This window comes from Erpetoichthys calabaricus, chromosome 1 (genome assembly GCF_900747795.2).
Source record: "Erpetoichthys calabaricus chromosome 1, fErpCal1.3, whole genome shotgun sequence".
Classification (NCBI taxonomy): Eukaryota; Metazoa; Chordata; class Cladistia; order Polypteriformes; family Polypteridae; genus Erpetoichthys; species Erpetoichthys calabaricus.
The window spans coordinates 99,581,762-99,653,850 of NC_041394.2; positions in this window are offsets into that span (position 1 = coordinate 99,581,762).

Genomic DNA, 72,089 nt, shown 5'->3' on the forward strand with positions numbered 1-72,089 from the left:
TGACTAGCTGTGCTACCCATCTAAGACATGTTGAAATCTAAAAAAATAAACGTAGACCTCAGCATTAAGATTTGCAGGGTACCATTCCGAGCATATGTCTATGTTAATGTTTGCGATGCTCCATCATTTGGAATGTTGTAGACACACAGACAGACACACAGACACTTATCCTTTTATTAAGGTGGATAATAAAATATAATTATGTGAATAAGTAACAGCATTTTACAATATCATGTACTTAAAAACTCATCCCAAATGTGCTGCCTGAAATAGCTTTCAAAGAGAGCCGATTCGAACGTAAGAGATGTAAAAATTACACCCACTAATGTATTTTTCTTAGTTGTTGATTCTGGAGGGTCTATGGCATTTGTATTTCATATTACTTAAACATAACATTTTTGAAGCAAGTAACAGATTTAAAATCTATAATGGACTCCTAATAACACCCGCTACTCCACTAATGCTTCGTTAACTTGTATTGGGGATCTGTTTTGCCATTAGGAGTAGTTATGTGATATGTAAAAGAGGAAAATATACAAGTTGAAATAACACCTCTCAATGTGAATTTGAAAGAGTAAATTAATTGAAGTTACTCAGAGTGTTGCTCTCTTTTTAGAGAAACCATTTCAAAAATTCAACAATATTTTGTTTAATGGGAGTTTTTGAAATTTCAAAAATGTGTACAGGCCACTGTCCTTAAGATATATTAACAGAAATGGAACCTTCCTGACAAATTCTATTGAAGAGTAAGTATGCTAAATTTCAACTAAATCGATCTTTCAGGAGCCAGGTTGTTTCAGGCTATAGACAGATTGACAGATAGACGCATGAATGTATAATGGAATACTGTGGTCTATCATGGCACAAGCAGTCCCTAAATTTGAGAACATAGTCATTGGAGTATTTACAGCACTGGAATACTACTGTATATAATTTAAAATATGGGTTAAGGTTGCTTCTGTTTTATGATGAGGATGAAGGCTAAACATAATTTTTCAAAGGTATTAGCATTACTTTTTTCAGACATGCTCATCAGGGGTCATGTCATGAAATTGTGTCACATCAGAGGGGGGGCGGTTCCTGTCTTGTGCCTGATGCTGCTGGAATTGGCCCTGGATCTCTTCTTCTTCTTCTTTTGGCTGCTCCCATTAGGGGTTGCCACAGCAGATCATCTTCTTCCATATCTTTCTGTCCTCTGCATCTTGTTCTGTTACACCCATCACCTGCATGTCCTCTCTCACCACATCAATAAACCTTCTCTTGGGCCTTCCTCTTTTTCTCTTGCCTGGCAGCTCTATCCTTAGCATCATTTTCCCAATATACCCAGCATCTCTCCTCTGCACATGTCCAAACCAACGCAATCTTGCCTCTCTGACTTTGTCTCCCAACCGTCCAACTTGAGCTGACCCTCTAATGTCCTCATTTCTAATCCTATCCATCCTCATCATACCCAGTGCAAATCTTAGCATCTTTAACTCTGCTACCTCCAGCTCTGTCTCCTGCTTTCTGGTCAGTGCCACCATCTCCAACCCATATAACATGGCTGGTCTCACTACCGTCCTGTAGACCTTCCTTTTCACTCTTGCTGATACCCGTCTGTCACAAATTACTCCTGACACTCTTCCCCATCCATTCCACCCTGCCTGCACTCTCTTTTACACCTCTCTTCCACAATCCCCATTACTCTGTACTCTTGATCCCAAGTATTTAAACTCATCCACCTTCGCCAACTCTACTCCCTGCATCCTCACCATTCCACTGACCTCCCTCTCATTTATACACATTAATTCTGTCTTGTTCCTACTTACCTTCATTCCTCTCCTCTCTAGAGCATATCTCCACCTCTCCAGGGTCTCCTCAACCTGCTCACTACTATCGCTACAGATCACAATGTCATCAGCAAACATCATAGTCCACAGGGACTCCTGTCTAATCTCATCTGTCAACCAGTCCATCACCATTGCAAATAAGAAAGGGCTCAGAACCGATCCCTGATGTAATCCCACCTCCAACTTGAATGCGTCCGTTACTCCTACCGCAGACCTCACCACTGTCACACTTCCCTCATACATATCCTGTACAACTCTTACGTACTTCTCTACCACTCCCGACTTCCTCATACAATACCACACCTCCTCTCGAGGCACCCTGTCATATGCTTTCTCCAGGTCCACAAAGACGTAATGCAACTCCTTCTGGCCTTCTCTAAACTTCTCCATCAACATCCTCAGAGCAAACATCGCATCTTTGGTGCTCTTTCTTGGCATGAAACCATGCTGTTGCTCACTAATCATCACCTCACTTCTTAACCTAGCTTCCACTGCTCTTTCCCATAACTTCATGCTGTGGCTCATCAATTTTATTCGCTTGTAGTTACTGCAGTCCTGCACATCCCCCTTATTCTTAAATATCAGCACAAGTACACTTCTTCTCCACTCTTCAGGAATCCTCTCACTTTCCAAGATTCCATTAAACAGTCTGGTTAAAGACTCCACTTTCATCTCTCTTAAACACCTCCATGCTTCCATAGGTATGTCATCTGGACCAACGGCCTTTCAATTTTTCATCCTCTTCATAGCTGTCCTTACTTCCTGCTTGCTAATCCATTGCACTTCCTGATTCACTATCTCCACATCATCCAACCTCTTCTCTCTCTCGTTCTCTTCATTCATCAGCCTCTCAAAGTACTCGTTCCATCTGCTCAACACACTCTCCTTGCTTGTGAGTACGTTTCCATCTTTATCCTTTATCACCCTAACCTGCTGCACATCTTTTCCAGCTCGGTCCCTCTGTCTAGCCAATCGGCACAGGTCCTTTTCTCCCTCCTTAGTGTCCAACCTCTCATACAACTCATCCAGGGGTTGCACAAACCAGTGTGTTTCTTCGTGTCAGTCCCAAGCCCAGATAAATAGGGAAGGTTACATCAGGAAGGGCATCCGGTGTAAAGTTTTACCAAATCAATATGCGGACAACAATACAAATTTCCATACCTGTTCAGTCGAGCCCTGGGTTAACAATGACCGCCACCAGTACTGTTAGCCAACAGGGTGCTGGTGGAAATTGGGCTACTGTTGGCCAAAGAAGAAAAAGGAGAAGACGAAGAGGGGGGAGATGTGTCCGGAGGCAGGAGGAGAGGAGGAAGGTAAAGAGAGTGGAACTGAGGGTAGGAACTTTGAATGTTAGCAGTATGACTGGTAAGGGGAGAGAGTTAGCAGATATGATGGAGAGAAGGAAGGTTGATATATTGTGCATGCAAGAGACTAAATGGAAGGAGAGTAAGGCCAGGTGGATTGGAGGTGGATTCAAATTGTTCTAACATGGTGTGGATGGGAGGAGAAATGGGGTAGGATTATTCTGAAGGAACAGTATGTCAAGAGTGTTTTGAAGGTGAAAAGAGTGTCAGGCAGAGTAATGATTATGAATCTGGAAATTGGAGGTGTGATGATGAATGCTGTTAGTGCATATGCACCGCAAGTTGGGTGTGCAATGGGTGAGAAAGAAGATTTTTGGAGTGAGTTGGATGAAGTGATGAACAGTGTGCCCAAGGGACAGAAAGTGGTGATTGAAGTGGATTTCAATGGGGATGTTGGTGAAGGGAACAGTGGAGACAAGGAGGTGATGGGTAGGTATGGTGTCAAGGAGAGGAATGAAGAAGGTCAGAGGATAGTGGATTTTGCCAAAAGGATGGTCATGGCTGTGGTGAATATGTATTTTAGGAAGAAGGAGGAACATTGGGTTATGTACAAGAGTGGAGGAAGATGCACACAGGTAGATTACGTCGTATGCAGAAGAGTTGATCTGAAGGAGATTGGAGACTGCAAAGTGGTGGCAGGGGAAATTGTAGTTAAGCAGCATAGAATGGTGGTCTGTAGGATGACGTTGGAGATCAAGAAGAGGAAGAGAGTGAGGGCAGAGCCAAGGATCAAATGGTGGAAGTTGAAAAAGGAAGACTGCAAGGTTGAGTTTAGGGAGGAGGTGAGACAGGCACTGGGTGGCAGTGAAGAGTCACCAGACAGCTGGGAAACTACAGCAGATGTAGTAAGGGTGACAGCAAGAAGGGTGCTTGGCATGACATCTGGAAAGAGGAAGGAGGAAAAGGAAATCTGGTGGTGGAATGAGGAAATACAGGAGAGTATACAGAGGGAGAGGATGGCAAAGAAGAAGTAGGATAGTCAGAGAAATGCAGAAAGTACAAGGAGATAAGGCGCAAGGTTAAGAGAGAGGTGGTGAAGACAAAAGAAAAGGTGTATGATGAGTTGCCTGAGAGGTTGGAGAAAAGGGCCTGTACCAATTGGCTAGACAGAGGGACCGAGCTGGGAAAGATGTGCAGCAGGTTAGGGTGATAAAGGATAAGGATGGAAACGTACTCACAAGCAAGGAGGCTGATGAATGAAGAGAACGAGAGAGAGAACAGGATGGATGATGTGGAGATAGTGAATCAGGAAGTACAACGGATTAGCAAGGAGGAAGTAAGGACAGCTATGAAGAGGATGAAAAATGGAAAGGCCGTTGGTCCAGATGACATACCTATGGAAGCATGGAGGTGTTTAGGAGAGATGTGGAGATGTGGAGTTTTTAACCAGATTGTTTAATGGAATCTTGGAAAGTGAGAGGATACTGGTGCTGATATTTAAGAATAAGGGGGATGTGCAGGACTGCAGTAACTACAAGGGAATAAAATTGGTGAGCCACAGCATGAAGTTATGGGAAAGAGCAATGGAAGCTAGGTTAAGAAGTGAGGTGATGATTAGTGAGCAGCAGTATGGTTTCATGCCAAGAAAGAGCACCACAGATGCGATGTTTGCACTGAGGATGTTGATGGAGAAGTTTAGGGAAGGCCAGAAGGAGTTGCATTGTGTCTTTGTGGACCTGGAGAAACCATATGACAGGGTGCCTCAAGAGGAGGTGTGGTATTATATGAGGAAGTCGGGAGTGGCAGAGAAATACGTAACAGTCGTACAGGATATGTACGAGGGAAGTGTGACAGTGGTGAGGTCTGCGGTAGGAGTGACGGATGCATTCAAGTTGGAGGTGGGATTACATCAGGGATCGGTTCTGAGCCCTTTCTTATTTGCAATGGTGATGGACAGGTTGACAGACGAGATTAGACAGGAGTCCCCATGGATGTTTCCAGATGACATTGTGATCTGTAGTGATAGTAGGGAGCAAGTTGAGGAGACCCTGGAGAGGTGGAGATATGCTCTAGAGAGGAGAGGAATGAAGGTCAGTAGGAACAAGACAGAATACATGTGTGTAAATGAGAGGGAGGTCAGTGGAATGGTGAGGATGCAGGGAGTAGAGTTGGTGAAGGTGGATGAGTTTAAATACTTGGGATCAACAGTACAGAGTAATGGGGATTGTGGAAGAGAGGTGAAAAAGAGAGTGCAGGCAGGGTGGAATGGGTAGAGAAGAGTGTCAGGAGTAATTTGTGACAGACGGGTATCAGCGAGAGTAAAAGGGAAGGTCTACAGGACTGTAGTGAGACCAGCTATGTTAAATGGGTTGGAGACGGTGGCACTGACCAGAAAGCAGGAGACAGAGCTGGAGGTAGCAGAGTTAAAGATGCTAAGATTTGCATTGAGTGTGACAAGGATGGATAGGATTAGAAATGAGTACATTAGAGGGTCAGCTCAAGTTGGACAGCTGGAAGACAAGGTCAGAGAGGCAAGATTGTGGTGGTTTGGACATGTGCAGATTTGAGATGCTGGGTATATTGGTGAGAAGGATGCTAAGGATAGAGCTGCCAGGGAAAAGGAAAAGAAGAAGGCCTAAGCGAAGGTTTATGGATGTAGTGAGAGAGGACATGCAGGTGATGGGTGTAACAGAGCAAGATACAGAGGACAGAAAGATATGGAAGAAGATGATCCGGAGCAGCCGAAAGAAGAAGATTAGCATTACTTTTTTCTCATACTTCAGAAAGAAGCATTTATGATTCAGAATTGGTTTACACTTTTTAAGAACATCCATCCATTTTGTAACTTGCTTATCTAGTTCAGGATTGCAGAGATTAAGCGTCTGTTCTGACTACACTAAGTGTAAAGGAAATACACTCACTTGCTTTGTGCAATTTATCCATTCATCCTCTTCCGCTTATCCGAGGTCGGGTCGTGGGGGCAGCAGCTTGAGCAGAGATGCCCAGACTTCCCTCTCCCCGGCCACTTCTTCTAGCTCTTCCGGGGGAATCCCAAGGCGTTCCCAGGCCAGCCGAGAGACATAGTTCCTCCAGCGGGTCCTGGGTCTTCCCCGGGGCCTCCTCCCGGTTGGACATGTCCGGAACACCTCACCAGGGAGGCGTCCAGGAGGCATCCTGAACAGATGCCCAAGCCACCTCATCTGACTTCTCTCAATGCGGAGGAGCAGCGGCTCTACTCTGAGACCCTCCCGGATGACTGAGCTTCTCACCCTATATTTAAGGGAGAGCCCAGACACCCTGCGGAGGAAACTCATTTCAGCTGCTTGTATTCACGATCTTGTTCTTTCGTTCACTACCCATAGCTCATGACCATAGGTGAGGGTAGGAACATAGATCGACTGGTAAATTGAGAGCTTTGCCTTGCGGTTCAGCTCCTTTTTCACCACGACAGACAAATGCAGAGCCCGCATTACTGCGGATGCAGCACCGATCCGCCTGTCGATCTCACGCTCCATTCTTCCCTCACTCGTGAACAAGATCCCGAGATACTTGAACTCCTCCACTTGGGGCAGGATCTCGCTGCCAACCCTGAGAGGGCACTCCACCCTTTTCCGGCTGAGGACCATGGTCTTGGATTTGGAGGTGCTGATTCCCATCCCAGCCGCTTCACACTCGGCTGCGAACCGATCCAGAGAGAGCTGAAGATCACAGCCTGATGAAGCAAACAGGACAACATCATCTGTAAAAAGCAGTGACCCAATCCTGAGTCCACCAAACCGGACCCCCTCAATGCCCTGGCTACGCCTAGAAATTCTGTCCATAAAAGTTATGAACAGAATCGGTGACAAAGGGCAGCCCTGGCGGAGTCCAACTCTCACTGGAAACGGGTTCGACTTACTGCCGGCAATGCGGACCAAGCTCTGGCACCGATCGTACAGGGACCGAACAGCCCTTATCAGGGGGTCCGGTACCCCATACTCTCAGAGTACCCCCCACAGGATTCCCTGAGGGACACGGTTGAATGCTTTTTCCAAGTCCACAAAACACATGTAGACTGGATGGGCAAACTCCCATGCACCCTCCAGGACCCTGCTAAGGGTGTAGAGCTGGTCCACTGTTCCGCGACCAGAACAAAAACCACACTGTTCCTCCTGAATCCAAGGCTCAACTATCTGACGGACCCTCCTTTCCAGGACCCCCGAATAGACTTTTCCAGGGAGGCTGAGGAGTGTGATCCCTCTGTAGTTGGAACACACCCTCCGGTCCCCTTTCTTAAAGAGGGGGACCACCACCCCGGTCTGCCAATCCAGAGGCACTGTCCCTTGATGTCCATGCGATGTTGCAGATGCGTGTCAACCAAGACAGTCCTACAACATCCAGAGCCTTGAGGAACTCCGGGCGTATCTCATCCACCCCCGAGGCCCTGCCACCAAGGAGTTTTTTGACCACCTCGGTGACCTCAGTCCCAGAGATGGGGGAACCCACCTCCGAGTCCCCAGGCTCTGCTTTCTCATTGGAAGGCATGTTAGTGGGATTGAGGAGGTCTTCGAAGTACTCCCCCCACCGACCCACAACGTCCCGAGCTGAGGTCAGCAGCGCACCATCCCCAGCATATACAGTGTTGACATTGCACTGTTTCCCCTTCATGAGACACCGGACGGTGGACCAGAATCTCCTCGAAGCCGTCCAAAACTCGTTCTCCATGGCCTCCCCCAAACTCCTTCCACGCCCGAGTTTTTGCCTCAGCAACCACCAAAGCCGCATTCCGCTTGGGTATTCCAAACTGCTGTTCGGCGCATACGCGCAAACAACAGTTAGGACTTGTCCCCCCACCCGAAGGTGGAGGGAGGCTACCCTCTCGTCCACCGGGGTAAACTCTTCCGGATCACATCTTGCCTGAAGAAGGGGCCTGAGTTGCCTTGAAAGCTTGCATATTGTAATCTTTTTAGTTAGCCAATAAAAGGTGTCATTTTGCTTGGCTTTTCTCTACATTCATAATGGCTAACATGGTACAACACCCTACTACTATAAGTAAGTGTTTCAAACTAGCTATGTCAATCACTACTTCGAAATCAATAAAGTCTTTGCGATAATCTAATCAATAAAGTCTTTGTGATAATCTAGCAAATGTTGCCATGGACAAATGAATGGATTGATGGATAGTAGGGAAATTCCTGCTATCCCATTTTGCACTTTTACTTCTACTGTATATACTGTAGCTTTAGGGACTTGCACAAAGGACCATTTATTCAACAAGTTTATGTGTCTACTTACATACACTATACTTTTCTTAAGTCATTAGAAAACTGCAAACACAAGCTTAAAATATAATATATTATTTTACCATAAATATTTTTCAGCTTTTCTATAATGTAGTGTTTTAATGATGCAGTAAAGTGGGCAAATACAATTTTTATTCACAGTGACATGGAAAACATTAACTACTTAGTCTTCTGAAATATTTATTCTCTCCGGCAGTGTTTTCAGACATGTTTTTGTTTCGTATTAATAACTTTTCTCCTTGAGTAAGTGACTTGGTTCATGCCTTTAAGCTATTGCAGCCTGTACTTTCTGCACTAAACGGTTTACCTATTTATGCATTATAATGCAAAAATAAATATGAAACTGGCAATGTCTTTCATTGTAGCTGCAACATTAAAATGCTGATAAGAATAAAACAGGCATTAAAAATGTGGCATGTTTCATATTTGTGAAGTGCGGCAAATTATGAAGAACCTAGATCCTAGAATCTTATCTAAAAGGATGTATACAGTATCTTAAAGAGGGTAATGTACACTCTCACTTGTGTGATAGAGGGTTGTTCTCCTAGTCCCCAGACATGACCCCCTTTAATATCATGTTGTTACTCAGAGCCTCTAGCAACTGTGCAACTGTCAGTGGTGCCTCTGGTCTCCAGAACAAAAAAGGGATTTGTGTAGCCTGAATTCAAAAGCATAAATCATACACAGCAAGTTTTATGTTTACTTTTACTCTCACAAACATAAATGTGGTAGTGTGGATGTAGCCTAACATTATAATACAGTATAATACAATGTGGATGGTAAGCTCTTCACATGTAGAGAAAGCACCAAAAAAGCAATAGGGGCTTTTGATGTTATATAGACCTGGGAGTGGTCTCACAGCTGCAGAAACAAGAAACATAAGATACAAAACTAAAAAATACATAACTAAAATAATTAAATATATTGCATATAATAAAATATAAATAGTTCAATAAAATATATTGAAAGAAAGAAAGCATAAGCAGGATTTCATTAATAATATTTAAATACTGTACATAGAATGGAAAGACACTTGAACCTGGGATGAATCTCTGCCTATTTCATAATAATTACCTGCCCTTAGTTTTTTTTAGATCTTTTGTAATAATGCTGGTATTAGAGCACAAGGCCATAACTTTTACCCATGTTGACACTGCTCACAAATATGACAGTTCCATAAAGTTAGAATGAAGTTGCTCAGAACATTCATTCTACATTACAGTATACTGTCAACAACAGATTTTGCACATCAATGCAACAATAAATGAAGGAGATCAACACATACGACACAAACTACTAACAATAAACTGTAAATGGCACCACTGATATCTGCACTATAACTTACAAAAAAACATTTAAAAATGTGCTGGACTGAATGTTAACTGTCTGAAGTTTGTTATTTTCTAAATCAGTCTTTCAGAGGATGCCTACTGGGCAAAGGAAAACTATCTAATCACAACACACATTGACGTAGGGCTAATGCTGTTCCCAGCAACTGAGTATTATAATTATACAATTAGTGTCTGTTTTAACAGATGTTACATGGTTGGTGGTTAAACATAATCCACTGAGAGATGTATCTAGCAAAGCACTATATAAATAAATGTTAACAGATATCTGATTATGTAAAATATAGGACAAATACAAACTTTCTTAAGACTAAGTCAAACACATAAATTGAGGCTGATAAACAAATCATCCCGGAAAATACTGAATGATTGGTGACAAGACCTCCAGGCTAACAGGCTTTCCAGTCAGGGGAAGGTCAAGGAGATCTGGCAAGTACTCTTCCACCTAACCAGTAGGTGACAGCACACAGTTGCTAAGTTGGAGAATAAGGGCTTTACTCTTCCACCTCTGGGGAACAACAGGTGAGAGACAGCATGGAGAACTCACTTGACTTTATGGGCAAGCTAAGGCTCAAGGCTAAATAAAAATCAGGAGCTTCTAAACGGAGTTCATCCTGGTTTTCCCATAGCAAAAACGAGGCCATACCAAACACAGAAGTTGTTCCAAGGCACGGATGAAATTAACCCTGGATTTAAAGCTGAATAACAAAAGAGATACCTTCGAGTCTAGAGTCAGAAAGAGTCTCAATAGCAAGAGAGGAAGAAGCCAAGGCCAAGAGAGAGATACAGGAGATGAGAAAAGCAATCACTGGTAGTACTTTAAAGATGAACAACTGAGTTGGGTAACAACTATATAGGTGAATCCATTAAGGCTGTAATATTGTTTTTTCATCTATGTATCCTTAGTTCTGTGCTTTAGTTATAGTCAATGCAGTTATGTCTTTATATGTTTGGCTTCCTTTGCATTCTCCTCAGCACAAAGGATTGTCACAAGGGTTTGTAGACACTATACAATAGATAGATAGATAGATAGATAGACAGACAGACAGACAGACAGACAGGCAGGCAGGCAGGCAGGCAGACAGACAGACAGACAGACAGACAGACAGACAGACAGACAGACAATTCTTCATTTTGAGAACATACATTTTACTTCAGATAAGAGACATAGAGCTATAATTTCCTCAGACATATAATTCAGTCTGTGAATTTTCCAAAATTAGTCTTACTCAAGGATTAACTTACTTTACTTTCTTAAGAATTCCAGCTAAATCACCAATAACACGTTCATTAAGCAACTAAATCATTTATAAAATGAACTGAGCACAGCTGCAGCTGGAAAACATTTTCTTTCTATTAAAAATAAAAGAAATCATTTATTACTAAATTTAATTGAGTGTAACATTTTAGAGCTAAAATAAACAAGAAGGTACCTGGTAAGCTCAGTATTGTAATTAAATAACAAAATGGGTCCCCCTTGTAACATCTAGTCAGGCATGTAACATACACTTTGTCCTTCCTTTTTACTTCAAAGTCATTTTTGACAAAGCAGACTCAAAGTTCAAAATTCACCCCCACCGCACACTTTTTCCCCTTTAGCTGTATTTTATTTGGCTCCCTCCATTTTGTGCTTCATCTATTTGTTGGAGTGTTCTGGTTAGTCAGGACCTCCATCTGAGGAATCACTGTGTTTTTACATAAAGGGTAATAAGACTCTTTCTCCAGTCCCACAAGATTCCACCATTGGTGTCCCAATGTAGCCAAATTCTGAGTTATGTGTCACCTCCATTCATGATTCTGTCTAAATGTAATCCCTATTGCAAGAAGAAACTTTTTCCAAATACTTGATGTTTATTTTATATGTTAAGCATTATTACAATTAGACCCAAAAAGAAAATAATGTTCTAAAATAAGTCAAACATCCCTTAAATCATGCATCACAGAAAAACATAATGGCAACAGACTGACAATATGCTTAAAAAGAGAACGCATAAAGGAGGAAAGCATAATACATTTAGATTAAATTAGTTGTAACCAAATGAATATTGTTTCAGAGTACATACTGTAATAGAACAGCACAGCAGTTAGCACTGCTGACTCATGGCTCCTAGCTCCTGCATTTGTATCTTGTGCCTGGTCATTGTCTGTGTAGAATGTATATGTTCTACCGTGTCTCCTTCTTGTATTTTTTTCATCTGGTACACTAGCTTTCCTCCATTTCTCCAAAGACTTGTGCTTTAAGCTAATTGATAACTCCAAATTGGCACAGTGTGACTTTGAGTGTGGGTGTTTGCATGAGTAGGTCCTACAATGGCCTGGCTCCCCATCCAGGTCTGGCTCCCGTCTTGTACTCAAAGCCCTTGGGATATGCTACAGCCCCATGAAACATTAAATTGGATTAAGAGGCTTTGAGAATGTTACTTTTATATACTGTAATAGAAAATATATGTTTATTCAGCCTAACTTTAATGTAATAACAGTAGCAAAGAGACATGGAAATGAATCAGTTATTAAAATAGTAACTGTCCATTGAAGATGATTAAACAATTTGTAACAGAGTATTATCACTTGCTAGGGTCATCACTGGAAAAATTCAAACAGGTGGACGTTTCATTTTAAATGAGAGGTTCGATCTGAAACACACTAATTTACAGATGACGGTTAATTAAACAATACCCCAATTTAGGAGTCAAAATAAAATGTAGTTCAGGAAATACAACTGTATGGTGAGAATGGGAAACATTCTTTAAAACACGCATAATGCCAGCTTAGTACACCAGTAACCACAAACAAAGCATGTCACATATTTCATCAATAACACTCCATGCCACTATGACACAGCCTGCCACATTGAGAGCTCACAACACTCTCTCATTAGAACCTCTTAATGCCAACCACATAGGAAGTAATGCATGAATAAACACTAATCATTTTAATAACCATCAGTAGTGCTCAAAAAAGGCAGTAGTAAGCAGGGTTAACTCGCCATTAGAAAAGTTGAAGATAAAGAGTGTCAGAACTATATTATCCTAGGTCCTTTCCCTTCCACTCAGCCTTGCATTTATAGGTGATGTCGCTCTCTTGAAGACAAGTTGCATAAACTGGTACTTTCATACATGATACACTGTGTGCCTGTGGTCCATAAAACCACTGTTCATGACTGAAAATTAATGTGTACACACAGCTGTGAAAACGCTAGATATTAAAGCATGTTTAACAGCGATTACAATATTTGGCATGGTTTTCAGTGCCTTTGATGTATTCAGAGGAGTAGTTTTTGTTTTCCACATTTACTCTTTCTTATGTCTATGTGTTTAACAACAGTTGTATAAAGAAATGTGTCACTCTGTGATCTGGAGAAAACTGTGAATTACACTCAGGAAATCACTGATTAAATTCTCCAAACATGGTGTCAGTTGCAGTGTAGAATAGCCTCTATGGCTCTGTTTCATCACCTTCCTTGTGTCCAGTGGTGTGTTCAGTCACATGCTGGCCAATATTCTTAGTGACCGAGTGTTGCGATTTTGTAAATGAATAAGCGCTAGTTCAGTATGCCACAGATGAATTGAAGCAGAACGAAGCAACCATCCAAAACTAGAATGCAAAATATCATAGCATTGAATGAAATAAACAACAAGAAATACACATATAAAAATTCCAAACATTTAACAAAAAGGGAAGCCACAACACAGGTGTGTGACAGTTGAGCACCCTAGCGACATCCCCCTCTTTTGCTCTCTTTTCTTTTTCCATATATCTTGCCACCCCTTTGGTGCAGACTGAAGATGATCATTTGAGCCATTTTCTTATGTGCATTGTTTAGACATTGGTTAGCCAGACTTTCTTATTAATGAAAGGAGACTGAATAATTTCTGGCTTTAAAACTCCCTAAATATGTTGCAGTATAAATCCTACTTAAAATACAGGGCCTAGCTTTGATTTTTCATTTGCCGTAACAGAAAAAGAAACATTTGACTTGAACATTAGATTAATGATACAGATAATTGTCAATGATTGTAAAAAAAGAAAAGAAAAGAAAAGAGGACTACTTTCCATTTTATTAGAAATTTATTTTTGGGGAGAACATTAGGCCACATAAGGTTAACAGTGACGGGTGTGATAATCACTCATAATGGGCAATTTTGAGTGACTACTTATCCAGACATGCTTTTTGGATTAGAGAGGAAACTAGAGTACCTAGAAAAAAACTAAATATAAGGAGAATGTGCAACATTAATGCAGAAATTCTTCAGCCAGGAGATGTAAAAACATAGGAAACAAAATGGGTCAGTGGAGCTTCTTTATCTTGAAGGGAATAATATAATTTATAAGTTTCATTCCACCAACCCCACAACTCTTCCTCTCTACACATTTTTCTGATACTACATGATTTAAAATCTAATTGCTTATAAAGCTTTTTGATGAATAATTGAAGCTGATATGAAGATTTTCTGCCATCATTTCTGTGCCTTGAGACCTTATTCACCAACAAGCTTTGTGTTACCAGAGCGTAAAATCACATCTTCCAATGGTTAGAGCAGATTCAATTGTACTACAGCCCTTGGCATGGAACAGACTTCCTCCTGTAAGAGATTTCATTTATTTATTTATTAATTTCTTCATTTATTTATTTAAATTAATTATTTCTGAGAGATATTTATAGAGCGAGGTAATGCATAAATGTGTGCAACTTAAAAGTTAAGTACTTAACAATTGGGTTGAAACACAGATGTGAGCTGTACTGTTGCGGTGGAGATTTCCATTAAACAAGAATCTTTTTTTTTTAATAAATACCCAAAAGGAAGGCAGATTGCACTCTCTGAAATAGACACAGTTTATGGAGGAAATATTTTGCTGTTCTTTTTCTAATTTGTTCAAATGTATGGGTATTGCATATTTACCAGATTATTTGTAAAAGAACAATTACCTTACATATGAATAAGATACTGATTAAACTGTGGGGCTGGCATAACCATAAAATATAAGTACTGCATGTTCACAGTCTGTCTGAAGCAAAATACGGAGCAGAGCAGAAAATACGAATTTGAAATGTTTTACCATTGCTCACCTTAAAATGCATGCAAACATTGCTGGAGAGGAGTGCTGAAAGGTTGGCGGTGCTGAGGCAAACAACCTGGAGAATAGACGATATATGCAACTTAGACTGTTTCACTTAAAGAGCAGTAGTAGGGCGTGATGACCTCATACTGGACAAATTCTTAGAATGAAGACTGTGACCTCACTGACAAATGAGGAACCATTGTTCATCTGCGAGCTTGAAAAAGTACTTGCTTGATATAGTCAGTCTATGAACAGCATTAACGCCATATTTAGGCATTTGATCTATACCCCACTATGGTGTTTCTTACATGAAAGTAAACAGGGATACTGACACAGCTGAGCTTTATGTGAATGTCACCTATTTTAAGTTGCCGACAGAAAATGTTGCTTACCTGTATACGCCTAAAAGCTATTTCAAGTATGCAGCCTAGTTAGAGACAGTGAGTTCTGTACATGATATGATACCAACTATCGACTTTCTAAAACTACTGAGAGACTTCAATACACAAGTGGCAATTGGTAGTTAAACAAGCAGGGCATCACAAGGAGAAATGACATATCTAATCAAAATACTAGAACTGTTACAGAATTTTTAAACAAGCCATGGAACTTCAATTAAAAAAACACCATATTTGAATACAAGGTTACTCATAAGGGTAACTGAAACAAGACCACCATGATTGAAAGGTTGACATTGTTGTCATGTCTTCTGACATAAGGGCAAGTGTTTTAATCAGCAGAGATACTGAATTGTCAGCTGATCACTACTCAGATAAGAACTGACTGGGGCAAGCTGAGCATTAACTGTCTATATCAGAATATCCAAATGTGTTGTGAATACGAGGGGGCCCAAAAATTCCCAGAACTGGTCAAGAGCATATTAGTAGAGTGTAGTTATTGAATATGCCACTATGTTTTGTATGCCTACAGTATGGTTAATCAGTCAACCAAGTGGCATCGTGCTGAGTTGATGAAGTGCATATTTCTGACATTTATTTTACAATCATGCAAGTGACTTTGGTGATTTTTTTCTCAAAGCCACAAAAAAACATCAGGTCATATCAAACATCAAGGCAATGATGATTACATTTATCAACACTGATGGACTTATTCATAAAGACTTTATTTCCATGGACACACCATTAATCGATGACATTACATTGAACTACTGAAGTATCTATGAGAAAGCATCAGGAAAAAAATGCCAGAAAAAGTGGCACATCTAAAACTGTATTATTAATTTTGGTTTTGGATCAAAAACCATGTGGGTGTTGATTTGCACCCCCGTAATCACCAGGGGCCTCATGCATAACGCTGTGCATAGAAGTCACACTAAAACATGGCATACGGACAAAAGCAAAAATGTTCGTACGCACAAAAAAATCCACATGCATAAATCTGTGCGAACACCAACTTCCACATTCTTCTGCTCCATAAATCCCGGTCAGCGTGAAAAGTAACGCATGTGTACGTGCCTGCTGCCACTCCCCAAACTCCTTCCAGAATTATGCCTCTTTGCATATGCAAATCAATATAAATAGCCCTTAAGCTCAGCATTCTGTGAAAAGGCAATGGCAAAAGCATGGGAGGAAATAGAAGAATTTCAGTGAATACCAAGTGCAGGCAAGGAAAAACATACTATTTATTGGTTTAAACAGTGATATAATCAACAACAGGAAGTTGATCGAGTGACATAGAGAGTCGCACAGTGCCCGAAATAAAAAAGAAGCAGTCAGATATCAAAGTTGGCATGAAAAGGCAAGTCGTAGCCCACTGTCTGAGTGTCATATGAAAGCTTATTAGGGTAAAGAGAAAAGAAAAAAAACAGGGACACAGTGAGAAAAAAGCTCGAAATGTCAACTTTAATCTCGAAATTTCCACTTTAATCACATAGTTTATTTTGTCATTAAAGTAGAACATCATAAACTTCATCTTAAAATCGTTTAATTTACTAGTTTCTCAAATACCATCGTAATTAAAGTAGCACCTTAAATGCTTTGTTTTGTATGTGTTCTTCTATGTGCCCTATGTGTGTGAATCACTACGTGCTTCTTAAATGGGGTTTCTCTTCCTCCGACAGGACACAGAATCCATTACATTCGTGATATTACAGCTCTCTGAATAATTAAAATACTGAGATGTATACTTGATATCATTTTCATGATGATAGGAGTTAAAGCATGTATTAAACATGGGAACACGGTGGCGCAGTGATAGTGACGAGCTGGTGCCTCGTCCAGAGATTGTTCCTGCCTCCCGCAAGATGCTTGCTGCACTGTGCGCGACCTTCGATGAAATAATTATTTCAGCAGTACTGTCTCTTTCAAACGTACTAACCCCCAATTCCTGTCCTTACTTTTCTTTCTCCAAATACCCAATCGCCACACAATCAGCTCTGTAATAGATTTAAAGCCATCTGTAAGCTGAGAACCCAGATTCTTCAAAACTTTTAAGGAACATTGAAATATCTTCATAGTACATGTTTAATTATTCTATCCATCTATCCTTCCAGTGTCGCGCCAGCCCCAGCAAGAATACAGCGCAAGGCAGGAACAATCTGTGAACTAGATAGCGCTGCAACATCGTGTACTCACATGTTTAATTATTAACAATATATATTATTTAAATGAAGTTAAAGTTTTATCTGTATAATATAATAAACATATTTTGGTGCATTTCACCTTAAAAATGATATCATCATCATATGTAAATACGCACTAAAGTGGCTTAGGCAATATTATAACTAGCGCAAGTTTACAGTGAGGTAATTGTACTTAAAAGTACAAACAGTTCTACAAGGAGCACTTGATGGACTGATTGTTTGCTCTTATAGTTCTTGGGATGCAACTGTTTCTGAACCACGAGGTCCGTACAGGAAAGGCTCTGAAGTGTTTGTCGTATTTTTTTTCTTCATTATGTAAAGCACTTTGAGCTACTTTTTGTATGAAAATGTGCTATATAAATAAATGTTGTTGTTGTTGTTGTTGTATGAGAGCAGTTCAAATAGGCAGCATGGCTGAGGCAGCGTGTGCTAGATGCTGTATACCGATAATTCTCTTTCTGATCAGCTGCTGTAGAGCTGTGATTCCACACTCAGATACAGTAATATAAATACTCTGAGTGGTGCAGTGGGAGTAATATGGAAAAAGATTATCTGCTGTGGCAACCCCTAATGGGAGCAGCTGAAAGAAGAAGAAGAAGGTACAGCGAGAGTAACAACGCTAAAGCAGCTATAGTATTTGGAATAGTTTGGCTATTCCATGGACCATTATATTGTTACAGGGTAATTACAATCAGATATCTTAAACTATTAAACCACACTGGAACAAAAGCACTGCTTTAACGCTGGGTGCCGCCAGTTTGCAAAACCGATCAGAGAACTTGCATACGCCAGGGTTTGAGCTACTGAGAAAATGTGTCTGGCTTTACGCCAAGTCTAGGTTTTATATATCACGATTTGAGCATGGAAATGGGAGTATGCAACATTTTTGTGTGTACGCACCGTTTATACATGAGGCCCCAGATCTTGCACCCAGTGACATCTTTTTGTTCCCAAAATTAAAACTGAATGAAGGGAAGAAGATATACTATCGTGGAAGAAATCCAGGAAAAATACAAAAGGCTCTGCACATGGTAACAAAAGATGAGTACATTAAATGTTTTCATAAATGGAAGAAGTGCTGGGAGAAGTGTATTGCATCTCATGGAGAATATTTTCAAGATAACTAAAGGCAATTTGTGTAAGTTTTATAATAAAGGGTTTTAAGAATTCTGGGCATTTTTGGGTCCCCCCTCTTCTACGCCCCTATTCAGGATGACCTGAACTCTCACCTACAGATGATTTTATTGCACATCTTTAACTAGGTCATAAATGTGGTATCTGAACTGATCATTATGAAGACAACCTAAAGGTAACCACTGCCAAGTTAAAGAATGATGTCTTCCATGTCCATCTTATGGGTATCCCTATTATTGTGGACTTATGTTGGTCAAATCTGGAAACAGGCATGATCTGTGTTGTGGTAAAAACTCTTTTCTTAAGGGCCAACTCTCCAATCTCCTGAAGCTTCTAAACCAAAACTGTATCACATGTGAAAAACATTAATTCTAGGAAGCAGGTTGGTGACTACAGTAGAATGTTTTGTGTACACCCTCTAATATACTAAATTGACCCCTTCTTAAAATGGTCCTTCTCTTATTTGGTAAAAGACACTTAAACTTAATAGTGTTTTAAAATTATTGTTAGTTGTAGGCATTGATCAAAAGAAGCAGTTAGACCTGGTATTCTCATAAGTACATTGGGGAGTAACTGTAAGAGAGAAAAAAAAAGTCACATTTGCCACTGCAGACAACCTGACTTTGATTACCTGTGTGCCTGAATGCAGGAAATGCAAAGTATCATGTCTGCTCAATTTATTGTAATGACAAACAGCTACACTTAAACAGGAAAAATAGCAGACATTTCTGGGTTGATAATTCTTTGTCAAAAGCAAGGCACTTTGAGGTCTGGCATACTGTACGTTGCAGGCAGAGCACAAATAAGATGACAGTACATGTCCATAACAAATTAACAAGGCCGGAGAATGTATCTCTTACTGGCTGAGGTAGCCCTGATGAATTACCCTCAAAGAGAAATATGGACTGGAAATTCGTTTTCAGTAGACTCATTGAGTATGGTAGACTGGGAGTATGATAATATAGGCTATATGTGTTTTGTAGATTTGTATAAAGATTATGACTATGTCCCTCAGCATGTGTTGTGAGAGGTGATGCAGGAATATCGCATAACAGGACCATTCTTGCATGCTATTCACTCCCTAAATGAATGCAATGACAGCTGCATTAAAATTGCATTAAGTCAAATTTGTTCACTGTCTTGTCACCACTACTCTTTCTTGTTTACATGGACAGCATATTAAGGCACTAGAGGCTAGGGGTAAAATTACAGCTTTATATAGACAAAGTTGTACTTTTTACCTCTTGTGACTGTGGTCATCAGTATACACTAGAGTGTGTTGTGTAGAGCAGCTGAGATGAAGACCAGCAGGTGAAGTCGGAACAGCTGCATTTACCAGAGGAGTTTAAGTATCTTGGGATCTTTTTGATGAGCGATGGAAAATGAAGCATGAGATCAACAAGCAGATTGGAGCGGCAGCACCTTTTTTATGGATGCGGTACTGGTCCGTGGAGGTGAAGCAAGAGCTGAGTCGAAAGGCAAATCTCTGGGTTTACTGATAGATCTACATCCTGTCCTTACCTATGGCCATGAGCAGTGGCTATCGTGAGTACAAGTGTCATAAATTAGTTTTCTATGAAAAGTTAAGAAGCTTAGCTGTTCAGGAGAGATTTACAATAGAGTCACTGCTGCTCTGGATCAAAAGGAGTCAACTGAGGATGCCCATGGGTGACTCCCGGTAGAGCTGCTCCAGGCATCTCCCACTTGGTGAAGACCCTCCAGCAGATCCACAAAACACTGAAGAATTATATCTCTCATCTGGTTTGGAAAGGCCTGGGAATTCCAAAGGAACAGCTGGAATCTTTAGCTGGGGACAGTAAACTCTGAGCTGACCTGCCTGGTCTGCTACCTCTGTGACCCTCACCAGGAATTTCAGAAAATGAGATGAGACAGACACAGGCAAATAGTAGGTCCTCTTTGGCATTTAGCTGAGATCTCTTCAAGTGCTTTTATAAGAATTACAGAGGTAACAGGATGGGTTGGTGCTGCTACCTCAAAGCTCTGCAAATGTAGTAATGGCCTTGTAGAGATTACAAGGTTCCCGTGTTCACATTGGTTTTCCTCTGAAGGTATAGGTATAGGTACAGGTTAATTATTAACCTAAATTTGTGTTGCACAAGACAGTGCCTGTGAATTTAAGCTGAGATGGACAGCCAGCCAGTCAATGGATGTTTCTTTCTTCTGCTCTGTGTGACCCTGAACTGGACTAAGGTGGTTTAATAATAGATTAGTAGCTGACTGATATCTGGAACTACCTGTCCCTGCTGATATGGCCTATCAATGTGCCCCAGGTAGAATGATATAACCTATAAACTGGATCTCTTTTACTATTTTCATGTAAAATTTTTATTTTCATTTTAATAAAGGACTTAATTCCGTTTAAAGTAGTAAAAAATGTTTTATTACTAAATTTGTAAAACAAACATACTGTATTTCACACCACAGGCAGATTTCCCAGACAGACATACACATCTGTGCCATTACATTTTGTGTGGATGCATGCCAGAGGAACTGGCAGTGTTTGATCGCGGGAGGTTTCTGTCTTTTGCATCTTATTTGCTCAGCCTAATCAAAACAGACCTAGTGCATCCAATTTTGCAACATGCCAACATGATGTCCACCTACTTGAAACACCTTCAAAAAGAGACATTTATGCTATAATCAGGCAAATAAAGGCACCACCCTGTCATTTCCCTAAATAGTTTCACCACACCAAAAGGACACCAACCACATGCGATGGGGGGTCTAAAATTCACAATCCTAAATTACAGGGTGGCGTCTGGGCTACTGGGCTGTACTTCAATACCCATATGTGTATTTTGCATAATGTAGCTCATTTTAAAACTGCACTGTAAATTTGCAGAAGTTTTTGAAACTAAAGGCAAGACATCCCAGTGCTTTATTTAGCAAAAGGAGGGAGTATTTTTGGCTAAGTCAAACTAAAGAGGACCACAGTGGATTGAAAGGAGTTACAGAGAATATGAACAAGTTTAGATTTCCTGTTTCATGAAGATTTGAAGCCATAATGCCCTACAACAGTGTAAGAGGAAGTCAAAAATAATATTATATATTCCCAAGGTAAAAAGTTTAGAATAAATAAACTGCAGTCATAACTTATGTCAGACATGTATGATTGACTAATATGATTTAGGCTGAAATCAAACAAAACATATCACCAGGACCAGATAATATTTACCCTCAAGTTCTTAAGGAGGATATTAGGAGCAGTCAGCATGGGTTCAGAAGAGGAAGGTCGTGTTTTACTAACATACTGGAATTCTATGAGGAGGCAACAAAAGCATAAGATCAAAGTGGAGCATATGATATTATTTATCTTGACTTTCAGAAAGCATTTGATAAGGTGCCGCATGAGGGTGATGTTTTTAGATGGGTGCAAAATTGGCTCAGACACAGGAAGCAGAGGGTTATGGTGCGAGGAACCTCATCAGAATTGGCCAATGTTAAGAGTGGTGTTCCACAGGAGTCAGTGCTAGGGCCGCTGCTATTTTTAATTTATATAAATGATTTAGATAGGAATATAAGTAACAAACTGGTTAAATTTGCTGATGATACCAAGATAGGTGGATTACCAGATAATTTGGAATCCATTAAATCATTACAGAAGGACTTGGATAGCATACAGGCTTGGGCAGATATGTGGCAGATGAAATTTAATGTCAGTAAATGTAAAGTATTATACATAGTATGGGCGGAGTGGTGGCTCTGAGGCTAAGGATCTGCGCTGGTATCCTGAAGGTTGTCGGTTCGAATCCCCGTCACTGCCAAAAGAGATCCTACTCTGCTGGGCCCTTGAGCAAGACCCTTAACCTGTAATTGCTGCAGGGGCGCTGTACAATGGCTGACCCTGTGCTCTAACCCCAAGGGGTATGCGAAAACTAACAAATTTCTAATACGAGAAATCGTATAAGACGAAATAAAGAACAAAAAAAAAATGTTAGGTTTGAATATACAATGGGCGGTCAGAAAATCGAAAGTACAACTTATGAGAAGGACTTAGGAGTCATAGTGGACTCTAAGCTATCGATTTTCCAACAGTGTTCAGAAGCCATTAAGAAGGCAAACTGAATGTTATATTAACATTTATAATGCACTGGTGAGGCCTCATCTGGAGTACTTTGTGCAGTTTTGGTCTACAAAAAGGACATAGCAGCACTAGAAAAGGTCCAGGGAAGAGCAACTAGGCTAATTCCAGGACTACAGGGGTTGAATTATGATTATTGATTAAAAGAACTGAGCCTTTTCAGTTTAAGGAAAACAAGATTAAGAGGTGACATGATTGAAGTGTTTAAAATTATGAAGGGAATTAGTACAGTGGATCGAGACTGTTATTTTAAAATGAGTTCATCAAGAACACGGGGGCACAGTTGGAAACTTGTTAAGGGTAAATTTCGCACAAACATTAGGAAGTTTTTCTTTACACAAAGAACAACAGACACCTGGAATAAGCTACCAAGTAATATGGTAGACAGTAAGACTTTAGGGACTTTCAAAACTCGACTTGACGTTTTTTGGAATAAATAATTGGATAGGAATGGCGAGCTTTGTTGGGCTGAATGGCCTGTTCTCATCTAGATTGTTCTAACTGTTCTAATAATGTGTGTTCAGTTCAATTGTTTATTAATTTTTCTATTTCCATTTGTTATTATCTTCCAGCATTACTATGATGAAGCTATTGTTAGGAATGCAATAATAATCACTTTCAAAAACATAGGAACAAAAGAAATTTGACAAACAAGAAGACCATTCAGTCCATGGAGCTTGTTTGTTTAGTCAGTAGCTAAGCTGTCCCAATATCTCATCCAGATACTTCTTAAAGGTAGTCAAGGTTTCAGCTTCTACTACATGACTCAGTAGTTTGTTCCAGATTCCTATAACTCCATTAGTAAAGAAGTACTTCCTGGCTTCAGTCCTAAATGCACTTCCCCTTAATTTACACTGGTGTCATGAGTATGAGATTCACCAATAAATTGAAAGAATGTGACAGGATCTACTTAATTAATGCCTTTTTGAATTTTAAACACCTGAATTAGGTCCTCATGCAGTTTCCTCTGCTCAGAACTAAACAGGTTTAATTCGCTGAGTCTGTCAGAATAGGACATGTCCTTAAATATCCTGGGATGCACCTGGTTGCTCTGTTCTGCGCAGTTTCAAGTGCTACTATGTCATGTGTGACCAGAACTCACACAGTTCTCTAGATGCAGTCTCACTAGTGCATTATATAGTGTGAAATGTTATTAATTTTTAATTCATTTTGATTTTTTTTTTTTTTTTACACACTTCAGCAGGCATTTTGTGGCCACAGCTATTGCATATTACTGGGTAACATTGTACTTACTTATGTGCCAAATGACATCAGCACAATTACCCAAGAAAGCACCTGAACATTGACATACAAAGGAACAACTTTATTGAGAGAGTTATCACTAGAACAACCAACAAAGAAAATAAATTAGGGAGAAGAATTACTGGTTTTGACTTGTGCTTTTTGTGGATTCATTTTGGTTTAGTACTCATGACAGATTAAAGAATAATATCTATTACTGACTCAGATGAACACCCTGACTATGATCCTGCAGACTACTAAAAGAAAAAAATATAAAAAAAAAAAAAAGAAAGAAAAAACTCTGCCCGATGCTGCAACATTTGTTCCCTGGGACTTCTTCTTTATCACTACTAAACTCATTACATTCTACCTATTCCTGTAACAGCAACAGACAAGTGGGATTAAAAAATCTTCAATGATATAATCATTTTTACTTATCTCTGTTACTTGTACAATGTATTCAATACCATGCATTAGCTAAAGGTGACACCTACCATTATGATGTTCCTGATCAACTTTGTTTTCTATCTCGGTACTACGAGGGATGCCTGGGAGGCCAAGAATTTTTGCCAGGCTTAGGTACCTGAGCTCCTGATAAGGTCTTTTATTTTTATTCTTTGCATCTTTTAAATTGCACCTGCATTTTCAGTTTCTAGTTACATTTTCAGTTAAGGAGTGATCTGTCCACTCTTCCATTTACATGTTTTCTGCACCCACTTAGTGTAAGCTAGATTGTCTTAAAGTACAATGCACTAGAAGAAAAGAGCACCTAGATGTAATTCTTCCTTTCTCTTCATATTGATCAGAGGAAGTGATGTTCAAGGAAGCCAAAGATAACACACATCCACTCATCCATTTGTTAAAACTGTCTCTTTTATTTTAAAGTGTTGAAACAGGGCAGCTTTTAGGGGAATGGCAGGAACCTGCCCCAGACTTAATGCCAGATCCTCACAGGGTATATACATACTCCCACATTTACATTCATGTGTTGCAGAGAATGAGTGCACGGCAAACAGTCAAAAACTTTTCCAATAGAAGGTGAAAAATGGTTAATGTAAAGACAAACTCTGTAATAACTGAACTAACTAACTGAAGCAGAAAAACTAAGGGAATTACATAATCTTCACAGTCATGTCTACAATGAGAGCACGATTTGCTAATGAACTTTAAGTGAGACAGTAGGTCACTGTCACTTTTATACATCAAAGACCAGATCAGTGGAGGGCCTACATTTTTGGGGTCCTGAAGCTTGAATTCTTATGGGGGCCCCTTTGCACCCAGCAATGAGGTCTGGATAACCATTGCTATTGTGAGACCTAGCCCAAACACCATCGGACAGACACCGCACTTCTTAGAAAACACACGTTTTATTTACAAATTAAAGTCCCGCACACACACAGTGCTCCTGCACCAGTCACCCTCACACGGGTCTTTAAGCGTCTTTGGGGCCACCTTTCTTCTCTCTCTCTCTCTGGAGCTTCGTCCTCCTCCTGCACCCGACTCTGGCTCCCCGACTGTAGAAAGGCAGCCTCTTTTATAATCACCCAGATGTCCTCGTTGACGTCCTTCCGGCGGCACTGCCTGGTGTGGCGGAAGTGCCGCATGAGCACCCAGAAGCACTCCGGGCATCCCTGGAAGGTCCTCCATCAACCCTCCCAGGTGTGGCAGAAGTGCAGATATCCCGGGCTCTATGAGGCTCAGGGTGCCCCCTGGCGGTGGCCACGGGCCCCAATGGTTTTGAGCCACCACGCTCCGTCCCCGTGGTCCCCACACTGTCCAGGGTGGTTGCCCCCTCGTGGCCCGGGGGATGTACAGTCTACCTCCCGGTCCTCCAGGCGTCCCAGCTGGGTCTGACCTCCAGCCTCCTGCCACACTATCTACTTCAACAGAGTTGTCCCATGAGAGATTACCAATTTATTTTTTTTTAAATTAACCACTATGTTGATTAAACTGGCTGTACTAGATTATCTCACATGTCAAAGGCAGTGGAGTGATTAAAAAATATACCTTATAGTTTCCAAGTTATGGGGAGATTAAAATTAGGGAAATGTTATATGCAAGTATAATAATAATAATAATAAATTTTATTTATATTGCACTTTATATTTTAGCAATCCCGTATGGTGAATCATAGAATAATAAAATAAAACATAAGAAAGTCCAGAAATGAGAAATAAAAAAATGTTACTGATACATCCTTTACAACAACCATAAGCTGTGAAATATCCTTTCATTTCTTTGATTACGGCTAGCTTAAGATAAATAATTTTAATAAAAATTTAAATTTCTGTGATAAATGTTAACAGTTTTTAAAAATTAGTTATAATTATTTTATATTAAATATATTTAGAATGAAACATCCTTAATTTGAACTTTTTTTTGTTTACAGCTAGCCTACATGATACTTTAATCTTCTTCTTCTTTCAGCTGCTCCCATTCGGGGTTGCCACAGCAAAATTTTACACCGGATGCCCTTCCTGACGTAACCTTCCCCATTTATCCGGGCTTGGGACCGGCATGAAGAAACACACTGGTCTGTGCATCCCCTGTGGCTGGGTTCCTACATGATACTTTAATAATCATTTTTTAATTTAATCATTATTTTGTACTGAATTATACTATATTAATAATATTACTATTTTATTAAAAAAAAAAACCTTTTCAAACAGTAGACACTCAAAATTTTTAATCAACTTGCTTTTGGGGTCCCTCCAGATTACGGGTCCTGAAGTTTAAGCTTCATTAGTTTCATAGCAGATCCAATCCGGACCAGACTATAGAGGTAGGAGACCTTCAGATTCTTGGCCACCACTCTTTCCATCACTCTAAAGTCAAAGATTAACATATCTGTTAAGGTCAAAGGAGGCTCACCAGAGGCTGTTACTTCTGAGACAGTTAAAGAATTTTGGAGTGTCCCTGGAAGAATCGACTATTTTCTACAAAAACATTATTGAAATAGTTTTGTCATCCTCCATCACAGTTTGGTTTCGCATGTGATGGAGAAGCAGCTAAAGTGAGTGGTGTGTGCAACCTCTAGAATCTTTGGTTGCTACCTTCCGATTGAAAGTTCACTGTACTTTTGCAGATGGAAACATAAAGCAATTAAGTTCTTATTCAGCTATATAGCCTCCCTTTCCATTTGGTATATGTCAGGTCCACCAGAACCAGCACTACCAAATTTTACAATCGTACTTTCCCATGCAGTTTTTAGATGCATGAACATAATGTACTGACCTTAAGAGTGGTCTACAATCATTTGATGAATATATCTAAGTTTGTTTGTGTTAAACTGGTTCTGCGAGATTTGTTTTTGATTGTGTTTGCTGTTGTTAAATTTTATGTCTCTATGAATGTCTATTTTTCCTCCCCCAAATCAAATTTCCTGCATCTGATGCTGATATAACAGTAAAATATTAACAATATAAAGGAGCCGTGGTTTGAGTGGACAGGTGTAGCATTAAAATCTAGAAACTTGAACTTTAACATAACATTCTCAAATCTGCTTAATTCTTGAAGGGCTGTACCAATGCTAAAAGGGCTGCCAGTCCAGATTTGAAATTTAGGTAAACATTAAATTCTTTTCAGAAAAGTCCCTTTTGCTGGAAATATGCATGAAAACTCCATATTGCAATCACCATTCAGAAACCAGCATTCAAGAAGTAAAAACTCTATTTGTTACTTAAAACAATGGCTAGGGGAATTGTTGTACAGTATACTTATCATGTCAGCAAAAAAAAAAAAAAAGACACCAGGGCCCAAGTATTGAATCAGCTGTTGAAACAGATAAGCCAATGAAAGGTTATGCAAATTGCCACTCATCTGTGAACAAAAGAGCATTCTTTTTATCTTAAGAAGCACACCAGTGCCCATATGCCTGCCTTAATAAATGTGAACAGACATTTCACATCTGCTTTGCTCATTTTCACTCCAACGTCTCAATGTCCTGAAGATAGTGTATAGTATAGGGTAACATGTTTAAACTATCCTGTTTTTATCAGGGATTGGGAAAATGCTTATAAAGTTATTAAACATTGTTAACACAAAGTACAAGTTACCAGATAAATACAATTAGTGATTGTATTAGCAATGAAAACATTTGGTGTGTGCCAAACCTAACCACTAGAGGGCAGTAATTCATTTGCATTCAATGAGAACCGTGAGGATTTATTCTGAAAAGAATATAAGTTGCAAGTACAGTACATGCCTGCTATGAGAGCACTCCTAACTCATATTCCCTTTGGATACAACAGACACTTCTGGAGTAGGCGTATCTAACCCCTGACATGTATATATCCAGTAGATGGATAAGTAGTCCTTTGAGAATATCGGGTGCTCCTCAGGTCTTTGAGGACTACCAGGGCAGCTTACTGAAACAGAAACCAAAATCTCCAGGGGAGGAAGAGGAGGAGAATTGATATGAAAAAGAAAATAATGTCAAAGGTCTTTTAGGTGGCAACCCAAGGAAACCATCTCAACAGACACATGTGAATTTCAAACTAGACAGGATTCTATACTTCATTTGTTCTTGTCATACTCTGTTTCTGTTGAGCTTACCCTTTATGTATGCTTTTTCCCAATATAAACCAAACACAAATCCATTGTAATAAAAAAAAATCTATAATTTTCCAGTATTTTACACAGGGATAATTTTTGAGTGAAGTAAATTATGCACAGTTTGTATTGTGCACACTATAGATACATTTTATCACCACTCACTTTCTGTTATTGCAAAAGTCATACATTGTGGCATTGGGCTCACTGATCAAATAGCTTGCTTTCGCTATGTATGCACCATGCAAAAGATTGACTGAACTGGAAATTAAAGTCCTAAACCAGAGAATGAATAGTCTTTAGCTAAGACAGTGAGAGAGAGAGCGAGACAGAGAGATTTAAATATATTGTAGCGCCCCTGGCTCTGGACCTAAAATGAACATATCAGAGGGAGCAGGGCTGCCTGGTAAAGCTGGCCATAAAAGCAGTTTCTGAGAGCATAGACATGGGGCATGCAAACACAGTGCTTAAAGATCACTTGACTGTATGTATTTGCTGGTAAAGCCCATCGGCCTGGCTGCACAGCTGTCAGTGAGCCTCAGATATGGACTATATATACATACACACACACACACGCATATACTGTAAATATATATCTCCACTATAATAAGAGGTGTCAGTATGTCCATCTGGTTACTATGTCTCGGTCTTTCCAAATGATAGCACATCACAAACATTGACACTGCTTTTATGAATCCCATATCAAATGGCCTATGACAGAAATATATGCATTGATGTCTACATTGATAGTTTAGATTTCAAACCATCGCAGATGGGTAGCTGTCCGAAATACTCAGGTAGAGTATATCTTAATATATCTTATATCTTATATTGTAAATTCAATATAAGATGTAAGTTGCTTCTAGTGGAACAAAGTACTGGTGCCACAAATGAATACAAGTACTTGTACTGGTGCCACAAATGCATGCTGACTTCCGGTGCCAATGTTCTTTATATCTTGTCCAAGGCAGAAGGGTTTGGACTTAAGGTTCAGGGACAGAGAAAACAACTTGGATAGGATCAGTCCTTGAGGCAAAAGAGGAGAAGATATTACCACCAATGTCCTATCACTCTCTGATCACATATTGCCATTATTGTAGCTTTATTGCTGCCCCCTTCTAGTGTGCATATTATAATTTAACCAAATTTTGCCAACTCACAGAACCATCCTGCTAAACCGATGGGATTTACCCAAAATATTTCTTCCAAATATAGAAATGAACAAAAGTAACCATATCTGATAAAAGTATAAATTAATAATTTCAATGTAAAAGAACAGTGCTTATAATTTTGTAATTGACGAGTGCTTGTAATTGATCAGTGTAATCTCATAATATAACGAAACATTCTGAAACCCATTTCATCCATCTTAAGGTCCATTTATACTTCGACACAGACCGCTGCAAATGCGGTCACACACAGAGGATGCGCATGTTGGTCTGTTTATAGTTTAAGCAGTCAGTTCATTGACACTGTGCGGCAGCAGAATCCCTCAATTTTTTGCCTTTATCTATCAATATCACAGACATTTCCATTTCTGACTAAACAAACTTTAACCTCTGTCCATAGTCTGGGCGATTTATCACCATGATTTTGTGGACATTTGGCTGTCACTGTGTGCTTTTAATGTTGGATTATGTACGTGCAGGCAGCAACACTTCACACAACTGTTCTGATGTGTTTTCTTGCCTAGTGCATGCACAGTCAATGTGCACAGGTACACACAGGGCCATGCAGTCCTTAGCAGTGATGCGGACGCATCAAATACAAACGGGTCTTCAGTGTTCCAGGGTGGTGAAACTGAGTCAATCCTATAGCAACATTGGGTACAAGGCCTAAATCAGCCCTGGATAGGATGCAGTGTGTTGTAGGCCCTATTCACACTCACACAAAACCAATTTAGAACCTCCAGTTAACGGCACATCCCAAGCAGATATGCAAAGAACATATAAATTCCAGATGGATTATGATGTGGCACAGAACTGGAACTCAGGATGCTGGATCCATGAGGCAGCAGCCCAAATAGAAAAGAAAAGCAGTGCAAAAAAAAGCACAGTTTTGTAAGATACGTAAACAGGAAAGTCTTAAACCACAGGGTGCAAAAGCCTATCCTAATACCAATTGGCACAAATCAGGAAACAACCCTGTGTGGGACACCAGTTCATTACAAAGTCCACTCAAGCACACACACATATTGGGACCAAATAAACTGAAATGCATGTCTTTGCCAACCAACTACTATACTGCCATGCCACCCTTGATACAGGTAAAATAAAATAAAAATAGTGTAATCATTTGAAATAAAAGCACATTTTAGTTTGTTGAAATAAGCTTAAATTAATCTGACGATAAACTGTACTAAAAGTAAAGTTTGAGTACTTAGGTCATCAAAGAAACTCATCTCCTACTTTGTAGAAACATTTGCTAGTTAACACCTCAGCATTTTTAAATGGCAAAATCTAACATTTTCCACTCTTCCTACAAATAACACACACTATTATTTTTAACATGAGCACTAATATTCAACTGTACTGTATTTGTAATATCCCAAAGAACTAATTAAAATGTAACCTATGACAAGACCAGGCAGCCGCTGCCATTTCTGACAGATTATTATTCTTTATTCCTCTGCTCTTGATAACGCAGGCTTTTTTTTTTACCAGACAATCAAGGGGCTCCATTTTCATTTCACGGATATCCCCCACCACCTGGCAGTACGCCTTATCTGTATTCCCAGTTTATTAAAAAAAAAAAAAAAAAAAAAAAACAATGGTGCAGCACCTTGAAAACTTCATTAGCTCTAAGAGATGAGATGCCTGCCCCTGCCAGATCACAATGGCCAGTTGAAAACAGCAGTCTACACTTTGAATAAAGTGACAGGGGTAAGGGGTGTAATGAACATTTTAACAGCTCTAAGGCTTGTTACATGTCATGGGTTATGTTTAGCATTCATTTTTTACTTTTTATGTGGAAAAAAAAACAAAATGGTAAAGAAGACAATGTGTGATTGAGAAAAGCTTGCCTCTCATAAAGTGGCCTAAGAGCATCTGGAGCCATGGATTTTTCAGTCTCTCCAAATAATTTAAAGTAACACATTACCTGATGTGCCAGTCATTAAATCAGCAAATTGAATTGGATTAGATGCTTAATGGGATAGGGTCAGAAGGATGGTTTTATAGCCCCTGTCAAACGTATTTTTATGGAAAAGTCAATTTAGAATCAGGCAGACATCTACACCACAAAATTAGCAGTCTTTCCTGTGCCGCTGGGTGACAGACATAAAGGTGCTGAATCAGAGATGCGGGGGACACCCGACGAAATATGTCAGCCTTCTGCATAGTTAGCACAGAGCATGAGAAAATATTTTGGCAATCTATATTTAACAGCCTGGCACATCTCAAAAATAACACAGTGCTGTGTGAAACAGATGCGCTTTGGAAGTGTCATGGAAACCCAAAGTACCAGAGAGTACAACTGACGATTTTTTCCTTGTAATTAAATTAACCAGATGGTTCTATAAAAAATGAATCTCACAGCTTTAGAAAGAGTTTTTAACATAAAATACAAACTAAATTCAGTTCATATTCAGATATAAAGCTGATATAAAGCTAATATATTTATATGATGTAGCTGATAAAACTAATTAGGGAACCTAGATGGTATGTACCAAAATTGTTTTACCTATATATTCAATTAAAAAGCTTCAGTAAAACTACATTCTCAGACTTCATTATTCTCTTGCCTTGTGATAAAAATAAGTGGATATCACAGTTTCAAAACTACCTCAAGAACAATTTATTCATTCACCCATTCCAATATTGGGTCATGGTGGACTACATGGACTTGACCCCAGTATGGATTGACATCTGTCCAATACTCTCTCCATGGATGACTGGCTCACAGCATTTCACAGATCACCAAAAACAAAATCATATTTCAACCAGCTGGTAGTGCGTGGCAAAGTGGTTTGTAGCACTGACAGCCATGGGTTCTGATGTTAGACCATGCACTGCCCGTGTATTGTTTGCAATTCTCTCCATAACTTAGTTACTCCAGTATATCACTGCCATTTTACCTAACTTACATATATTTTGGATGTAGGAGGAACCCAAAGTATCAAAAGGAAGCCCACACAAGCACAAAGTGTGAAAACTCCACATGGACAGTGTCTCAGCCATGATCACCATATTGGGTTAAGTGGTGTCTTTGTGGGTAAATGTGCATGAAAGTGCTTGATTCAATCCTTGTGTTGCCTTCTATGCTCCCCAGATAGGCTCCTACTCTCCAAAATCCTGAGTGCAAAAAATGGATAAGTAGTAAATATGAGACATTTTCTGTAAAAACTGAAATCTTGAGTGTGGTAGCATCTTGCCTTTTCCAGCATCAAAAAATGTTGACACATCCATCATTCTCTTACCAACTTAGTATTTCTGTGGTCACATTTCATTATTATCACAATCTGTATTGCGACTTCACTACAGTCTTCTTTCCATGTTTTTAGAAGTTTTATTATTTATGTTTCTTGTTGTGCATTATTTTTAATACTATGACAGTGACATTATCATGCTGCCATTTTGAATGAAATCCTGCCACAATTGCCACCATTTTGTAATATTTTTGCATGGTTATGACCATATGGCTTATAGGTTGTAACAGTCATTACTGATCTTGCGACACGGAAGTAATGTATCAGATTAGTTTGTCTTGTTTCACCTATAAAAGAGGGCAATATGCAGCATTTAATGTCCTAGTGTTGGATGAGTTTTGGAAAAACAAACAACAATCCTTTTGATTTATTTTAGCATTAGTAAGAGGAAAGAAACCCATAAGTATTACAATCTTTGGCTCATAATCTCCTTTGTTTTAGTTACATTCTTGCCTAGTATTCTTGCATTGGTCTCTTGATTTTTTTTTAACTTTCTGGTATTCTAATTTGTGCCTGTCTGTTGTATATGTTCCTGGTTGTCCTGATTTAGTTTTGCCTATTTCCTGTCATTTTCTAAACCAAATAATTCATTTAGTTTTTCTCTTGACTTTATTCCAGTTCTGTACAATTATCTGTCAATGAACAAGGCACATATGTAACTGGAAATATCAAACATATACAGTATGACATGGACTTACCTCTTCATTTCAGAATAAAGATAATAAATTAAACAAGTTATACACAGATGGCTGTTGACATTGCAGCCCACACTGAATTTACTACTACTGTACCTTCACAAGGGTGTAGCTCTATGTAATACTATGCCTTTATTACCAGAACCTTTGGGTGCTAATAATGAATTTCAAGAATGTATGAAATGTTTGTCACCTGGTAAACATGTGGTTCTTTATTTCCAATTATACTTTTCCTTCTCTTATTATAACTTCCATATAACATGCTGATGTTTGTGCAAATGAACCAATCATAAAGGACTCACACAATACTGTGTAGAGGTCTCTGTGAAACAACTTTTTTATTATGTTTATATTTTGGAATATCCTCCTAACCCATGAACAGGGGATGCACAAACCAGTATGTTTCTTCATGCCTGTCCAAAGTCCAGATAAATGGGGAGGGTTACATCAGGAAGGCTATCTGGTGTAACATTTTGCCAGATCAATATATGGACAACAATACAGATTTCCATACCAGATTGGTCGAGACCCAGGTTAACGACAGCCATCACCAGTACCGTTAGCCAAAAGGGTGCTGGGGGATACTGGGCTACTGTTGGATGTAGGAGAGGAGGAGAGGGAAGGCGTTTCCGGAGGCAGGAGGAAGGTTAGAAGAGTGGAAGTGAGGGTAGGAACTTTGGCAGTATGACTGGTAAAGGGAGACAGTTAGCCGATATGATGGAGAGAAGGAAGGTTGCTATATTGTGCATGCAAGAGTCCAGGAGTAAGGGCAGGTGTATCGGAAGCAGGTTTAAATTGTTCTCCAATGGTATGAATGGAAGGAGAAATGGTGTAGAGGTCATCATGAACGAACAGTTTTGGAGATAAAAAGAGTGTTGGACAGGGTGTTGATTATGAAGCTGGAAATTGAAGGTGTGATGTTGTATGTTACTCGTGCATATGCCCTGCAAGTTGGGTATGCGATGGATGAAAAACAAGATTTCTGGAATGAGCTGGATGAAGTCTTTGTGTACCTAGAGAAAACATATGACAGGGTGTTTAGACAGGAATTGTGGTATTGTATGAGGAATTCGGTAGTGGCAGAGAAGTATGCAAAAGATGGTATAAGATATGTACAAGGGAAGCATGACAGTGGCAATGTCTGCGGTAGGAGTGAGAGATGTATTTAAGGTTAAGGTAGGTGGAGATTTCCCCTTTACAGGAGAGGAATGAAGGTCAGTAGGACCAAAACAGAATACATGTGTGTGAAAGAGAGGGAGGTTAGAAGGAATGGTGAGGACACAGAGAGCACTGTAGAGTTGGCAAAAGTTGATAAGCTTAAATACTTGGAATCAGCAGTACAGAGTAATGGAGTGTGAAAGGGAGGTAAAGAAGAGAATGCAGGCAGGGTGGAAAAGAGTGTCAGGAGAGATTTGTGACAGACAGCTATCAGCAAGAGTGAAAGGGAAGGTCTACAAGGTGATAGTGAGACCAGCGGTGGGTTAGAGATGGTGGCACTGACAAAAAGACAGGAGACAGAGCTGGAGGTGTCAGAATTAAAGATGTTAAATTTGCATTGGTGTGATGAGGATGGACAGGATTAAAAACGAGTACATTAGAGGGTCGGCTCAGGTTGAATGATTGGGAGACGAAGCCAGAGAGGCGAGATTGCGTTGGTTTGGATATGTGCAGAGGAAAGATACTGGGTATATTAGGAAAAGGATGCTAAGGATAGAGCTGCCAGGCAAGGGGAAAAGAGGAAGGCCTAAGAGGAGGTTTATGGATGTATTGAGAGAGGACATGCAGGTGGTGGGTGTGATAAAGAAAGACACAGAGGACAGGAAGCTATTTAATCAGATCATCCACTGTGGCAACCCCTAACAGGAGTAGCCAAAACATAAACAAGAAGATATTTGGAATATTCTCCTATTCTCCTGCTGTTAAAGTGAGTTAAACATTTGTTTAATTATCTTTGTTTAAAGTCTTGTTAATATCATTTTCTTCCTCTGCCATTTCCCTCAGCTGTTTCTTGATTATTTACACTAGTTTATTAGATTGATGAACAGTTATACATGAAACTCTTGTGAGATTCTCTCCATAAAAAAAAGTAAACAGCTATAAACACAACAACACAATAAATAATCATTAACAGTAAATAATCAACAGTATTAAAAAGTAATCTCTGTATACCACCTCAGATTTCTGTTAAAAACTATAACCTACACCAGTACTGATGGAATATTTACAACTAGCCTACCCGCGGCGTAGAATACGCCACATAATTATTTATTGATGGGTGAACACTTCCTGAAAGACACAGTTGTCCAAATGGGGTGGGTTTGAGGATACGACTGTGAGTGAATGAAAAGATGGAACTCTGGAGAGAGCAACATACAATTGTCCGTGACTGAAAACTGGTTTTGGCAGATACAGGCATATCTTTTTGAAAGTTTGTCCCTGTGCCTTATTAATTGTCATTGCAAAGGCCAATCTAACAGGAAATTGTCTGCGTGTAAAAGTAAAAGGCAAATTTGAATCTGATGGGGTCAGGGAAATCCGGGGAATATGGACAGTTTGTGAGGTAGCTGCTGCGATTGTTTTATATTCTAGTACATTGCGGTGAATGCTGGTAACAGTCAGTCTAGTGCCTTTACAGGGACTTCCTGCTGGCATGAGGTTTCTGAGAAGCATGACGACTCAACCAATTTTAAGTTTGAGTTTATGTGGAGGCATGCCAGTGGGAGTAAGACTGCTAAGAAATGAAAGTTGATGTGCGGGATCGTCTGTGATGATGGAGTAAATGCTGGTGAAAGTTACTTTGTCGGTAGGGATATGTTTCAGTACCTGTTCATTAAGGTGTAGCGAGTCTTCTTTGGTGACGCTTAATATAGCTCGCGTACCGAGTTGTTCTGGAGTCACAGTGGAGAAGTCGATGTCACCACATAGTTGTTGAATGGGATCAGAAATAAAAGGAAAACAATGTGAAGGTAATGATGCAGGTGTTCCGTTTTTCCCGTCTTGCGAAATCTTGTTCGTGAGGAAGAGCTGTCATATTTGTCATCAGTGTAAGTACATGCATGTGACGCCACAAAGGTTGCTTGTTAATGCAACCGGCGACAGTAAGTGCTAGAGTTGGCGGGCGGGGCTCTGTCGTGCGTACCCCATGACGCTAGAGGAGGGTTAGAGTTGGCGGGCGGGCCTCTGTCTTGCGTGCGTGCGTATCCCATGGTCAGGCGACTTGGTGGATTATATATAGAAAAGCATCCGGAACCGAAAAGAACAATGAAAAGTCAACGTGGCTCAGAGGTGCATGTGGACTGTAGCAGAGACGAAAGCGACTGAGGCAGTGTTTGGTGAGGTGCTGCGTGCCTCGAGAGCGAGGGTGGACTTGGGAGGAGGGTTAGAGTTGGTGGGCGGGGCTCTGTCATGCGTATCCCATGGTCTTAGAGTTGGTGGGCGGGTCTCTGTGAGTTGGCGGGCGTGGCTCTGTCTTGCGTGCGTCTTGCTTGCCATGGACTTGCGTGCATCTTGCTTGCCATGGTCTGGTCTCTGTCCTGCGTGCCATGGTCGGCTGCTTAGTGAATTGTTGGTGGGCGGGGCTCTTCAAGTTGGCGGGAGTGCCTCTGTCTTGCGTGCATCTTGCTTGCCATGTCTTGCGTGCATCTTGCCATGGTCTTAGTGAATTATATATATATAGATACATTGCCATGTGCGTGCACTTTAGGGACAGCTTAAGGGCTCTAGTAATACCCTTCCACTCCAGGTGTTTGCCACTGTGAACTAATGTCTGTTCTCTTCCTTCCTCTGCAGACTGGAAGATTGATGGCTTTACCACCACTGACATCACTTCTGGTGTCAGTCTGTCTGGACCCATCTCTTCTTGACGGAAATCCTCAAAGCCAGAAGTTCTGCCACCATAGTCAGTCATAACTGGACTTGTATCTGAGAAGACATTAAAGCTTGTTAAACACGTTTTTTTTTGTTTGTTTGTTTGTTTTTTTATCAAACCTTTATACTGTGTTGTCTATTCCCTTACGGAATATATACATAATATAATAAAAGAGAAATGTATACTAAAAAAAGAAATATGACTTAGACCTCCAGCCTTTAAGTAAGAACTCAAACATTTAAATAGCCATTTTATTTGTGGTTATTTTTGATTAATTTTAAAATATTTATTTTATGTTAGAATTCTGTTTTTTTTTTTGGTTCTTGAACATTCCATTACTTCTTGCTTAGGATTTTTGAGAATTATTGAGACATATTATCTTATGATTATTTATCTTTTACTTGAATAAAAACTAATAATGTTTAATTTATTTAATTTAAATAAATCAATTTAATAATTATTTGTCCATGGGAGGTTTGTTTGTTGGTTTTGCATTCCAATTTGTGAAAAATTCATAACAGTAAGTAATATTTAATTTCTACTTTATACCATGATAAGCCATGCAGCAAATGTTTGTGATGGTCTGAGAAATTCAAAGCTTTTTACCTAAAGAAAAATGTGTAATTTCATTGTACATTACATTGTTATAGCTGACCTTGTAGTAAGATTTAAACAGTCCAAAACACATAAGATATAGCTTCCACAAATCTATTGATTCTCCATTTACTCTGGAGATCCTTGAGAAACTCCACTTTAAGTATCAGTCCATATAGAATATTTCTTCTTATTTGCACTCTTTGTCTCTTTGAAAAGCTTGTAATAAATTACCTCTGATACTGACAACTTTGAGCTTCAAGATCAATTTTTGGTTCCAGGCCGTATCATTTGAAAATGTAACGAAATTATGTCCTAAGCTTTGCTTTTTCTGTTCTGTTTGTGAGACAAATGCAAAGTGTCAAAGTAAAAGTAGAAGAATCCACAATTCAGGGCAAGTTGATTAAAGATTGTGACAAGGTTTTTATATGTAATGTTGTTTACTGTTATGTTTTTCAAGGTGAATGACATTGAATGTAAAGCCTGCGGAAACAATGAAAATAATATCATGAGTGCCTATTTAACTGGGCCAGTGGGACAACATCAGAGACAGATCCTAATCCCTTACCCAGAATAGTTCCTTTCAATTACCCGACATCTCTGCATTTTAATTTTTCTGATGATTTCAATAGTGTCTAGAAGCCCAGGCTTTTTACAGCATTGGCTTACATGACCAGTATATATATATATATATACACTCTGAACAGAAGGGATCTGTTTCACAGTCTTCTACAGTTCTTTATAATATTGACTGAGACCAGGACGTAAAGAATCCAATAAGGATGGAGTGCACTTTGCACCTACAGAAATTGGTGAGTACAGAAGGAGCTTGCCAGGCTTTCCTCAGACATCTAAGGAAATAAAGGCATCAGAGAGAATTCACAGTCATACTGTAGCTTTGATTTGTTGTACTTACTTCAGGTTGTCAGTGATGGGGACTCCAAGACATTAAATGCTGCTGATCCAATACACAGGATCAATGCCAGAGTAGCTCTTTGGTTTACCTGACATTTAGGAAGAATGCATTACAAGACATGTCTCTTCTCTGAAAGCCATCTCACGATTGTTGGTGATCAGGCCCACGGCTGTAGTGTAATCAAATTATATGATGAAGATGGAGCTGTATTTGGCCACACGGTCATAGGTGAACAAGAAGTGCAGAAGAGGACTCAGGGTTGAGGGTCAGTGTAGGATGTAATGCTGCCAACCCGTTAAGGTCTGCCAGTCTAAAATCCAGTTGATGAGAGTGCAACTCAGTTCAAAGTCTAGGAACTTGGTGATCATCTTTTGATGGCACAACGGCTTTCCTGTAGTCTATAAACATTACTCTCACATAGCAGTTTTTATTAGAAAAATAGAACACTGGAATAACTGTGTCCAGAACAAGCCATTCAGCCCAACAAGCTTGTTTATCCAATTCACCAGCATTGTCCAAAATAGCATCAAGAGATTCAAAGGTCCCTAACATCCTACTCTCCACCACACTACTTGGTCATTTTTTCCACGTGTCTATGGTTCTTTGCAAAGTTTAAAAATTTATCTGAAATCTGCCTTTAAGAACATGGTTGGAAATTTTGTTGTGTTCTTGCTGCAGAATTTAAAGTAATTATTAATTCATTATTTAAAGTAATTATTATCCAGATGCACCAGGATCATATCAAGGACAAGAGAAGTGACATCCTCTGTGGACCAGGTGTTATGATATGCCAGTTGGAAGTAGTTCAGACTATCTAATATATTCCACTGAATGTTTCCCAGCACCAGTTTCTCAACGCATTTCATCACAAAATGAGTGCCAAAAACAGTCCACTTTTCCTTCAGCTTAAAGATAATTATTGTCTTTTTGAACCAGGTGAGGACCACAGATTTTCTCAATGTCATTGAAAAATCCAAATTAGTTTCTTGCTAAACATTTTTAAATAATCCTGGACTGGTTGCTTGCCTTCTTGATATTGACTCGTTTAAAAATCCTCCTAACATCATCCACAGAAATAGAGAAGTATGCATCATGTGATGCTGCATAAGAAATATTTTTTATCACAGTCAAACTGGACATAGATGATTTTAAGATTATTTACCACAGGGTGAATGTAGCTGAAAAACTCATGTAATGACAATGTAAATGGTGGCTTGACTACAATCAGAATCTGACAATCTGCTTATAGAATTGAGACATTTTTGCAGTGTTTTTAGTAAGTAAAAAGCATGCATGCTTCTGTCTCACTGTGATTATTGATTGCTCCATTTAAATATATCCCAATGTGCTGTTGCAGAAGCATTGCCTATGAGCCTTGTTTGCCCCAGAAACTGAGCAAAGCAGAAGGTATCCATGAAAATGTCAGAAATGTTTTTATTCAAAGATTATCTTTCCCTGTGGGATCAGGATTTTTTCTTGAAAAGAAAAAGAATGTCTCCCTCTGGTCCTACGGAGATTATAGAGCATTAAACAAAATTACAATAAAGAATAGAGCATACCCTTCTGTTCACACCACCTTTTGTGCTGCCTTCAAGTGCCAAGGGAATTTACAGTTACTATTTATGACATAAAATCTTTCCACGTCATTGTACTTGTGTATATTTCCAGTCAAAATTTTGGGATAAACCAGAGATTGATGTTGATTTGATGCTCAATCAATGCCAAACATTAACGCTGTTTTGTGTATTTTACATCTTTATTCTTTTTTTTGCTTTGACTATTACTTGTCTTACCTCCTGTATTAATATTGGAAGGTGCAGGTCACCATTTCAAGTGGACAACTATACGCCTAAACTAAAAAAAAAAAAAAAAAAGCAAAACAAACTCAGACAATTAATACATATATTTGCATTTCATCTGCAACCTTTTCCCACTTGCAAAAATTTATTCTAATGCAGAGCATTTATCTGCAAGTGTTTTTGAGGTGCTCTCTCCAGCTGTTAAAATCCATTGGCCTGAGTGTGTGGCCAGCAGTGAGATCCTACAAAGATCCTACAAAGATCCTGTCTTGGATCGGCTTACAGAGTTGGGGAAAATAAGCACAGATGGTGTTACCTCTAACTGCAAATGAGAGGTGCATAGTGGAACCAGCAGCATGAATTTCCAACCAGGAAGAGCATTAGGCAGATTAGAGTATGCGAAATCACATGGAAGGAGCTGTGGAAAATTGGAGTAGTGTTGGAGGGTAGCTGTGGAAGAAGACACCAGTTTTGGATGCAGGAGTTGTTAAAAGCATTATCCCTTACTTTCACCCCAAAAACTAAAAAAAAAAAAACATTTGATTACGCTTCACACTTAGCAACTGTAAAATTGCATGCAAAAATTAATGTTAGGGGCAATTTCACAAAACTAGTTGTAAGCAGGTTTGGGGAATCCATCCATCCATCCATTATCCAACCCACTATATCCTAACTACAGGGTCACGAGGGGTCTGCCAGAGCCAATCCCAGCCAACACAGGGCACAAGGCAGGAAACAAACACCAGGCAGGGCGCCAGCCCACCACAGGGCACACACACACCCATACACCAAGCACACACTAGGGACAATTTAGAATCGCCAATGCACCTAACCTGCATGTCTTTGGACTGTGGAAGGAAACCCACACAGACATGGGGAGAACATGCAAACTCCACGCAGGGAAGACCCGGGAAGCGAACCCGGGTCTCCCAACTGCGAGGCAGAAGCGCTACCCACTGCGGGTTTGGGGAATATTAGTTTTAAATGTAATTCAGTTACAAATCACATTACCTACAAAAAAAGTAGTCAAATATGTTACACGATTATTATTATAAAATGTAAAGCATTACTCAAAGTGCATTATGCTTAGGTTACTATTTGTTCTTTTATATGAAAAGCTGCACAGTGGCCACCATTTTTTATTAAATCCTAAACCCATAAACCAACCCATGAAACTGACCAGAAACAAGGACAAATTTAATCAGTTTATTACCTTTTATAAATATTGTCGTGCACCCCACACTCTGGAACTGAGGGGAACACGCTCCTCAGGTAACTGAGACCTGTCAGGTGCTTGGAAAAACCTGAAGAAGCAAGCTATAAAAAGCAGTTCCCTGAGCAGCAGGAGCAGACACAGCACTTCAACAGCATTTTGATCACTTCTCCTAGCATCTAAAGACCATCAGCTTTTTGCCTGTCACTTAGTGCTGCTGCTGTAATTACTGGCTTCCTGTCACACTAAACTGGCCAGTGATATCAGCACATGCAGATTTAAATGTATACTTGTATTTTTTGTTCAGTCCTTCTCACTTGATTACACACTTCGCACATGCTTCCTCTTCCTCACCAGCTGTCACCAGACACCCGGGGTGCGTGCGTGCATGAAGTTACTCCAACAGCAGCTAGCAACTGTACTTCTGTGAAATAATGCACTAAATATTTTTTTTGGAGTAGTAGGAATAATCTTCCACAGTAACGCAGTCCGCATGTTTTTTTTTTTTGTTTCTTTTTATTTTTTAAGTAACACAGGTATTTTTACTTTAAGAAAATAAGTATTGTGTTACATTACTCATTATTTTTAAAAGTAATGTCAATACATAATGCATGTTACTTTTAACGTGTTACCCCCAACACTGGTCATAAGTGATCTTTACTAAAGCAGTACTGTTAAGATTTCCTCAAGGCAGTTTTTTTTTGTTTGTTTCATTTTTCAAATACATAATGGTAGGTTTTGCTTTCTGCATTTGTCTGCTTTGAATGAGTGTGTCCCATAATGAACTCCTGTCCTGTGTAATCTAACTTGTGCATACTGCTGCTGGAATTCTCTCGGACGCCTGATGACTCAGTGCTGGAGACAGCAGGTTTAGGGAATTAGTGCTTTAAAGTGCACATTTTGTGTCCGTTTATGAGTCAGTTTGAATCAGCATGTTGCATATGAAGCAGCTCTATTAATATTGTTAGATTATATTCAATAAACAGTTTCAGATTTGTTTCCTCAACGCTGTTTTGAAGAACATTATGTTTCACAATGAAGGTACCTATATAATTAGACAGACAGACACATACACCAATCAACCACAACATTAAAACCACTGATAGGTGAAGTGACTAACATTGATTATCTCTTTGTAATGTCACATATCAAGGGATGAAATATATTAGGCAGCAAAGCTTGAAGGTGATGTGTTGAAAGCAGGAAAAATAGTGTAAGTGTAAGGATCTGAGCAACATTGACAACAGCCAAATTGTAATGGCTAGACGACTGGGTCAGAGGATCTCCAAAATGGCAGGTCTTTTGGATATTCTTGGTATGCAGTGGTTAGTACATGCACATATACATATACAAATCTTCTTCTAAGTTATCAAGTTTGTTACAACAGAGGAAGAGGCATGTAAATATATTTTAAGAAGGCTGTGCAAGCTGATAGACAGAACATCGATAGTTCTTATTTTTTATATAAAAGTGAAACTGTTTTACAGAAATATAATTATACATCATCTTTATTAATTATATACCACTACACATGCACACAGACCATGTTCATATAATGAAAATATATAAACAATCTACATGAATATGTTTTACAGAAACGCTATGAAAGCAAGGCGGCATGGTGGTGCAGTGGGTAGCATTGATGCCTTGCAGTTAGGAGACCTGGGTTCGCTTCCCGGATCCTCCCTGCGTGGAGTTTGCATGTTCTCCCCGTGTCTGTGTGGGTATCCTCCGGGTGATCCATTTTCCTCTCACAGTCCAAAGACATGCAGGTTAGGTGTACTAGCGATTCTAAATTGTCCCAAGTGTGTGCTTGGTGTGCGTGTGGGTGCGCTCCCTGCCCGGGATTTGTTTCCTGTCTTGCGCCCTGTGTTGGCTGGGATTGGCTCCAGCAGACCCCCGTGACTCTGTAGTTAGGATATAACGGGTTGGAAAATGGATGGACTATAAAAGCACAAGATCACATGAAAAGAAAGAGTAGAGGATCTGTTATATATTAGTTCTCCATAGGACTTGGCTTTTCTCAGTAAAAAATATTACTGTTACTCAACAAGCTATCTACTGTAACTGTCCGATAAATATAGGTAAGTGAAGAGAGACAACTTAAGAACAGTTCTGAAATATCACACACAGACACAGACATACAATGTACTACTCAGTCCTCAGTGTTATTATGGAAATTTCCCAGTTAAGATATCTCTTCAAAGCCATCACTGGGCACAGTAAGTGCAGCATATTGTTGTAACACCACAAATCACATGCATGGCTAATGCTCAATCAGTCACTACCTTCCATGAATGTAGCTGTGCACTTTATAATGATGTTCCTGATGTGATTTCCTGTGTAAGATGCTTGATTCTTGCCTTGACACCAATGTCTCTGGGATTGACTCTGGCTAAGATAGTTAAATAAGATTACTTATTTAAAAAAAATCTGTCCAGTAAACATTTTTGAAGATCCAGTGTAAGATATGACGTTTAATCTTTGCTCCAACGCAAGGTGTGATTGTCTGTTGTTCAAACTTACACATTAGCTTAACAGAGCATCTAAATAGACAACTGTTCACTTACCTCATACCTCTGTTTTGACCGTACAAACCGTAAATCACCTTTAAATAATTTTTAATCCTAATTTAATCTTAATTTGGGTATATGTCTTTGAAGGAGAATAGTTTCAAAAAGCATAAAAGGACAGGAAATGTATGAAAGGGGACAGAAAGAAAGGGATTTCTGATCAAGATACATTATGGACATTTCTCTTCAGTAACAGTTTCTATTTATCTAAAAATTTCAGTCTCACAAAATGAATCCATCAATATGACAGCAAGCGAGAGGCACAATGATTTTCATTAATGTTGTGTCAGGATGAAGGCAAGCGTGGTCCAATAAATGTGGAGGTGAATTCTGTCAGTTGTGGTAATGACACCACATTGATTTACATTTCTAGTTTTCTAAGCTAGCAGTTTAAGCAGCAGATATGATTTTCCTTCTAAGGATGAATGCATTTAATGAGGTTACTGATCTGCAGTTTTCTATTGATGTTGCTAAACTTCATCCCAGATTGTGAGCTAAAGTGGACCTTCAAATTACATTTACTCATCTAGCCATTTACAATGTGCCAAACGTTTCTCATGAACCACAAGAATAAAGCAAAGGAAAATAACCTGAACTTAATTCTGGCTATAACATCTTGGAGTCCTAGACAAAAAAAAAACATCTCTGAACCACTTGTCTTGTTTTCACTTCTCTCAAGTAAGGTTAACCTTCCTCTGCATAAAAAAAGTCTTTTCCACTCTGTTCTTCCTACATTTCCATTCTTTGTCTGAGATACAGCCTCTGGTTTGCTTTGACAAAACATTGGGAGATGATCTTGTCAATTGCCTTCATGAATGTATAGCCTTCTATGAAGCATCCTTTATTCTACTGACTTCCAGAAAATTAAAGTTTAGTTTTTTCATCCTTTTGTTGTAAATTTCTGTAATCCAGGGATTAAATTAATTAAAGTATTCACAGCGCATGACTTTTTCTACATTTTGTTATGTTAAAGCCTTATTCCAAAATTGATTAAATTCTTTTTTTTTCCTCAGAATTCTACACACAACACCCCATAATGACAACGTGAAAAATGTTTGAGGTTTTTGCAAATTTATTAAAAATAAAAAAACTGAGAAATCCCATGTACATAAGTATTCACAGCCTTTGCTCAATACTTTGTCGATGCACCTTTGGCAGCAATTACAGCCTCAAGTCTTTTTGAATATGATGCCACAAGCTTGGCACACCTATCCTTGGCCAGTTTCGCCCATTCCTCTTTGCAGCACCTCTCAAGCTCCATCAGGTTGGATGGCAAGCGTCGGTACACAGCCATTTTAAGATCTCTCCAGAGATGTTCAGTCGGATTCAAGTCTGGGCTCTGGCTGGGCCACTCAAGGGCATTCACAGAGTTGTCCTGAAGCCACTCCTTTGATATCTTGGCTGTGTGCTTAGGGTCGTTGTCCTGCTGAAAGATGAACTGTCGCCCCAGTCTGAGGTCAAGAGCGCTCTGGAGCAGGTTTTCATCCAAGATGTCTCTGTACATTGCTGCAGTCATCTTTCCCTTTATCCTGACTAGTCTCCCAGTCCCTGCTGCTGAAAAACATCCCCACAGCATGACGCTGCCACCACCATGCTTCACTGTAGGGATGGTATTGGCCTGGTGATGAGCGGTGCCTGGTTTCCTCTAAACGTGACGCCTGGCATTCACACCAAAGAGTTCAATCTTTGTCTCATCAGACCAGAGAATTTTCTTTCTCATGGTCTGAGAGTCTTTCAGGTACCTTTTGGCAAACTCCAGGTGGGCTGCCATGTGCCTTTTACTAAGGAGTGGCTTCCGTCTGGCCACTCTACCATACAGGCCTGATTGGTGGATTGCTGCAGAGATGGTTGTCCTTCTGGAAGGTTCTCCTCTATCCACAGAGGACCTCTGGAGCTCTGACAGTGTGACCATCGGGTTCTTGGTCACCTCCCTGACTAAGGCCCTTCTCCCCCGATCGCTCAGTTTAGATGGCCGGCCAGCTCTAGGAAGAGTCCTGGTGGTTTCGAACTTCTTCCACTTACGGATGATGGAGGCCACTGTGCTCATTGGGACCTTCAAAGCAGCAGAAATTTTTCTGGAACCTTCCCCAGACTTGTGCCTCGAGACAATCCTGTCTCGGAGGTCTACAGACAAGTCCTTTGACTTCATGCTTGGTTTGTGCTCTGACATGAACTGTCAACTGTGGGACCTTATATAGACAGGTGTGTGCCTTTCCAAATCATGTCCAATCAACTGAATTTACAACAGGTGGACTCCAATTAAGGTGCAGAAACATCTCAAGGATGATCAGGGGAAACAGGATGCACCTGAGCTCAATTTTGAGCTTCATGGCAAAGGCTGTGAATACTTATGTACATCTGCTTTCTCAATTTTTTTATTTTTAATAAATTTGCAAAAATCTCAAGTAAACTTTTTTCATGTTGTCATTATGGGGTGTTGTGTGTAGAATTCTGAGGAAAAAAATGAATTTAATCCATTTTGGAATAAGGCTGTAACATAACAAAATGTGGAAAAAGTGATGCGCTGTGAATACTTTCCGGATGCACTGTATAACTTATCACCAATTTACTAACAACCCAATTGTGCTTCATTCACTAAAAATATGGAATCAATGTAGGAAGTACTTCAAGATAAAGAATCTTTTATCTGTGGCACCTCTACAATGATAACCACCTTTTTCCACCCTCTCAAACTTACACAGTTTTTAATGTTTGGAAAAGATACAGGATTAAATCACTTACAGATTTGTACATAAATAGCATTTTTGCATCCTATGAACAATTACACCCTAAATTTTACTTCCCATCAAGACAGTATTTCCACTAATTTCAAATTAGAAACTTTGCTAAACAAAATCTGCCCAATTTTCCAGGGCTGTGGAGTCGGAGTTGGAGACAATTTTGGGTACTTGGAGTCGGGGTCAGAGTCGGTACATTTTTGCCGACTCCAACTCCTAATAAATTTAAATTGTAATGAAAAAAAAATACAGCAAGTTCAAATGTCATTTCAAATGTGCCATTTCACAAACAATAGTCATAATTAAGTATTTCTCTGATGTAAGAATAAAGCCCAGTGCATAGTGTGTTACTACTAGTGTGAAGTTCAGCTGAGCTATTATACAACCTGACATTCACATATTGTAATCTGGATTATGGTACATTACAAAAGGTGTTTTCATTTTATTTCAGATATAACGTGTTTAACAAGTTAATATGAGTGTAAACAAGTGTAATGATGTAGGTGGAGGTGTGTGCTATGGCCTGATGTGTATTCAGGGGTTCTTGTCTTTTGTTTAAACTGGCCAATATGGTAGAGAGTCAGCTTACTAGCTAGTAGTTCTGTTGTTAAATGACGTGTATGTTGCCTTCCTTCAATCAACATGGAAAATACGTACATTAGCATATTACATACAGAGGAGTCGGAGATGGGGAGTTGGAATCAGAAGTACCGGAAACTAAGGAGTCGGAGTCGAAGGATTTATCTACCGACTCCACAGCCCTGCAATTTTCCTCACCTCCCACCTATTTCTATTCCGGAAGAAAAACTGATCAGTCTTGAGGACTCAGACAGCATTTCTATAATACATTAAAACATTTTAAAGTCCTTTCCTTTCAAAGAGAACAATGGAAATATTATCCTTACTCAAAATTTCAAAAAAGGTGTGGAATGCAGCCATGCACAGAATTCACTCTACCACCATATTCGTAAAGCATACAATTATTCAACTTAAAATCTTTTATCGAGCACATCTATCTCGTTTAAAATTGTCCAAAATGTTTCCAGGGTAAGACCCACCCTGCAAACGTTGCAATCGAACTCCAGCCTCATTGGGCAATATGTTTTGGGTATGTTCCAAATTAACACTCATTTTGGACCAAATACTTTAAATGCCAATCAGACAACCTTGGTGTCACAATCCCTCCTAACCCACTAACACTGTGTTTGGTGTTCTTCCAGATGGGCTTAAAGTGGAGAAGGACAAACAAACTGTGCTTGCCTTTACTACACTATTGGCACGTAGACTTATTTTGCTCAACTGGAAGAATCCTAACTCACCTATTCTAAGTCAGTGGGTAACTGATGTTATATACTATTTGAAATTGAAAAAAATCAAATTCTCACTTGGGCACCTGAGTTAACAAGTAACACTTTTTTAAATTGTATTTTATTTTTCTAATAAGCAAAGATATCCACCACTTACTAATGCTGTTTGGAAAAGTACTTGCCCCCTTGCACCCCCTTAATTTTTCATATTGCCCTAGAGAAATGTATAGCATCTTGCTTTAAAACATAAGAACTCAAAAATGCATTATTTGATGGACTGAATGGTCTCCCCTTTTGTCAATTTTCTTTTTTCTATGTTCTTATTTGCTTTTCATTCTGGTGGCCCTATTGTAACAGTAGATTTTGACTCAAGACCTGAAACATTTATCATCAAAACTTGTGGTAACAGTGGAAATCAGCTGGGATACAATATTTTTTTACAACAATACAGTTATTAATTATTTACACGTGTGATACAGCAGTAAAGTGACAGTGCTGTGGCATTGCAGCTCCAGGGAACCGGGTTGAATTTCTTTACCACTGTAGTTTGCATGTTTTCTCCTGTCTGCAAGTTCTTCCAGGGTTAAGTTAACTGAGAATGCTAAATTAGCTAAATGAGTAAAAGGTTAGTGTTGTATAATTCCCACCCATATTATCATTGAACAGTGCAGCAGTGAAGGTGATGTACTATAAAAATAACAATCATTTTGAAATCAGAAATATCCCCATTCTCAACCAAAATGGGGAGGAAAAAAGAAAAAAAAAACATATATTGGCTTTTCAGTGGTGCACTCATCCTTGATTAACCTCTTTTGTGTCTATATACTGCGGAAATAACGGGGGCCGTACCGCTCCCTGAACCTGGACACACACAGGCACAGAGACACAAGTGTAAAACCACCACACAATTTATTCCTTTTCTTGCCTTTTCAGCACACAGTGCACAAATTGCCAACAAATAATGCTCAGTACCTTCTCTCTCTTTCTCTTCTCTGCCACCTCCACTCCACTCCACGCAAGCTTTGTCCTCTACCCCTCGACTCTGGATTCCCGAATGGAGTGAGATGGCCTCCTTTATAGTGCAGCGGGAAGTGCTCCAGGTGTTCTTTAATCTTCTTCCGGCAGCACTCCTAGGTGTGGTGGAAGTGCTGCATGGGCACCCGGAAATGCTCCAGGTGCACCCGGATCCTCTTCTGACAGTACTTCCAGGTGTGGTGGAAGTGCTGCACTCCAGGGCTCTGGTACTGTCAAGGCCTGTGGCCCTGATGGAATCCAGGGGGGTTGCCTTCTCATGTTCCAGGGGAGGTATTGCTGCGGTCCTTCCATCAGAAGGGCGTCCCAACCTGGCAAGGGCCCCAGCCGTCCACCACAATAATTAGAGTAAATACATTACATACGTAACAGTTTCAAATCCTTTAAATCTAATTCAGGGTTCCAGCAGCACTGGGTGCAAGGTGAGAAACAACTCTGGATGCAGTGCTAGTCCACTATAAGGCCAATGGCAAGCCAAGTTATCATTTAGAGATATCTCTTAATCATTTGAAGATATCTGTAAATGATTTAAGAATATCTGAAAATAATTTAAAGATATCTTGAAATGATTTAAAGATATCTTGAAATCCATCACAAATTAAGATATCTTTAATGCACTTCAAGATATCTTTAAATGATTTACACATATCTGGATTCAATATATCTTTAAATGTTTTAAAGATATCTCTAAATGATAATTTGGTTTGCTGTATAAGGCCAGCTCATTCACACTTATAAAGTAGCTACACTCTAACTGTGCAACTATGAATTGACCAGTGTGGCATATGCCACGGACACAGACAGGCGGACAGCGTAGGTACAAAACCACACACATTTATTCATATTTACAGTGAAAACAGCACACAATACAATACTCTCAACCCCAAAATCCAGGCCTCTCACAATGCCTCTCTTCAAGTCCGCCTCCACTCCTCTCTTCTCGAGCTCCGTCTTTCTTCCTCCCGTCTCCAGCCATCGACTGGAGGGAGACGGCCTCTTTTATATCCACCCAGATGTGCTCCAGGTGCCTCTCAACAAGCTCCTGCTGGCACTCCCTGGTGTGGCGGACGTGCCGGCTGTGCGCCCAGAAGCACTCCGGGTGCCCTGGTCTTCGTCCCCCCAGCACTTCCGGGTGTGGCGTAAGTGATGAGGGCCAGGGATCTTCAGGCATCGAGGTGCCCCCTGGCAGTGACCACAGGACCCTATAGGGTTGAGCTTCTATGCTCCTTCCCAGTGGTCACCATAGCCACCAGGGCGGTCACCCCTTCGTTGTCTGGAGGAGGCGTAATCCCTCCTCCGGTCCTTCCGGGCATCCCGCCTGGGTACCACCCCAGCCGCTTGACACACCAGTTAACCCTAACTGCAAATCTTTGGGGATGTGGCAGACATATAGGAGTACCCAGAGGAAAATCCTTGCAGACAGCATCTAAGTAGAGTATTCAAACCCACAATCTATGAATCAGTAGCACTACCCACTGTGTCACTGTACTACATAGTGGGCATATACATATTCAGAAGTTCCCATATATTCTATTAGATTAATTCTACTTGTAAAGGTTTTAAGAAATTATGAAAAATTGGCGGTACAGACATTGATTGAAAGTAAACTAAAATCATAATAGCTGCTTCATTATTAAAACTGTCTATTTTTAGAATGGAACAAAACATATAAAATAGGAACAAATATTTCAAAATTTGCCAAGTCACACAGTAGCAGTAGTTGTGTCTTTGCATGCTGCTGCCATTAAAACTCCTGTGATATTTTAACCAGGCTAACTAGTGTTTGAGATGGCTGTGCTCCATGTGTTTCCCTCTTAAAAAGTAATGAATGAGATGCCAGTAGACACCTATGGCAAGTCTACATGAGCAATGGCAGGTGAGCTTGCATAGCCTGCTAGGAGCCAGTTGCAGTGCAGGACAAAATATCAGTTTTCTGTGCGATGGACAAATGTTGTTGAATTAAATCCAGAACTCTTTTCAACAGAGCTCAACAGTGACAGAGGTACTTCTTATTAGGAGATAGTCACAGTCTATTTTTTGTTTTGCTTGCCTGTATCAATCTGCAGCCTCAGAATACAGATACAAATGATCTTTCATTATGCCTCTATCTGCTTATGAAACTGTAGAGTGGGATACTGTATATTTTAAGTTTAGATTTTAAAAAGGCAAGTCAGTAGCAGTAGAGTGATGTGCCATGTTAGTCATTTATGGATGCGAAAAGTTGATCATAAACACTAGATTCACTAAAGTGACCAAAAATGAAAAGAGATAAGCAGAAATGATAAGCCTTTAAGCAATCAACAAAAAAGAAAAGAAATCAAGCTGCTCAAGGACCTAACCTTCTTGTGCCAATGATTCTTTTGGTTTGAGAAAAACAACATGTTGGCACTAAACAATCTTTTACAGTTGGCTGCTGTAACATCACAAGCACACATTTTGTAAATTTAAATTAATAGCATATGGCATCATAACAACAGAAACATATTAATGGCACTGGTGGTGACATCACCAACAGAAAGTTACAAAATAGTAAAAAAAATATATATATAACCTATAAAAAATGATGATTTAGGTATGTCATATTAAAGGGGTTAAATATTTATGCGATACATTTTTTATGTTTTGCATTTGAAATTAATTTAGATCACTTTACAGAGATCTGTTTTCACTGACATTAAAGAGCGTTTTTTTGTTGACCCATGTCAGAAAAGTCAAATCAAATCCATTTTGATTCAGTGTTGTATGAATATGAAAACTTCCAAGGGCAATGAATACTTTTTGTAGGCAAGGCACTGCATCAAACTTCTGTTTTTTTCCTAATTTCAAAGACTAATAATGATCACTCTTTTTTAATTAATAATAGGGACAATAATGTGAGCTTAAGTAATTATTTTGTTCACATTTAGATTATATGCAACATGAGAGTTCAAATCTAAATAGATTAAAATGCACCATGTCTCCATCCAGGGTTGGTGGTTACCTTGTGCCCAAGACACTGGCTTTCCATAACTGGATAATTAGGTTAGAAAGTGGATCCTTGGGTGGTGACCACCCAAAATTATAAAATTTACAGCCTTGTGTCAAAATCAGTGCTCAGCACACTTCCTTAACGATGGCCATATTGTGTGTGCAGGGAGGAGGTGTGCTTCACAGAGCTGCAATGGTTGCTAGATCTTATACTAAAGTAGGATGTGCTTGATCAAAGTTAAATTGCAAACATGGGTGGTCAGTTCAAAAGCCAACAAAATGTGGGCAGACTAAATCCCAGTAATAAACTGTAGGACATTACATAAAAAGAAACGAGGGGAGGAGAAGGAGAAGGAAAATATTTGGCCCTTGAGAAATCCATGAAGATATGCTGATTCTGCAAAATAATTTCATGTACAATACATCTAAACAGAGTTTTCATTTGAGCTTATGTGTTATATTTAGACAGTTGACTGTCTGTGCCAGTGTACTTTGTAGGAAACACTGCAAAACAGGACTCCATTAATTATATTGTACTCAAGGAATAATTACGCTACGCAGGTTGAATATCACAGATTATGTGAAATATTTAGCACAGTGTTAACAATCAGAAATTTAACACCAATTGCAAAGTACGTCCAGTAGAATTTTAGTACTTTGGAAAGGACTCCACTGCTTTCTCAGCCAGCATACCATAAGAGATTATTTTACATAACACTAGTCATATAAAACACACAACAAAGTACTTTACATAGGCATTTTAACATATTCTCACCTGTTTATATTCATTCAGTTGTTGCCATTTGATGGACTAATGTCCCACCTTTATTTGGTTTCTGCTTTGTGCACTAAGTATGGTGAGTTCAGCGGCAGTCTCAGTCCATATTTTTCCTTTTTCCATTCTGTCATGGCACAACAAAACATAAGATACTGGACAGACAAGCCTCTCCTCTGTTTGCTAAGTTCTAAACACTTGCTTTCATTCTGCCTTTGCTGTTCCATTGTATGCCTGGTACTTACAGCTGAGTGCTGTAACTGAAAATCGATGAAAAAGTTGTGTAGTGAGCTGCTGTTTCAGAGATGCAGTCTGCCTTTCGATATTTAATGCTACCTTTTAAAAAACAGTAACAGGAGACTCTTATCTCAGGAGAAGGGCCTAGCTACTGTACAGTCTTTGCCCATTGATGTCACTTTTGACATGTCTATTGATGTATTTCGATAGCTGTAATATCACTAGCTGCATATCTATTGTTATTGTTATCGGAATTAGAATTATTTTCAGTCAATGTATTGATCAAAGAAGAATAATCAACAAAATAGAGTAAGATAACCCTTCTTCAAGCCAAATCCTAAGTAACTGCATCTTTACAGTAAGCACAATGTAATGATGTTTTATGAAAAAAATCACAAGACATACACCTTGCAATGGGTGTGTCAAGAATGATGCCATTGACTGAGCATGACATAAGTGATGTTTGTAGGCATAAAGGAGTGAAATAGAAGGTTGTAGGTGTAATTAGCATGATGTAGGTACAGCAGAGCACAATTCAGTCTATTGCATGTCATACTCAACATTCTCAGCTGTGCTTCCACCTGCTGCTTCACTACTAGGCCAGATGATGAGGCTTGTTTTATCATGGAAGGGTTTTGGGGTGACTCAATCCTGAAACATATTCCTTCATACCAACACCTAGGTTCTTTGTTATGGAGAATGCCATCTATGTCCTACATTCCGATTCTTATTCTCTTATCCTTGTACTCACACAGCCCACAGACACAACACACTTGCCTCTGAGACTAAGGACTGAGTTCAGTGCTTTACTTATCCTATTAGAGGATCTTCTCTTTTCTCTATACCCCAAACAGCAAGAGAGAGCAACAAGACAAGCAAGGGAGGCAGACACTAAACTTTTATTCAGTAATTATAGTCTTATAGTCTTAGTCAACATATGGTTTTTACATTAAGAAAATCTATAATCAATCTTAGTACTCTAAAGCACACAAAATATAACACACTGTAATATAATCAGGGTGACATATTTAAACATGTGAATGAAGATTATAACTTAGATCAATTGGTGGCAAGAACAAGAGGGAGTCACCTGTTTTCACTTATGGTTTTAGATACAGCAGTATAACTTTATATACTTTCTTTACATGTAACCCTTTAAATCTGTTTGAATTGCACTTGTTATACACCATATGTTCATACTGCAAGTGTTCCTTAGGTATCACAAAAAACCTGTGAATCTTCACTCTTGCAGACAGATAAGCTTAAAATTTTAACATCTTCTGTGTTTATAAAATAATATTTTTATGTCAACCACTTATTAGATAAGCCCCACAAATAGTAACAATGAAATTACTTTTTCGTGTGGCATATAATACACAATTGTGTCCTGTACTGTAGTACATCTACTACTACTATGACAACATAGAAACATATTTACCTCATAGAGCAATGACTAAGCCATTGCACCTAAATGGATTTAAATTTGTGTGTCATGCATTCTGTTTGAGAGAGAAAAACTTTCATGAAAAGAAAAAGTAAGTCGTATCATTGCAAACTCTGCAACATGTCTTGAGTTAAGTTGCTCACAACTTTATCATGTCCAAATTCTCTTAAATACATCCTAAAAACTTCAAATTTTTAATTCACTTGAGTCAAATTTTAAGACAATGGGGCGTATCTTTGTTAATTTAAAGACAAATAAGCATAGTGAATATAGAATTTCACATTTATAAGGTCAAAGAGGACTTATTATACATACAGTGGGATTCTCCTCTCATTTTTTTCTATGCATGATATGCAAGGCAATATTGTGAACGTGGGAGTGATCTACTGATAAAAAAAATATGTTTATTGAAAATTTCCCTCAGACACAAAATCTCCATATTGTTTGCTTTGTGCCATAAGTTCTTTAACTTTAATTCAATGCTATTGATTTCCACACATAACCTCCCAACTTGGCAATACTGCAAACCCAAAGATGGAATTTGAGAAGGACACAAGTCAGCAAAAGATTCAACCCAAAAACTGTGCGGAACTGCTCCTGCTCTTTCGTTTTAGTAGCTATTAATTCTGGCAATGGATGCTCATTGTGAATTATTAAAATAGCAGTTACTCAATAATGACCTTCATAATCAAAGGTGAAGTAGGCATTGTAATTGTTCTTGTATGTACACCTTGTTCTTATATCAGAACTCACTGCTTGCGTACCTATAACTCTGCCAAGGTTACAAAAGAACACAGAAACAATGCCTAATTATACTGCAGCTCTGCAGGTAATTAATGAGTCAGTATTGTAAAAGTACTTAGTAATGTAAACACTTAATATAAAGTGTTTATAGAATTGTACATTATATGATTATTTAACCATCCACAGGAGACCAGATAACAGTGACAAGGAGAATGCACCAAGAACCATGCCTGGAGAAGAGACCAGTCCACTACAGTACATATTATATCTGATCTATATTATTTTCTTGAATCTTAAATCCCACACTTTTTTTCAGGATGTTTGAACCCAGTGACATTGTGGATTTATTTAAAATTAATATCATTTATTCTTCTTAGGAGCAGAAAACATAATAAACACTTTCATATGTAATTTGTCAACTGAAATTGATCTCTTGTTTCTTTATAGGTAGCCATAGAAAAGAAATCAAATCCTTGTTCAGTGACTTGCTCGTTTCATAACAGAGAAGATACAAGCTATCCATTTTGAACCATGTTGTTACAATACTGGCTTGGAGCTGTTTTGTATTTACTGGATGACATTGCTTCCTATCAGAATTATACAGTGCTACCCCAACTCAGAATAACTGCTAACTCCATAATACGCAACAACCATTCATTGGCTAGCACTAGCTTCGTGTTGACAGACTTAGGAAATTATGTAATTTGACTCTCCTTTTTTCAGTTGAGTCTTCAATTCAATATACCTCTACAATGCAGCGAAAATGAATATAAATATCATAATTATCATTAAAAATTAAATATCAAATTGTTTTACTTATCAGTATATAATTTGTTAAATGAACAAAGCTATTAAACACCAACAGCAGAATTCATTGTCCCTTTACTATATAACATCCCGAGGCAGCAGGGCACATCCGCACACCATCACAGCACCACAACCATATTTGACTGCCAGTATGATGTCCTTTCTGTGAAATATAACAGAACACATACAGTATTTTCAAAAAAGGTGCATTTTAGTGTTATTGCCCATAAAGAATTCTTCCAAAAGGGTTGCATACTCTCCAGGTAAATGTGAAATGAGCATTTATGTGTTTCTTGTTTAGCAATAATTATTGCCTTGCTACTCTCCAATGGGGCTCATTGGTGTCTTTGTATTTTAAGTTTAAAAATGTATACATTACAGTAAGAGTCATAATTAAGCAATTAAGCATTTTATTTTTAAAAAGCCACAATACATAAAACACAGACCAACGAAAAATATGATCAATGTAACATTTCTGAGAGTTAACATACATTAAATCATAGCACTCCACTCTGACTTTTGATGAGAGTCTGCAATTCATTCAATGTTTTTTATGATCTTTGAGATTTCCTGGATGATTATATGATACATTCTATTCACTATTGTTTGCAATTGCAGAGGAGAGTCGCTACTTTTCTATGTGTTTTACATTTCCAGGTTGTATCCCTCACTATGGTTCAGTGAAGTCCCACAGCTTCAGAAGTGGCCTTTGGCACTTTTCAGTCTGATCACTTCAGTAATTTCCTTTGTTGATGGCATTTTGTGCTTTTTCAATTTTTGTGCAGACAACTTGACTCTGATGACAAGGGTCAAAATAAGTGAGGTTTATAATAAGCCTGACTGTGTTCAATGTGCTCATTCTAGTTATCTCATTAATTGAGCAGATTTAATAAGGGGGCAGTTACTTTTTCACACAGCACCAGTTGGTATCGGTTAACTTTATTAAGTGAAAATACTTAGAAAAAGTGATATTTTTTTGACTGCAGACCAGGAAACATTCATTGTCAAACATTTGCTATAATATGGGCAACCAGGAAGAGGCCAATAATTTTGTCTTTGCGTCATATTCATTGCAAACTTGCTCATTTCACCAAAATAAGGAGTCTCACTAAATTGTGAGAGGTTATATTTTGAAAATTAAGAGGAAAAAAAATCTATTTATTGTTTTCACAGAAACATGTCCCCAGAAACAGGAGCTGAAATCTCTCTGATTTTGAAATGTGCTTAATATGAAGAGCTGACAGTATCCTTTAGGAATACTTGAAACAGGGTCAGTTACATAGAAATGACATCTTGATTAAAAGATATGTTTTATGAAATCTGTGATCTAAAAATAACTTAGATCTATAAAATTGCTTTTCAAAAGCGACAACACTATTTATTAATCTCAAAGTGTTCCGATATCCTCACAATATTTTGGATGAACAAAGCCTAAGGGAAGACATAAAATACATATGTGCTTACTGACTCAGACAGCAGCATCTGTACATGGAGAACTGCCAAATGGTCCCAATATGTCTTTGATCGAATGACATGTCAATGGAATGATCTTGGAACGTCTGTCACTTTACAGGTGCATCACTCCTTTAATAACTGTGAGGGGAGCCTGGCTACTCTCCTCACCTCCCATTGTGCTTCTTCCTTTCTCTTTCTTCTGCCATTCTTTCATACTGCCAGAAAGCCTCTGCTCTCTACCTCCTAACTTTCTGCTCAATAATCACTAGCAACAAGTAACCATTTACAGCACAGCCAGAGTGTCTCCCCTACTAATACTTCCAGGTCACCACTAATCAAATGCACTCATGGCTCTCGGTTGTTCTGTAAATACCAACACTTTCAGTCCAAACACCTTATCTCCTGGGAGAAATAGTCTGGGCTTCTACAAGATTCTCAGTGTCTGGCATACTGTGTAGTTGCTCTACTAAATTCACAGGTCAAGGCCATTGTTCAAATAAAAGAAGACAAACCACGGCAGTAGCTGCATACAACCTTGAATTTACTTATATCTTCCCCTACCAATTTAGGCTATCCTAGCCTGGAAAACCACACTCAGCAGTCTGGTTACAACTGGTTAAACACTTAATACTGTATATTCATCCACCTATTTTTCTAAATTATTATTCAGCACACATTTAAGGAATCAAAGTCTGTTCTTGGAGTAGCAAGTGCAAGTCACAAACCCTCCATTTCACCATGACAGGCCCACAAAAATATTCACAACCAGTGCAGTTTCAGTAATTGGATTGACAAGAAATTTTTTCAACGATGAATTGATACTAGGGATGCAGAAGTAAATCCATTTGAATGTTTAATTATGTTTATATTATTTCGCAACATTTGAAAGCATTGCCTGCAAGAATTTCAAATTCTTTGTGCTCTATACTGCACTGATTCTAGAACTTTTAGCATATTCCAGCCTTCTTCCTTTAATTTCAATGTGAATGATTATCACTTCATCATATGGCAAGGCTTTGTTACGCAATGAGTTGTTGTTCTGTTTCTCGCATGCGGTGTTCCTTCAGGTGGCACTTTCAGTTGCTAGGCAATGCGTAATCCATAACACCCACACCACAGTCCTCAGTGCACCTCAGTATATCTAATTAAGACAGAATTTAAACAAATGCAAATGCATGCTATATTTTGTTACCTCATAGCCTGAAGAACCTGGGTTCAGTCTGCAGCCTGCACATTATCTATGTGGAACATATATGTTCTCCCCATGTTCCCACGGGTTTTCTGATGGTCACTTCAGTTTCTTGGTGCATTCTAAAGATATGCATGTTAGATGACTGATTAATCTAAACTGATCCACTATGAGCAAGGAGGGGTCAGCAGATGACTATGCTTTCTCATGAGCTTTGCTCCTGATACTACTAGCAAAGGCTCCAAGACCCCAAAACTCTGAAATTGAATCATCAAATTGAGAAAATGGATTGATGGATGTTACAGTAGAGCAATGTTTGGTCTTGATGTTGTGTCTGGTCAAGTTCCCAGCTTTTCTCTATTTCTCCCACGTTTTCAGTGCACATTTTTCTTTCATAATTTTTAAACAATTCACCTTCATTATTTCTGGCTAATACACCAGCTTCTTTCTCCTCCAGAATACATTTCAATTTTGTTTGTGTTGTCAGTCTGTTGATGCTAAAGCAGCTGTGGTTGGCTTTTACTAGTCATCTCCTTACACCACAGAACTCACACAATAAACATTTTCAGACTAAAACACTCATTTGGTATATATCTATCACTGTCTGAATGTTGGGTATCTTTAAGAATTACACACCATTTCTGTGTTCATAGACAGAAACTTAGTCCTATTGTAATTGTTAGGGTTATCCAGACATTTAATAGGAGATTCCAATAATTCTTCTCTTTCTGCATTGTTTTTTTCGACAGCAGAACACAGTACAGAATACTGTTTTAGTGGTGAACTGCTTTGCTAGATTTCCTCTGATTTACAGTGTTTGATTTGATAGTTAAGCCATATGCTTAACTAAATTAAAAAACTTTTGCCATGTGCTTATTTATTTTCCTCTGTAGTGAAAGGCTATACAGTAATCCCTCCTCCATCGCGGGGGTTGCGTTCCAGAGCCACCCACGAAATAAGAAAATCCGCGAAGTAGAAACCATATGTTTATATGGTTATTTTTATATTGTCATGCTTGGGTCACAGATTTGCGCAGAAACACAGGAGGTTGTAGAGAGACAGGAACGTTATTCAAACACTGCAAACACACATTTGTCTCTTTTTCAAAAGTTTAAACTGTGCTCCATGACAAGACAGAGATGACAGTTCTGTCTCACAATTAAAAGAATGCAAACATATCTTCCTCTTCAAAGCAGTGCGTGTCAGGAGCACAGAATGTCACATACATAGAGAAAACAATCTCTAGCAAACAAATCAATAGGGCTGTTTGGCTTTGCGAAGCACCGCGGCACAAAGCTGTTGAAGGCGGCAGCTCACACCCCCTCCGTCAGGAGCAGGGAGAGAGAGAGAGAGAGAGATAGATAGAGAGAGAGAGAGAGACAGAGTTTGTTTTTCAGTCAAAAATCAATACGTGCCCTTCGAGCTTTTAAGTATGCGAAGCACTGTGCAGCATGTCGTTTCAGGAAACAGCTGCACAAAAGATAGCAACGTGAAGATAATCTTTCAGCATTTTTAGACGAGCGTCCGTATCGTGTAGGTGTGCGAACAGCCCCACTGCTCAATCCCCATACGTCAGGATCAGAGAAAGTCAGCGCAAGAGAGAGAGAGAGAGAGAGAGAAGAGTAAGCAATCTAGCTTCTCAGCCATCTGCCAATAGCGTCCCTTGTATGAAATCAACTGGGCAAACCAACTGAGGAAGCATGTACCAGAAATTAAAAGACCCATTGTCCGCAGAAATCCGCGAACCAGCAAAAAATCTGCGATATATATTTAAATATGCTTACATATAAAATCCGCGATGGAGTGAAGCCGCGAAAGGCGAAGCGCGATATAGCGAGGGATCACTGTAGTGTACCCTACACCTTGCAATCACTACATAAAACCTAATATGCAATTTATATTTCAATAAGGCCTATACAAAGAAAGAAAGTGACATTTTTTATGTAGCTTCAAACCTAGGAGTATGTGCGGTGGCCCCTAGATGTAGAGGAAAGCAGGAATAGGCAGGCTTAGGTTGTAGAACAATAAGGCACTAAAGCCTGGTGGTTCTTTGCATCTATGTGTGGCATTTTTGCTCATCAAAAGGGCAAATCCCAAATTTTTGTTTATTCTGGGTCGCAAGAATTAAAAGGCCCTGAACAGAAACTGAAATATAGCGACAAGCAGGACCGGACAACTTGTAGAAAGGAGAAACAAGAAATAATACTTAAAAGTTCATAGTTGGTAACCTGAAACCCTGAAGTTTTGTACTATGTCCATTAAGAGGCACTCCTTTATTTTTTAAAATCCATACAGAATTACTGCTTTCCTCAGCTTTAAATAAGTGTCTGATGTTTCATCAATTGACATGTGCGCAGCTGAGCAATTCAAAGAGATAGCAGGAGAAGACTGGCTTAGCTTTAAAACTGGATATCAGCTAAACACAAAATACTATCCTTAACAATATAACCAGGAAATGAAAAATATACTGTATGTAAAATTCATTTAAAAGGAACAAAACATGAAAAAGTAATCCACTGCTCTTCCCAAATTGGTTTAGGGCACTATTCACTGAAGGTGTTTATAAAGTATTTTTTTCTTTAAATGTTAAAAATAAACATTCAGAACTATTACCATAAACACTGCAATTTGATTGGAGTAAAGTATTGAAATAATTGACATAATTATGCCCATTTACTTTCTATTCCCTGCTAAATTTTCTGCATTTGCCTATGAAGTAAGCTCAAGCTGTGCTCTTTGTGGGCTGTTGTACTGCATGTTATATGGAAAATGTTATGTTCAGAATAAAAATACATACTACAACGTAGGCTGACAAACTGTCTGTAGAGATGCTGCAGGATGAGGAACAAAATGAAGTGGACAAAATGGGGGTAGGCTGCATTGAGTAAGTGTACTTTACCCAGACCCAGCCAGGACACCTGGAAGGACCGGAAGGTGGTCTATATGTCCCCCGGGCCGCGAGGGGGCAACCGCCCTGGATGATGAGGGGACCATGGGGACGGAGCAAGAATGCTCAAACCCATTGGGGCTCGTGGCCACTGCCAGGGGGCACCCTGAGCGTGGTGGAGCCTGGGAGATCGACACTTCCGCCACACCTGGGAAGGTGGAGGAAGGACCTTCCAGGGACGCCTGGAGTGCTTCTGGGTGCAAGGGCAGCACTTCTGCCACACCAGGAAGTGCTGCCGGAAGAGTGTCATCAGGCACCTGGAGCACATCTGGGTGGAAATAAAAGGGGCTGCCTCACTCCAATCAGAGACGGGAGTGGAAGCAGGACATAGCTCCCATGAGGAGAGCAAAGGCGGCCCACGGAGACTCAGAAAAAGGCCCGTGTGGAGGGTGATTGGTGCTGGGAGCACTGTGTGTGGGGCGGACTTTATTTGTGTAAATAAACGTGTGTTTCGTAAAGTGCTGGTGTTAGTCTGATGGTGTTCGGACCCGTGCTCACAACATCAAGACATGGAAATGGAATCCTGCTGCATTCATTCAATGCAATGGCTGTATTCATACTGTCCACCTTCAAGTTAGACAGGTGAATAAGCTCAAGAATTCAGGAATGTCACACTTCTGTACAGTGTGTTTAGAACTATTTAAAGCCATTCAGCTATACATGCTAGTCCCTGTTCTTTCTTGTTTTTCAGGAAATTTTATGCTTCTGCCATTTTGCTAACCTCTGCTATTGTCTGTTTTCTTTTCCAGCTTCTGAGGTGCTGTTTTGTGGCACTGCACTCTGATCAAAGTATAAAGTGGGGCTACCTGTAATGTTGGAAGAAATGTGAACACTTTGAATTCTCTGTGACAGTGCATCAAAAAAGTAATGAACAACTTTAGCAAAATTATGTTTTATAGAATACCCAGTAGTGTCTGGGTAGTCTTTTGGCCTTGGCGTCCCTGCAGGTTTATTTTCTCCAGCATCTCGCAAGCTTGCGCTTTTGTTTTTCGGAGTTCCTTGGCTAGCTAACCATAGCATGTGACTTAGGTTATTATCATTAGAGGTTTAAAAAAATACTTTATCTGTATTATCTACATACATATTTACTTTATTATCTTGTATGTTTTATGTATCCTTTTTAATTGCATTTTTATTGCTTTCTTGTAATATACTTTGAGCTACATATTTGCATGAAAACTCACTATACAAATAAATGTTGTAATTTTCAAATCCCAAATCAGTAAAGTTAGAAAATCATTATGGTCTTAGCAGAGGTGCAAAAGATCAGACACACTGTGAGGTGATTTCCTGTGTGCACAACAAAACTTCCAAGAGACCGGTCCTCCTGACTTACATGTGTGTTTTGGACCACTGTAAAAACTTGAAGGTTGGTGGCAATACTGTCTCAGGATGAAAATGAGTCAGGCACTTGGAGACTAGAATGGACCAGGAGATGAGACGCTAACCAAAAACAAAGGGGAGGGTAATAACCAGAAAGGCAAACAGTCATGTGTCAATCCCAATATGTAAATCTAAAACTCTAAATGAAAAATTCTCAGCAAAAAAAAAAAATCAGTGATCAGATTGTCAAAAAGTACACCACTTGAGAAAAATTTTTATTGATGAATTCAGAAACTTGGAAAGGACTACCCACTCACAACTTTAGGGGCCATGCACTCTAACAACAAGCAATTATTGTGTTGTAGTAGCAAGTACTCAAAATGGCAGTGTCTGGTTAAAAAAAAAAAAAAGCATCACAGTAAATTCAAAACTAAAACATGAAAACAAAACTAAGTTGTTCATGACTCAAAACACCAATAAAATAATTAAATTCCTATGATAAATGTATCAGACTCAAGAAAATTATAAACTACCAACGTTCACAGAAATAGCAGGTTTTGCAACAAATATCTTGAAATCTGGGGCCATTTTCCCTGACAGGGACTCCTGCCTGTGCTAAATATAAGCAGCCTTTTAGCATAATGCTACGACCAACTGTTTTCTTTGAGTGACAAGTCATTTTGGTTATGCACCAAACATTTTGGGAAGGGCAAAACATTCTACCTTGATTCACTAAAACAAAACATTTTACAATATTGTTTTATAGACTGAATGAGTCTTCTTGCAAAATGTATATGGGTATATGTGAAATGGCTTAAATGTTGCCACACTACCCAGAGTTCAGATTTAAGTAGAACATGTGAAACACATTTAATAAGCATAGAGTGGCTATTTACCACTATAAATTGTTGCAGCTTCTTTCAGGATGCAGATGATCTCTTAGCAGTGTCCCATATAAAATTTCTCCTTGTGTGTTCTGGTGAAAATCCAAATCTTTGCAAGTCTTGGAGGTGTCAGATTTCGTCCAGTTCTTCATAATGGTTTTCATAACACGCCATAATATATTTAATCATTTTAAAATTCATTTATTTTTAGTCAGTCAGTCATTATCCAACCCGCTATATCCTAACACAGGGTCACGGGGGTCTGCTGGAGCCAATCCCAGCCAGCACAGAGCACAAGGCAGGAACAAATGCGGGCAGGACACTAGCCCACCGCAGCATTTATTTTTATGTCTTCTTATATCTTTTATATATAGCTTTAATCGTTCAAAAATAAAAACCTGTACATCATTTGTTAGGGCTTTGTGAACTGCAAAAAGACTACAAGGAAATCCTGCAAGAGCAGACGATTGTATGTAATAATTCCAGTCACTTCCATTGTTTGTCAGGTGAAGACTGATTACATTTGTACATTAATTAGAATGTGACTGAGTAAATGTGACTATAACGATAGCCAAGGGCTTTGATTTAGTTATTTTTCCAAATACATGTACATGAATATTGTGGTTAATAAGGTACTAAAAGTGAAAAACTCTAACAATTTTGTCTTGATTTAAGGTTTTACTTCAACAAAGGCTAAAATTGTATTAAGGGAATGTAGTCTTTTTGTTTGTTTTTTTAAAATATTCAAATGTTCGCAATTGTATAATGTTTTACAATTTGCATTAATTTGCTTAGTAAAGGTTTTTTAGAGTTGAACAATTAAAAAGTGTTGTAATTTCTACATGGTATGACCAAAATCTATGCAAATACACTTAAAGTCTGAAATTTGCACTTTAATCATGTCTCAATTCTTTAATTTGTAATTTTAAAATGGGGAGCAGAGGTGTAAATCAAGGAAAATGTGTCATTGTCCCAATGGCACTGGAAGGCACTGTATATCGTGGTCATTGCTACTACAGTAATCCCTCCTCCATCGCGGGGGTTGCGTTCCAGAGCCACCCACGAAATAAGAAAATCCGCGAAGTAGAAACCATATGTTTATATGGTTATTTTTATATTGTCATGCTTGGGTCACAGATTTGCGCAGAAACACAGGAGGTTGTAGAGAGACAGGAACGTTATTCAAACACTGCAAACAAACATTTGTCTCTTTTTCAAAAGTTTAAACTGTGCTCCATGACAAGACAGAGATGACAGTTCTGTCTCACAATTAAAAGAATGCAAACATATCTTCCTCTTCAAAGGAGTGCGTGTCAGGAGCACAGGCTGTCAGAAACAGAGAGCAAAGCAAACAAATCAATAGGGCTGTTTGGCATTTAAGTATGCGAAGCACCGCCGGTACAAAGCTGTTGAAGGCGGCAGCTCACACCCCCTCTGTCAGGAGCAGAGATAGATAGAGAGACAGAGAAAAACAAAACAGTGAAAAATCAATAAGTGCCCTTTGAGCTTTTAAGTATGTGAAGCACCGTGCAGCATGGCGCTTCAGGAAGCAGCTGCACACAGAAGGTAGCAACGTGAAGATAATCTTTCAGCATTTTTAGACGAGCGTCCGTATCGTCTAGGTGTGCGAACAGCCCCCCTGCTCACACCCCCTACGTCAGGATCAGAGAAAGTCAGCGCAAGAGAGAGAGAGAGAGAAAGTAAGTTGGGTAGCTTCTCAACCATCTGCCAATAGCGTCCCTTGTATGAAATCAACTGGGCAAACCAACTGAGGAAGCATGTACCAGAAATTAAAAGACCCATTGTCCTCAGAAATCCACGAACCAGCAAAAAATCCGCGATATATATTTAAATATGCTTACATATAAAATCCGCAATAGAGTGAAGCCGCGAAAGGCGAAACGCGATATAGCGAGGGATCACGGTATGGCCATTTACAATCATTAGACACTGTAAGAAGAACAAAGGTTTGGGGCAGTCACCCATATAATTTTTCCCTGCTGCAAAATTGTTGCCAAAGAACAGACATGTTCATACAACAGAGTCCAAAACAGAACTGACTAACTGGGAGCAAGATGGCGGCTTTAAAGGTCAGTGGAGGAAGTGATGTCATCATGACTGGAACCCGAAGTGACATTGTTGGCTGCCCCTGAGCCAGGCGGGATTTCCCTAGAATGGTCTGTAAAAGATCGAGAGGGAGAATTAGTGCACTTCGCCACCCCCTGGTCTGGCGTAGAATTACATGTACTCAAGCCCTTTAGTTGTCTCCTCAACACGCGTGTGTGACAACACGAAGATGCAATGTTGTGATGTCAATCAGTCTCTTAATGTGGAAAAGATGAAGGACATGATTGTTGACTTCAGGAAGGCCCATGCTGTCCATACCCCACTGTACACCGAGGACTTTGTGGTGGAATTGGTCAAGAGCATCAAATTCCTTGATGTGTACCTGGAAGCTGACCTTACTTGGTCAATTAACACCACCTCCATTGCCTTTTGCAGTGGAAAGAGGTAAGCCTACCTCCTCCCATTATCACCACATTCTACAAGAGAACAAATGAGAGCATTCTGACCAGCTGCATCATTTTCTGGTTTGGGAATTGCAGCGTCTCTGACCGTAAGGTCCTACAACAGATGGTGCACACAGCAGAAAAGATCATTGGGGCCTCTCTGCCCTCTATTAAAGACATCTTTATAAAGTGTTGAATCCGGCTTATGAATCTAAAACCTCTCACAGTCACTTTGTCACACTTCCATCTGGCAGAAGGTACTGTAGCAACCAAGGCAGTTATGGTAGGTTCTGCAACAGCTTGTACTCCTTGGCTGTCCAGACTCTAAACTGTGTTGTGCCCCTGCTCACAGATCTGCTCCTATCCATCCATCCATCCATTTTCCAACCCGCTGAATCCGAACACAGGGTCACGGGGGTCTGCTGGAGCCAATCCCAGCCAACACAGGGTACAAGGCAGGAACCAATCCCAGGCCTAGTAACTTATAAATATGCAGTACATTTGTTACATGTGTTACTACTGTTTTATATTATTTGTTGCTGTTAGTATTTATTTACTATGTATTCACCTCACTTTATTTTTCGATTTACAGTGTAGTATATAGTTCTTTACCTGTTTTGCACTTTTACTTTGTTTATGTATATGTTGCACAGCAGTCCTGAGGAACAGTATATCATGCCATTGTATGTTGAAATACCGTGTATGGATGATACAGTATGACAATAAAGCCACTTGATTGAATTCCTTTTCCCTATATAAGATGGCTATGACTACATCACAGTGTTCCAATTTTGACAAAACGTCTCAATAAAATCAAATCAACATTTTGACAATGGTTAGGGGAAAAAGACAAAGTTAGTATAATGACTTCTGCTGTTATTTTTGACTTCAGTTCTGATTTAGTGCTGTGGCCATGGCATTTGGCATCATTTGCTTCTTTGGTTTTCAAAATTCACTATCTTTCTGCCTGCCCTTTTCAGAATCCCCTTCATCTCCCAGCCATTTATTTCGTCCAAGGCATCCATGACTTGCTTAGTTCATAACAGTCTTGCCTGTAAGGCAATTCAAATGTGTTCGATAGATTAACCAATAAACTACTTCTTTTGATAATTAGTTTTTTTTTTTAAATATATACTTTAATCTTATTTTTACATGTAGCATATAACATGAATACAGTGATCCCTCGCTATATCGCGCTTCGCCTTTCGCGGCTTCACTCCATCGCGGATTTTATATGTAAGCATATTTAAATATATATCGCGGATTTTTCGCTGCTTCGCGGGTTTCTGCGGACAATAGGTCTTTTAATTTCTGGTACATGCTTCCTCAGTTGGTTTGCCCAGTTGATTTCATACAAGGGACGCTATTGGCAGATGGCTGAGAAGCTATCCAGCTTACTTTCTCTCTCTCTCTCTCTCTCTCTTGCGCTGACGTAGGGGGGTGTGAGCAGGGGGGCTGTGTGCAGCTGCTTCCTGAAGGCCATGCTGCACGGAGCTTCGCATACTTAAAAGCTCAAAGGGCACGTATTGATTTTTTATCTCTCTCTCTCTCTCTCTCTCTCTGCTCCTGACAGAGGGGGGTGTGAGCTGCCGCCTTCAACAGCTTTGTACCGGCGGTGCTTCGCATACTTAAAAGCCAAAAAGCCCTATTGATTTTTTTTTGACTGCTTGCTTTGCACACCTTTGAAAAGGAAGATATATTTGCATTCTTTTAATTGTGAGACAGAACTGTCATCTCTGTCTTGTCATGGAGCACAGTTTAAACTTTTGAAAAAGAGACAAATGTTTGTTTGCAGTGTTTGAATAACGTTCCTGTCTCTCTACAACCTCCTGTGTTTCTGCGCAAATCTGTGACCCAAGCATGACATTCTAAAAATAACCATATAAACATATGGTTTCTACTTCGCGGATTTTCCTATTTCGCGGGTGGCTCTGGAACGCAACCCCCGCGATGGAGGAGGGATTACTGTACTGTAGTTGAAATACGGTTTAAAATACCATGTTAAAAATTATTGTTTGCCCTGGTCCAGATCTTTGAGGAATGGCAGCCTAAACCTTTAAAGTTTAAGGACCAGGAAAGACAGAGATACAGTGAGTGCACCAAACAAGCAAAACACTCATATTCATGACTGTAAATTTATATATTTTTGGAAATTATGTACCTTGTAAATTCATGAGATATACTATATTGTATTTGTAACAAATAGAAGTTTGCTCAAGCTGAATGCTCAGGTTCAAATTTGCTGGCAATTTTCTATTAACACGTTTTTAAATTTCATATTAAATTGTATTTACTGATAACTCCCCTCCTTTAACCGTCACCTTATCGTGGTGGAGGGGTTTGCGTGTCCCAATGATCCTAGGAGCTCTGTTGTCCGGGGCTTTATGCCCCTGGTAGGGCCACCCAAGGCAAACTGGTCCTAGGTGAGGGATGAGACAAAGAGCGGTTAAACAAACCTCCTATGAAGAAAAACAATTTTGGACGGCGTTTTCCCTTGCCCGGACGCGGGTCACCGGGGCCCCACTCTGGAGCCAGGCCTGGAGGTGGGGCTCGATGGCGAGCGCCTGGTGGCCGGGCCTGCACCCATGGGGCTCGGCCGGGCACAGCCCGAAGAGGCAACGTGGGTCCCCCTTCCCATGGGCTCACCACCTATGGGAGGGGCCAAGGAGGTCGGGTGCAGTGTGAGTTGGGTGGTGGCCGAAGGCGGGGACCTTGGCGGTCCGATCCTCGGCTACAGAAACTGGCTCTTGGGACGTGGAATGTCACCTCTCTGAAGGGGAAGGAGCCTGAGCTAGTGCGCGAAGTTGAGAGGTTCCGGCTAGATATAGTCGGACTCACCTCGACGCACAGCTTGGACTCTGGAACCAATCTCCTTGAGAGGGGCTGGACTCTCTACCACTCTGGAGTTGCCCCCGGTGAGAGGCGCCGAGCAGGTGTGGGTATACTTATTGCCCCCCAACTTGGAGCCTGTACATTGGGGTTTACCCCGGTGGACGAGAGGGTAGCCTCCCTTCGCCTTCGGGTGGGGGGACGGGTCCTAACTGTTGTTTGTGCGTATGCACCGAACAGCAGTTCGGAGTACCCACCCTTTTTGGAGTCCCTGGAGGGGGTGCTACAGGGCATACCTTCTGGGGACTCCCTCGTTCTGCTGGGAGACTTCAATGCTCACGTGGGCAATGACAGTGAGACCTGGAAGGGCGAGATTGGGAGGAATGGCCCCCCTGATCTGAACCCGAGCGGTGTTTTGTTATTGGACTTCTGTGCTCGTCACGGATTGTCCATAACGAACACCATGTTCAAGCATAGGGGTGTTCATATGTGCACTTGGCACCAGGACACCCTAGGCCTCAGTTCGATGATCGACTTTGTGGTCGTGTCGTCGGACTTGCGGCCACATGTCTTGGACACTCGGGTGAAGAGAGGGGCGGAGCTGTCAACTGATCACCACCTGGTGGTGAGTTGGCTTCGATGGTGGGGGAGGATGCCGGTCAGGCGTGGTAGGCCCAAACGTGTTGTGAGGGTCTGCTGGGAACGTCTGGCAGAGCCCCCTGTCAGAAGTAGCTTCAACTCCCACCTCCGGCAGAACTTCGACCACATCCCGAGGGAGGTGGGGGACATTGAGTCCGAATGGGCCATGTTCCGTGCCTCTATTGTTGAGGCAGCTGACCGGAGCTGTGGCCGTTAGGTGGTCGGTGCCTGTTGTGGCGGCAATCCCCGAACCCGCTGGTGGACACCGGCGGTGAAGGATGCCGTCAAGCTGAAGAAGGAGTCCTACGGGACCCTTTTGTCCAGTGGGACCCCGGAGGCAGCTGATAGGTACCGGCAGGCCAAGCGGAATGCGGCTTTGGTGGTTGCTGAGGCAAAAACTCGGGCGTGGGAGGAGTTTGGGGAGGCCATGGAGAATGACTTTCGGACGGCTTCGAGGAGATTCTGGTCCACTATCCGGCGTCTCAGGAAGGGGAAGCAGTGCAGTGTCAACACTGTATATGGTGGGGATGGTGCGCTGCTGACCTCGACTCGGGACGTTGTGGGTCGGTGGGGGGAATACTTCGAAGACCTCCTCAATCCCATTAACATGCCTTCCAATGAGGAAGCAGAGCCTGGGGACTCAGAGGTGGGCTCCCCCATCTCTGGGACTGAGGTCACCGAGGTGGTCAAAAAACTCCTTGGTGGCAGGGCCCCGGGGGTGGATGAGATACGCCCGGAGTTCCTCAAGGCTCTGGATGTTGTAGGACTGTCTTGGCTGACACGCCTCTGCAACATCGCATGGACATCAGGGACAGTGCCTCTGGATTGGCAGACCGGGGTGGTGGTCCCCCTCTTTAAGAAGGGGGATCGGAGGGTGTGTTCCAACTACAGAGGGATCACACTCCTCAGCCTCCCTGGAAAAGTCTATTCAGGGGTCCTGGAGAGGAGGGTCCGTCGGATAGTCGAGCCTCGGATTCAGGAGGAACAGTGTGGTTTTCGTCCTGGTCGCGGAACAGTGGACCAGCTCTATACCCTTAGCAGGGTCCTGGAGGGTGCATGGGAGTTTGCCCAACCAGTCTACATGTGTTTTGTGGACTTAGAAAAGGCATTCGACCGTGTCCCTCGGGGAATCCTGTGGGGGGTACTCCGAGAGTATGGGGTACCGGCCCCCCTGATAAGGGCTGTTCAGTTCCTGTACGATCGGTGCCAGAGCTTGGTCCGCATTGCCGGCAGTAAGTCGAACCCGTTTCCAGTGAGAGTTGGACTCCGCCAGGGCTGCCCTTTGTCACCGATTCTGTTCATAACTTTTATGGACAGAATTTCTAGGCGCAGCCAGGGTGTTGAGGGGGTCCGGTTTGGTGGGCTCAGGATTGGGTCACTGCTTTTTGCAGATGATGTTGTCCTGTTTGCTTCATCAGGCCGTGATCTTCAGCTCTCTCTGGATCGGTTCGCAGCCGAGTGTGAAGCGGCTGGGATGAGAATCAGCACCTCCAAATCCGAGACCATGGTCCTCAGCCGGAAAAGGGTGGAGTGCCCTCTCAGGGTTGGTAGCGAGATCCTGCCCCAAGTGGAGGAGTTCAAGTATCTCGGGGTCTTGTTCACGAGTGAGGGAAGAATGGAGCGTGAGATCGACAGGCGGATCGGTGCGGCATCCGCAGTAATGCGGGCATTGCATCGGTCTGTCGTGGTGAAAAAGGAGCTGAGCCGCAAGGCGAAGCTCTC